Source organism: Urocitellus parryii, chromosome 4, assembly GCF_045843805.1.
Source record: "Urocitellus parryii isolate mUroPar1 chromosome 4, mUroPar1.hap1, whole genome shotgun sequence".
Lineage (NCBI taxonomy): Eukaryota > Metazoa > Chordata > Mammalia > Rodentia > Sciuridae > Urocitellus > Urocitellus parryii.
The window spans coordinates 18,198,872-18,270,960 of record NC_135534.1 but is presented as its reverse complement, the minus strand read 5'-3'; the positions used below and the strand labels follow the sequence as shown (position 1 = coordinate 18,270,960).

The 72,089-nt window shown below is 32.9% G+C and overlaps 3 protein-coding genes and 3 pseudogenes across 3 annotated transcripts; 1 reads left to right on the top strand and 5 right to left on the bottom strand.

Annotated features, from left to right (window-relative positions):
- Positions 1-1,958: 1,958 nt before the first annotated feature.
- LOC144254221 (olfactory receptor 4P4-like) lies at positions 1,959-2,821 on the bottom strand (annotated as a pseudogene).
- A 13,301-nt stretch (positions 2,822-16,122) lies between these two features.
- On the top strand, positions 16,123-16,988 carry LOC113176791 (olfactory receptor 4P4-like; annotated as a pseudogene).
- A 12,431-nt stretch (positions 16,989-29,419) lies between these two features.
- LOC113176789 (olfactory receptor 4P4-like) lies at positions 29,420-30,355 on the bottom strand. Its single transcript, XM_026381329.2, has one exon. The coding sequence runs from the start codon at positions 30,353-30,355 to the stop codon at positions 29,420-29,422; it is 936 nt and encodes a 311-aa protein (XP_026237114.2).
- Positions 30,356-41,455: 11,100 nt separating this feature from the next.
- On the bottom strand, positions 41,456-47,265 carry LOC113176777 (olfactory receptor 4P4-like). Its single transcript, XM_026381320.2, has 2 exons — positions 46,367-47,265; positions 41,456-41,519 (listed from the first exon to the last, which is right to left on the bottom strand). Exons 1-2 carry the CDS (start codon positions 47,263-47,265, stop codon positions 41,456-41,458), a joined length of 963 nt encoding a protein of 320 aa, XP_026237105.2.
- Positions 47,266-57,200: 9,935 nt separating this feature from the next.
- On the bottom strand, positions 57,201-58,139 carry LOC113176778 (olfactory receptor 4P4-like). The gene has a single exon (XM_026381321.2). It carries the CDS (start codon positions 58,137-58,139, stop codon positions 57,201-57,203), a length of 939 nt encoding a protein of 312 aa, XP_026237106.2.
- Positions 58,140-68,204: 10,065 nt separating this feature from the next.
- LOC113175345 (olfactory receptor 4P4-like) lies at positions 68,205-69,138 on the bottom strand (annotated as a pseudogene).
- Positions 69,139-72,089: the final 2,951 nt, after the last annotated feature.

The following is a 72,089-nucleotide window of genomic DNA, read 5'->3' as shown; positions in this document are numbered from 1 at the left end:
TATGGAGATTCCTTGGAAAACTTGGAAAGGAATCATCACTTGATCCAGCTATTCCACTCCTCAGTGTATATCCAAAGGACTTAAAATCAGCATACTACAGGGATGCAGAAACATGAATGTTCATAGCATCTCAATTCACAATAGCTAAACTGTGGAAGCAACCTAGATGCCCTCCAATAGATGAATGGATAAATAAACTGTGGTGTATAGACATTCAAATCTTCAAAACGTTGACACATTACCTGTCCACTGGCAACACAAGAAGAAGTTCTGTTTTAATAGTAACATCGTGAAAGAACTATAGGTGTTTGCTTCCCTCCAAAAATCTGGGGCCACCTTTTTATGAGAAGAGAGTAGAAATTTTGGTGATTTTCTCTGCGGGTAACTATGAACTGAGGTAGAAATTTCTTTTCTGAGAGCAAAGCTTGTCTATCATTTCCCTTTGGAAGGAAAAGAGGAAAATAGACAGCCTTTGGTTGGTTCTGCCCATTTTCCTGGCTTCATTCTCTGCCACAGTGTGGGTGGGCACAAATCACGAGCCACTGAAGCAGGAACAAACTTTATTTCTGAACTCCACCAGCACACTCCACACACGCTCCCCGGGAATTCTCCCAAACGCCACCCAAGTGGCTCCTCCAGGAACCACCAACGGGAAATCCCTCCTCCACCACTTCCCCAACCAATGGGAACTCTCTGGGAATCCCCAGGAGAACTCCAAAGTAGCAGGCAAAGGTGGACAGCAGGGGTCTAATATGCACAGCTTAACATAACCATTATCATCTCAATGGCTTCCTGGTGTCACCTCTCAGCCACTCCAATCTGGCAAAAATGACATGTGTCATTCGGACTGGGCTATGGCTCTCAGCAATTCTCTAAATATGAAAGTCTGACTGTGGAACCAAAACTTGGATTTCCAAGTACTATTAACAAAGTATACCCCCAAATACTTTGTTTTAAATGTTTTTTTTTTTCCACAAGTAGTATTTCTTTTCATTGCTAAGCCATTGTGAATTCTATGATAAATGTATACAAGAACATAGGTGTAATGATTTTGTGGCTCCACGATTACACATAAGATGGATGGGATACAATATCTTTAATTTAGACATTATCTTTATAACTACAAAAGGCTTGTTGCTGTATTAGTAAAACTGTGCCAATCACAGGCAGTTTTCACTTCCAATGTTTCCTCTGGACCCATTCAATACTTCTATCTCCTTCCAGTCTGATCATTTCATCAATTTGAAGTTTTTATATTTTGATTGTACAATGTAAGTATTCATTAGCTGGAGAAAGTACTCCTTTAATGCAAGTTACTGATGGTAGATGCTTAAGCAGGTGATAATATAAAAAATGGATATGATTTCTAAAATTACCATTTGAAACCATATATATTTCTTAAACCCCTTGTGTCTTTATGCATGTATTGAACAAAACATGGATCAAATTTATTTTTAATTTATTTGACAGATATATTAGAGCAGTTAGGCATTATGTTAAAGAATGGAAAATAAATAGATACATAAAATATAAAAAGACATAAAATTTTAAAATAACTAGCAATTAGATAATCTTAATTCAATATTTTTGAGTGTACATGTAATATATAGTTTAATCATTGGCTGTTAATAAGATTGCATGGCTCCTTATGTTCAAAATTAAGTGATAATAAATTATATAAATTGTTGACTTTTGTGAAAGCTGATGTAAAAAGATTTTCCTTATGATACTTCAATCTCTCAAACACCCACACCATTTATACACAGATATTTTCACCATCCACATACACACACATATGCACACACACACACATGCAAACATGCACACACTTACGCATATTCACCATATTCACATACACATTCATACACACACAATACAGGAAGCCATACACATGAACATGTCTATGTACTCCTTGGAAAAATACTACATTAAACAAAGTCAAAGAGAAGAACCAATGATTATGTTGCTAAAGCTACTTTGCTCTGGAATGAACAGATTGTGTAAAATAAGGCAACTACTTTATCCTCAGGGAAAGCAGTAGGAGTTCTAAGATAGGAAAAGATTGCAGGCATCAGAAATAAGACTACCACTGAGATATGAGATGCACAGGTAGAGAGGGCTTTGCTTCTTCCTTCAGCTGAGAGATTTCTTAAAGTGAATAATATAATGATGTAAGAGAGAAATAAAATAACAAATATAAGTAATATGATGACTCCTGAGCTGATAACCATGAGGACACCAATCATGTAGGTATCAGTACAGGCAATTTTGAGCAAAGGAAAAAATATCACAAAAGTAGTGATCGATTTCATTTGGACCACAGAAGGGCAACTGCATTGTCAAGAATAATTGAGGAAAAGAATGGGCAATGCCAGCAGCCCAGGCAGCTAAAATTAGGAAGTTACATTTTGTCCTGTTCATGATAATCATATAGTGGAGAGGTTTGCAGATGGCATCATAGGGAGCAATGGCCATGGCTGTAATAATGAAGATCTCACTGCTGCCAAAGAAGTGCATGGTAAAGACCTGTACCATGCAATAACCATAGGAAATGGTTTGAATCCCCTTTAGCAGGCCACCAATCAATTTTGGTGTAACACTGGAAGTATAGCAGATATCTATAATTGATAACTGGCTAAGGAAATAGTACATGGGTTGGTGAAAATGAGGGCTGCATAGAATGGAAATGAGAATCAGAAAGTTTCCTACCAGCAGAGCAACAAAACAGAGTAAAATAAGCATGAAGCAAAAACATTTCCACTTTCTTGTCATCAGAAAGTCCCAGAAGAATGAATTCTGAGATGTTTCTCTGGATTTCCATATATTAAGTTGAATGTATGTTTTGCACAAATAAATTTAATATCTGAAAGAAAGAATGAAATCAGAAATTTAAGTGAAAATGAACAACCTGATAACCATACTGACTTAATGCACTAAAAAGTAAATTAAGATGAATAGTATTAAGTAGGCTTGATTTATTAAAAACATCTTATTTATTATATCTTATTTAACAAACTGAATTTTGCAGGTGCTTATAATGGGTTTGCAGAAATAATGTGCATTTAACTAAAATTTACTTGAAATTATTTAAAAGTATATCTTATTTTGAAAGTTACAAATGTTAGTGCCATTTTACATAATTAGATGAAATAAAAGCTGAATTGTTCTCAGGTAAGAACAATTTTTTAAATGATATGACTTTCCTGTTAGCATAAATTCTGAAGAGAAATAAAGAACTAAAGTGAGAAGAATTATTATAATTTAAAAATATAAGATTTTATTGCCATGGTGATGGTAAAGAAAACTCTTAAGAGAATAAAAATCATAAAATGAAGAAATAAATGATATTAAGCAATCACTGAACAAGAAGTAAGGACAGTGACAGCTCAGAGAGGTAAACACGAGAAAGAAAGTAAAATGAACTGACCAACGTGAACGCTGAGCTAATTGTCAGGCTCTCCAAGTCCTGTGTTCCTCATCTGCACCAGGGAGAGAGCATTACATAATCAGAAATACAATGATGAATCCATGAAGTGTTGTGAAATACTGAGTGTTCTGAAAGGTTGATGACCCATAGCTATTTTTCTCTCTATATTTTTCTTGTTTGAGTAGTTCAGCAGCTAATAAGTTGGGATGCACATACATAATCCAGTGAAGAAAGAAATAAAAAAAAATAGCACAGTGATAGAACAATAAGAATTTAGTCAATGTGCCCAGCTATACTTCAATTTTGAAATTCTATTGTTAAATAATACTAAGATAGACTACCGAGAGTTAGCTTACTTTAGGGTATTTCTTAAAACTATTCATAATACTGTTTATTTCCTTAATTCATTCTCTCTCTCTCTCTCTCTCTCTCTCTCTCTCTCTCTCTCTCTTCCTTCTTTCTCTCTTTTTTAGTTGTTTTTACCTTTAAATATGTAGCCAAATGATTCCTTAATTTGGGGGAGTATCAAATAAAAGTTCTGCAAGCATAGTTATTTGCCTAAGACATTATAGATACTCTTCTACTTAAAGTACAGTTTCTACCATATATTTAAATATTATTATCATATATGAATGTGACACTTTAAGATTTCCTCAATCAGTTCAGATGAAAGTAGTCTATTTTATTGTAGCACATATATTGAAAAATAAGAAATTTTTCAATGTGTAAATGTTCAAGTAGCTCTTCCTTGATATGAATATGGAAGAAAACAGGTAAGTCTGTTTTCTTCATGTTCACATGAAATACAGCAAAATCCGTGGCTATCTTTGAAATGTCAACTCCACTGTTCCTACCTTAAAGTGTGCTTATAAAAATGCACAGTAAGAAAAAGAAGACCAAAACATAGTGTAGTACCAAAAATATAAAATGCTGTAAACACATTAATAATATTTAGAATTAAATTATATGGAAAATATTATATACATTATATATTAATTAAATTATATGGAAAATATTATATACATTATATACATTAAAAAATGTATATAATCAATCTAGTGCTTCATTGGTGGAACTCTCCACAAACCCAGCTGCAAAGGTAATTCACCAATCACCAGGTCTGAGTGAGTGTAGGTTAGAATCAGGCTTCATCAAGCACAGTTCCTCCCTCAGGTACTCACCTGTCAATTCATCCTCTCTATGAAAATCTGAAATAAAAGGCAGAAAGTTGCAAGGCAGGCATTCAAACACACTAAAATTGATTCTCTGAGAATATTTTGGAAATCTTAATCAATCAAACATTCTATAAGTTTGCAAGAAAAATATTGTTTACCTATTAGCTAAATCCATCTGCAATGTAACATGTAGAATTTTATCCACTATAATGGATGTGAATTATGAATACCGTGTTAACTTTTTTACATGAGCTCAGACATTAAAAAAAAAAACAAAAAATATTTTAAAAGTTTTTTCAGCAATTAACACACATATTAAGCTCAAACATGTTCTATTTTATGCTTGTGGCTGTGAGAATTAGTTTAGAAAGAGCAGAATATAAACTTAAGCATCACTGAAAGAATTAATAGGTCTTTGAAGGCCTTAAGATCATTCCCAAAGCCATTTCTAAGCAGGCCTGGGCCAAATACTTCCAAGACTCTGCCCACAGTCATGTCCCTGATGTCTCTGAGTATTTACTTTCTACTCTTGGTTTTGTCTGGTTCACACACTATTTCTCCTAAGACCTTAAAATACTACAGACAGGGCAGTTCTGCAGAGTGCCCTCTCCAATTTCCTTCAGATTAATGAAGAATTGGAGAGAAATAATGTAGCCTGTAATGGTATGAGACTAGCTTTAATGAAAACTGAAATGAAGAGAAACAAAGTCAGACATTCACATTTCTAATCTGGATAATTATTAAAATCCTAGTTGTGCAAATAGATCAATAAAATCAGTAATTCACAAGATCCTAACTTGTAATAAGACATTTTTCCCTCCTGGGAAATAGAATTGCTGGAATGGATGGCTGTGAAATGAGCCACAAAGGAAATAAAAAATAAAATATTAAATATTGTTAATGTATACACTGTGCATAGAAGGAAATAATATATCAATTAAAAAAGATTTCAAAACAATCAGAAGAGTGCTGCATAATAATTTATTCTGTTGATCCTTCAGTTTTCTATATCTATGTAATATTAACAGTGCTTTAACCTCAGCTTTATCTGCACAGAATCCACAGATTTAAAGTTTCCTCATAAATTTAGGACTTATAAAGTCAAATTATATAGTTTACAACCTGGTCATGATTAAAACACTTAGGAGGCTAGTGAAAAACAATTTATAAGAGGATATTGGGTGATTTGGATTCTATCTCATGTCTCAATTTTTCCTGTATGATGATAGAGACACAAAAGTGTCTAGAGTTTGAGTAAATAGCTGGAACATCTAGTACATAATAGAAGGAGGAAAACGGGTATTTCTAAATTTAATACCTGCTGCAAGGCTTTGAAAGTGATGTTATTCTGAATATTTGAATAATCCTACAAACTCAGTAGACAGTACTAAAATCCAATGTTTTACTGGTGTTCACGTCAACATGTTTCCCAAAGTTTATAAAACTTCACTCAATCTAACTTATTATGAATCCAGAGAAGAGATGGACAGTTAACCCATATTTGCACACATACAACAGGACTCACCTCAAGGATGTGTGCAGGTGTTGCATTTACATCTTCAAAACTGAATACACACTTAAGTGTATAACTTATACTGCTGTGAAAAATTTTAGCTTTAATCCAGTAGCACTCGTCACTTTTGTGGTCATACTTTTGGTATGATATATAATATTATTTGCATAATCCAAGATTGCAAATTTTTTTCTAATATACTATGCATATGTATGTAAATGCATTTTAAATAAAGTTTTACTAAATGTGACATATAACAGAAAAATTTTCTGTTTGTGGTTTTTTTTTTTTTGTTGTTGTTGTTATTGTTGTCTCTTTGCTTTATGATTTTAATCTACCACCATTGTTTGAAAGACTTCCTTTTCTCTTCCTGAATTGCCTATACATTTTTCACCACTAATTAGTTTGAGCTTATATCATCTTTCTAATTTGGTTTTCTAATTTGGTATGGTATGTAACATTATATATATATACATACACACATATACACATATATGTATATAAAATATTTTCTGAAAGAATTTATCTTTACTTCACTTTTTTTTAAGTTGTAGATGGATACAACACCTTTAGTTTATTTATTTATTTTTATGTGATACTGAGGATTGAACCCAGTGCCTCGTCTATGTTAGGCAAGTACTCTACCACTGAGCTACAGCCCCTGCCCATTATTTATTTGTTTTTATGTGGGGTTAATGATTGAACTCTGGGCCTTACTCATGCTAGGAACATGCTTTACTATAAAGCTAAAAAAACAGCCAATCTGTTTCATTTTTGTATTTGGATATTTTAAGAAAGCACTCCCATGCTTTGAACATCAAAGCTTTACATTCTAACTTGAAATAAGGCAGTATAATTTTTCAAATTTGTTCATCTTTTAAATTCTAAAAGGTTACAAAGGTCTTTTGTTTTTCCATATACATGTAAATATTGAAAAAATTACAAAAACTTATCTCAGTAGAAATGTTTCCTCCATGATATGTAGATATAGAATCATTAATGATAGAATTACACTTTGAGCAGGAACAACGTAATAAATGAGAGAATATGTATTACATATCTATCATGGCAGAGCTTACTTGTAGGAAATTTCAAACAGCAGTTAAGCAAATTAGTCTCAAGGTGGAAATGTAAATATTAGACATAATATTATATGTCTCCAAAAATATCAGCAAGTGTCATTCACAACTAGTTTTAAACTTCATTTTTCCGTGGCCCATGAAAATCTCTAATATGCATGCATCCTCATTATAGTTGACAATCCTATGGCTTATTTCATGTGCTTGTGCAATCAATAGACATCAGCTGAGTTAACACAAGCCTATAATACAATAAAATAATGATACTTTTTCAATCAACTCCTTTAAAAAGGAACAGCATTGCTAAAGTTACCCATTTTTACAAAACTTTTAAAATATTGTGTATAGAGTCACATGCTGAGAAATCAATTTTATCAATTAGTTTTATATATATGTACTTTGCAGATATTTTTGTGGATATTGGACATTTTGCTACCAACTATAATGTGATGTAAAATGACTCCTAGAAAAATCTAGATTATGGGCTAGAGCAGAAATTATTGCTATTTGCTCTGTGTCTCAGGATCAAGTAGCAGGAATACTGCTTTTTTGTGTGGTGGGTGAAAGCAGGATTTCACTAAAACCCATTTTTTGACAGTTGGTTTAATGTACACAAATTTTTGAGTACCTAAGACACACTGACTGTAGGAAAGACTATATTGGAGCCAAGCTGGTGGGGACACCAGAAGCATCAGTGGTGCTGGCACTTGCTAGGTACAGAAGGAGGGCTAACGCAGAGAAACACAATGGACTGATTTTGTATGGAAAAACTTGAGATGAGAAAAGCATTACCCTTAGTTGATCCAGAGGCTGCATTGTGCACTGGTGCTTGAAAAGTTCCTTGTGTTTTCCAAAGAACCATTCAGTGTTGAGGGAAAGCCACCTTGAGGTGGCCATGCTGCAATTGCTGCTTCAGGAGCCAGAAGATCTGAGCATACACAAGTACCTTCCATTCAACCAAGGATGCACCTGGCAGAACAGGAGTGAAACAGGCACAGATAATATTTCACCCATGGGGATTGAAGTCAGAAGTGAAGAGGAACTTTATTCCCTAATTTGAGTCTGTTGGCTCAAAAGACCAGCTGAAGAACGTAGTGAATCTCAACAGGTGGGTGTGAATATACTCAGGGGCCAAGACGAGGAAGCCAAGAAAGGCTGTGTTCATGGGCTGCAAAGGGGGCGAAGGATTGGGTTCTCTACCTCATAAGTGGAACACTTGGGAGGCTCCTGAGATTCACACTCCCAGAAGAGATAAGCAAATGCCAGTCCCTTGTGGTATGTAAAGCTCAATGACCCAGAGCAGACACCACCCAACAAAGCCCCTCAGGTGGGATTAGACTTAAGTCCCACCTAGAACTCTGCAGCAGACCCATTCTGAGAGTGCATCAATCTGATCTGTGTCAACAGAACTCCAACTGACAGTTCTTCAGATCCCATTCTGATGCTGAGAATTATTTGAACTAGCTTCATTTTTAGGCCACTCTGTGGTGAGCCGTTTCTGTGAACTGTGGCCGCCATTACAAGATGGCGCTGGTTTCCCCTGTAGTCTGTGACAAACAACTCCTTATCAGAATGAGTTGGCACGCTGTGACTTGGCACCCTATGAGAAAAGTCCACGTGGCAGTTGTGCATTGGGGCTTTCTCTGCTTTATTAAGGCTGGGGCACACGGGAGGAGTGTTCGAGAGAGAAACAAGCTAAAAGACATGTCTAAACAAAGGCCTGAATAAACTGCTGAAGGAAGAATCCTGTGTCGTGTTTCCTTTGCTGGCGAGGGGTCGCCGCACCACTCAAACTGACACTTTGTGAGCAACACAGAAAGAGGGAGGGGTTAACAATTCTAGCTATTGTTCTTACTCTGAGTACATACCCCAAGAAGAAATGGAATGAAAGACAGTTGGGCATAGATGGTGACCATCTTTTCTTATTGATGATTTTGATGATCCCTGTGAAAGTGATACCTTCATTTTTTATTACATTCTTCTTTGTTTTTCCTTTTGTTTTTATGTGTGTTTTTGCTGTATCAAATAATTCATGGACATATATACATACACATTTTTTTCTCGTTTTTAGCATGTTTTTAATGTAGTATGTTTTCTTGTCTCCACCATTGATGCTGTTGCAATTATTACAGCTGAGGAAGACATAGTTTACACATGTTGTTTTCTTTAACGCCAGATATAATTCATAGTTACTTACTATTTTTGTGCTTTAATGCCAGATATAGTTCATAATTACTTACTATTTTTGTTGTTGGAAATTGCTGACACTACCATTTCTGTTTTTGTGTATATTCACATTTTAGGTATTATAGTAGGAATCAAGTTTTAGTTTAATGTTATTTATTCTTTGCAATATTTGTTGCTATTGTTTGTTCCCCATATTATTTCATATGCTTAAAACCTGCAGGACACTACAAGTTCACAGGGTAGTGTAAGGAAAGCAAAAGGAGACAGAAACAAGGTACAGAGGCAAAGTAAAAACTGTTCTTCTGAGCTGCTAGCTTTATTTATATAAATAGTACTTTACATCATTGACATTATTAGTACATATTGCTCATTGTATTACTAGGCAGCTTATAGACTTAGCAACATTTTACAGCTTATTTCTCAGTTACATAGTAAATTGCAATGTGCAATGTTAGGAGTTTTGTGCAACTCTCAGGAAAGTCCATTGTATAAAGTTACTGTTATATTGACAGGTTCAGGTTCAGTGAAACATTATTGTTGCTAACAAGAGAGTTTCTTTATTCCCAGGAGCTATGTGCCTGAGATCAAGGTGGAGGGTAACAAGACTTTAGCATAGAGCTTCCTCATGCAGGGCATTGCCATAACAGCTAGAAATTGTAGATCCTTACTAGATCCTAGAAGAAACAGCAGAGCTTCCTAAGCATGGGAAATAGGGTTTCTGTTACCCCCTCCCACACCTCTAGGAGTTTGCTCATCAGAGGAATGCTTCCCTGTATATTTCCAGAGTTGGAATCCCTACAAGGTAGAAAATGCTGCTGAACTAAATTTGATAAAAAATCATTGCACCTTGAGCCACACACAAAGAAATGATCTCAGCTATACTTTAATATAAAGAATACAATAGCAAAAGTCCAACTACTAACCAGGCTCCTAGTAGAAGCAATAGGAGTGGAACAATAGGATCCACATATGGACCTCCATCCCTATAGAAAAAAGAGATAAATTCCACAAATGCTGTGGACACCATGCTTATAAGGGGTCTCAATAAAGTTCATTATAGGACACTTAGCAAGTAAAGGTTGGGTTTTACAAAGGTCTACACAGAGGAGTGGAAGATAAATATCTCCTAACAGATGCATAAAACCCAACACATGAATACAAGAAATGTGAAAAAAACAAGCTAAAACAATACATCCTCAAATTCATAATTCATCAGCAAATGATCCCCAAAATACTGAAAGGGATAAAATACCAGACCAGGAATTCAAAAACTTCTAAAAATGATAAAAAATTCCAAGAGAACATAGAGAAGAAACAGAATGAACAAATAATTCAGTAAAGAATATAAATGAGAAATTCAATAAGGAGAGAGAAAAGTTGAAAAAGATTCAAACAGAAATCTTAGCAATAAAAGACTCAATAAATCAAAGAAAATGTTCAGTTGACACTTTCACTAATTGAATAGATCATACTAAAGACTAGAATATCAGGTAAAATAAAAAGTGACCAGTCTTGAATATTCAGAGAGTGTTTAAACAAAAAACACTTGTTAGCAACCATGATTAAAATATGTAAGAACCTTGGAACAACATGAAGAAACCAAATTTAATAATCCTTGAAATTGGGGAGGACTATGAAATGCAATCTAATGGAATGGATAATATCTTTGGAAAAATAAAAACAGAACATTTCCCAGACCTTCAGAATGAGATGGAATCAAATATAGAGGGGGAACTGAACACCCCAAATAGACAAGATCAAAAAAGAACCTCTTCATGACACATTATACTTAAAAATGCCTAACATACAGAGTAAAGGTAGACTTTGAAAATATTCAAAAGGAAAACATAAGGTTTTAGAGGCAAGAAAATTAGAATCACTTTTGATTACTCAGCACAAACTCTGTAAGTCAGGTGGGCTAGAAAAGATGTGTTCCTAGTTATAAAATAAGTAAGACTAGTATAAGAAGCAAAGCCATCATTAAAAATGAAAAATAAAATTTAAGCCTTCCAAGATAAGCAGAAAGTATGGAAAAAAAATGTGATTATTCAATTGGCACAATAGAACTTACTTAAGAAAATATTACACAAATAAGAAATAAAGAACAATTCTCAGAGCTCACAAAAGAACAAATCTCATTTGAAGAGTAGCTAAGCAAATTATAACCCCAACCAAATTAAACACAATAAATACATCAAAATGCCAGGAAAAAATAAACATCTCTATAATTTAACATTGACTATAAATGACTTCAACTCTCCAATTAAAATACATTGGCTGACAGAAAGGATTAAAAAACAAGACTCGCCTATATGTTGTCTGCAAAAGACTCACCACAAAGGCAAAGATAGCCATAGGCTAAAAGTGAAAAAATGGAACTCGTTATACCATGAAAGTGGAGGTTGAAAAGAAGCATGAGTATCTACTCTCATATTGACAAAGCAAATTTCACACAAAAATTAATCAGTATACAAAGAAGATCACTTCAAAATGGTAAAGTGAACTATCTAATAATAAGATAAAACAATAATATACCCTAATACAATAATACTAGGTGGTTTCAACACAATTATCTCACCATTAGAGAGGACATTCAGAAATATACTTGGTAGAGACTCCTTGGACCTAAAAATTACTACAAATCAAATGACCTAACCGACATCCTTGGACTATTTCATCCAATAACAGCTAAATACACTTTCTTCTCTGTGGCTCATGAAAACTTCTCCAAAATAGACCATATTTTAGGCCACAAAACAACTCTCAGCAAGTATAAAACATTGATATTATTTCTTACATCTTATTGGATAATATTAGGAAGAAATTAGAAATCAACATGACCAAACCCTAGAGAAACTTCATGAACAGATGGAGACTGAATGATCTCTTTTAAATAATGAATGGGTGGTAGAAGAAATCAAGAAAAAAAATTAAAAATGCTTAGACTCAAATGAGAATAGTGATACAACATAACAGAAATTCTGCTATGAAGGCAAAAGAAAGTTTGTAGCTGAGTACCTACACAAGACACTTAGAAAGATCCAAAATAAGCAACCTAATGATGAATCTCAAGGCCCTTGATAAAGAACAAAACAATTGCAAAACCAGTAAAAGGAAGAAAATAATTAAGATAGGATCCAAATCAATGAACATGAGAATTAAAAAATAAATACAAAGTCCCTGGAGTTGTGGCTCCATGGTAGAGCACTTGCCTAGTATGTGTGAGACACTAGGTTCGATTCTCAGTGCCACATGTGAATAAATAAATAAAATAACGGTCCATAAATAACTAATAAGAATATTTTAAAAAAGACATACAAATTATCAATGAAATAAAGAGTTGATTCTTTGAAAAGATAAATAAAATTGAAAAGCCCTTAGCCAAACTATCCAAATACATGAATGAATAAAGAAAGAAAGAAAGAAAGAAAGAAAGAAAGAAAGAAAGAAAGAAAGAAAGAAAATTAGAAATGAAAAAGGAGTGATCATGGCAGACATCCCATGAATCCAGTAAATAATTAGAGAATAGTTTGAAAACTCACACTCCACTAAATTAGAAAACCTCAAGGAATGGATATATTTGTAGACAAATACAACCTGCCAAAAGTGAATCCAGAGGATGTAGAAAACCTCAATCCAGGGCCAGAAGGATTCTCAACTGTATTCTACCTCCTTCTCTCCTTTCCTGGTCTTCCCTTCATTTATCTTTTCATTTTATAAATTGTTACTTAGGACTACATAGAGATAGGATTCTCACATGCACAGAGTATAATTTGGTCCACTTCTTTCCAATGTTCCACCTCTTTACAGTTCTTGCCCCTTCCCCTCAAATCTGATCTCCCTTCCATTTTCATGGTGTTTCCCATCTTTTCTCCCCCTTACTTTGCTCTAACTTCTGCATATGAGAGAGAATGGTCAACCCTGGACTTTTGAGTCTAACTTTCATCACTTAGCATGATGCTCCCCAGTTTCACATACTTAGTGATAATGCCATAATTCCATTCTTCCTTATAACAGAGTAAAAGTCCTTATGTATACATGCCACATTTTCTTATTAATGATCCACTTTAATACTTATATTTATTTATTGTTTAATTGAAGCACACAAAATAGATAGAACATATTCAAAAATCACTGAAAAAAGAAGTAATACAGTCAGATGTAGAGAGAAAAATTGGTATGGTTACCCAAATGATCCAATATTTTGAAGAGTATCTCATGATGATATGACAGTAGATGTTTTAAAATATGAAAATGAGAAACTATTCTTATAGAATATGACAGTTTTATATTTTTAACTATCTGTAGAGTATCTGAAAATAGAGAATATAATACTTCCAAGTAATCCCATAGCACCAATTAAAGTTTTGGACTCATGAAACATATAGAGTTTGTGTAAGACTGATTTTAATTAGATGCTAGCACCTTTTAACATCCTCTGCTTTCTAATAAACTGGGGTGAATACATTTATGTGACTGTCACTTTTAACTAATTTTGTGTTTTGTCTTAAATATCAACAACAATAATCTGCATTATAGAACATTTTTACTTAGTTGTGGGTTTTTTGTTGTTGTTGTTGTTCGATTTATTTTCCAGTTTTGGCCTGAAAACTCATGGTTAGCATAATGGCATTTGCCTGTGTTTTAAAGCACCCTTTTGTGTGCTACTTGACAAAGATTCTATGAGAGGTACAGAGAGTTAAGTCAGACAGAATATTAACCTAAAGGTCAAGGCAAAGTCCTGAGAAAAAGTGAATTGGTCAAATTCATGCAGCAAAAGACATGTGAAAAACAGACTCTACTGAAATGAAAAAAATCAAACTTACAGTTATTTTTTACTAAATGAGAAGATGTAACTTTGGGGAGAAGGTAGAGCAAGAGTAATTATTTTAAACTTTTTGTATTAATTTTAAAAACCTAAAGTGCATTACATAAACGATTTAAATATCTTATTTGAATAAAATAAGAGCCCCATCTTGATTATTCAGTATAATAAATACTAAAAGGTAATTTTGTTATAATAAATATTGACAGTCATACTCTGGAGGGATTGATTTTTTTCCTCTTTATGGACACAAATGGTAACTTTACTGAGAGGGAAAATTGTTATAGTACTGAAAGTAAAATGTAAATATATTAGTGCTAATAATTTCAGTGTTTTATATACCTGAAGAGCAAATTACTGGTGGGATTGATTGAGCGAATGATCAAAAAATTGTTTCCAATAGTTCTTCCTCAGTCCATTGATCATGTTTGAAATTCTACCAATTATAGCTACCAATTTGTCCTAACAATTTTGTATAAACCTAGAGACATTAATACTCTACAAACGGCTTACTTTGTAACAGTAACAAGGAAGAGTTAAAACTAACCAATTAACATGAGAAAAGCTAGAACAATATACCAAAACTCATTATGTAGGAACTGAAATGAGCATGCACATTCAGGATGACCCACTAGGAAAAACTGAACAACTTACGTACACCAAGTAAAATAAGTTAATTTATATCTGGGGGGTAAGACATCAGGTAAGACTCTAAAATCCAAACTAAACCTGCTATTATTGTCCTTAAGTACCTTACTGAATGCCAAATATAAGATTATTATTATAGTGTTTTGAAAATGAAAATAATATTCATTCTTTATTATGGCTTTAGGTGCCTGTGAAGCATAGTTCTTTACTTATTAATTAAGTAGATCTGAAAGTTAAACACATTTGTAAATTAAGCACAAGAGAAGACATGTATATATTCCTTATGATCCCAAATATCCCAAATTGTTAATTTTCTATGTTTAATATTTTAACACAAGATATACAGCAGGGAGTTTCTTAAAATATTTTGTATATATTTTACTTCAAATATTTGCATTCTATTATAATTTTAATTCAATGTTTCATTTGGTGGATATTTTCTCAATAATAAACACAAAAGCAAATCTCTGTTCTGATTCTTTTCCCATCAACAGTGTCAATTTTACAAGCTTGTTGGTATATACTAATGTTTTACAATACATGCTGATAAAAGAGTTACATGTTTCATTCTCTATTATTCTACAATGCTAGTCTTCATCTTAGCTTCATAAGTTATTTAGTCATAATTAGGATTTTCAATAAAGTGACAAAAAACAATGCAGGAAAGTCTTAAAAAAATAAGAGTAGAATTTCCATTTTCTTTAACTTTTCAACCATTTCCAACATACTCTGCTTTCGCCAGCTATCTGAGCTGGTGACCTATGCTGGGTTCACAAAATCTGAATTTCAATAACTTAAGAAAACCATGAAGAAAGCACGCAAACACAGATAAATATCCTTTCAAAATCTGGGGACAGCTCTGTGACTTTAAGGGTCCATAGAAAGAGAGAGAAAACCACTGGAATTCTTTATTCTTATATAGGGGACACAAAAGGGGAGGTACCCTGGAACATTCTATCCCCAAATGGGCAAAAAGGTAGGATTACAAAGGAACAGGTGAGTGTAATTTAACCTAATAGGGTGAAGTCCACTCCTGGAGCCACACCTTCCTTATCTGAGTGGATGTAAAGTCCAATTTATTTTGTGGTGCCTTAACTATTCAGTACCCATTTACTCAGGACTTAAATGTGTGCACATAGCTTCTGTCCAGAGTGGCTCCCAAAACTCTGCTTCAGGGCAGACGATGACATGATATATCAACATATTTAAATGTATTTAACTAATTCATGATTCCTCTTATTACAGGTAGTTACAACTTATTCTGAATCATGGATTATAGGAATAGCAACACAGAATTTATTCTTTTAGGACTTTCTCAGAAAAAGGAAATACAGATTCTCTGCCTTTTATGATCTTTACTTTGTTACATTGCAATTTTGCCTGGAAACCTGCTAATCATGATCTCCATCACCTATAGTCCACTTATCAACCAGCCCATGTATTTCTTTCTGAGCTACCTGTCACTCTCAGATCTTTGCTACACCTCCACTGTTACCCCCAAGCTAATCATGGACTCACGATAAACCAAGAAGTCCATTTCCTACACTGGCTGCATGACATAGCTCTTTACCATGCACTTCTTTGGAGGCATGGAGGTCTTCGTTATCACAGGGATGGCCTATGACTGTTATGTGGCCATCTGCAAGCCCCTGCACTACACCGTCATCATGAGCAGACAGAAATGGAATGTTGTGATTGCTGCCTCCTGTGCTGGGGGATTCCTCCACTCCTTTGGTCAGTTTCTCCTGGCCATCTTCTTACCCTACTGTGGTCCCAATGAAATAGATCACTACTTCTGTGATATGTATCCTTTGCTGAAACTGGCCTCCACTGACACAAGCAAAACTGGTTTCTTGGTCATCACCAATTCTGGACTGATAGGCATGGTGATTTTTTTGGTCCTGCTGATATCTTATGCTGTGAGCTTATGTACTTTCAGGTCTTGGCAGAGAATTGCTGCAAAGCCCTCTCTACATGCAGTTCACGTATCACTGTGATTGTACTATTTCTTTCTCCTTTATTGTTTATTTATGTTCAACCAGCAACTCCATTACCAGAAGACAAAGTATTTGTCCTGTTTTACACTATCATTGCCCCCATGCTCAATGCTCTGATTTACACACTAAGAAACTGAATATGAAGAATGCCATTAAAAAACCAAAACCAAAACTATGAGGATGATTCATGGGATGTGACAAATACAGACTAAAAGGTTTCCTTGAATTTCACCAGATGGCTTATTGAAGATGTTACTGCTACCTTGAAACCTTCAAAATGCATCAACCTTCTCTATCTGTCTTCTATCTAGCAAGCATATTTGTAGGACCCTATTTGAGAAAAAGTTTATTATTCTCTGGAGTATGCAAAACTCATACCTGCTGTACATTTTTCTAATTTTTTTTTTGTGTGTGTACGTATTGTCTCTATTCTATTTTATTTCTTGGCTCTGTGATTAATTTTGTTATCTGGAAGCAGAGTAGAACAGGCAGATTGCAACTCCAATGAATATTGAGAGTCCTTATCACCAGGTATTCTGGGTGACTATATTCAATGAAGCCAGTTCCAGCCTCCAAAAGTCATTTTAAAGCAACCAAAATTTCTACTATACTCTCTTTTATTCAGAGAATATTATCAAAAATATGAGACAGAATAATATTTTCCCAAATACTCATTTTTACTCTGATAATAACCAGAAGCATTCTTGAGATTCTCATGTTCCCCAGATGAAAACTTTTCCACAGTGCCCAAAGAAAACCTATTGTTTTGTTCTAAGGCACTTCCTATCATATATAAATCAATTGTATCCTTCTTCCTAATTCATGTAGTATATTGTTTGGGGGCATACATTCTGATTACTAACCATGTACATGGTGGGCAACATTATCTTACATAATGCAGATGTATAATAATGGTACACCATTTACCATGTTATTGAGTGTTGCAAGTGAATGGTTAAAACACTGCCTATAACATAAAACTTGCATGATACATATAGGTTATTTTATTGCCTCATGCTCTGCTTTGATCAGAAAAGTTACATTTAGATGATGGTTTTCCTGAGCAGAAACAGGAGCATGTACACATGGGGGTGGGTGGGGAAAACACTCACATGTTTTCATTAAGTTTTTATTAGAGGTTATATGAGAATTTTTCTCTTGGAGCTGCATGCAGGCAATATCACTTGAACTAAATGGGTAAAGTGTTCAGTTTTGTTTTTGGCATGGAAAACGTAAAATGTATTGCTTGTGACAATTAAATGTCCCCCTGTAGCAAATTCATCTAATATGAGACAGGATTCAGAGCAAAATTGGTTAGGATTATAGAGGAAATCAAAGTTCTCACAAAACTCTAGTGACATGTAAGAAATTTCAAGGAATTTATTTTCAAGCAAAAAAAGAAGGAACACTAAATAAAATGGGAATTGTTGAGAGTTTCTAGGATGGATGAAGCATATAAAAAGAAAAACAGCATTCTATCCTGAGACTCCTTTTTGCCGAAAGCTAGCTCGGTCCTTGTCCCCTATGCCAATCCAATGATGAGGACATGGTTCTGAGAAAATGGAAAAAGGTTTATTGCTTTGCTAGCAAAGGAGAAACACAGGGACTCCTGTCCTAGAGGTTGTGATGATATCCTAGAGGTTGTGATCCTGCCTATCAGCAGAAACAGGGGGCATTTAAAGAGGTGATTCAAAGGCTACATGCATGTGTTTTCTATCGAAATTGTAATTCACTTGTTAATGTGGGAGAAAGCCATTTTTCAGATCTGGTACAATCTCAATGTCTGAATTACTTATTCCTATGGTGAGTGTGTACTAAAAGACAGGTAACTCTGCCTAGGATAAGGAAGAAGGTAATCTTGTGTCCCTGAAATTAGGGAAAGCTAGAGATTAGGGAGAAGCAGGGAGAGAGGAAGAGAAAGAAGCATATCCATTTTAAAAATAAGTTGCAGTGGCAGAGCAACAAGGGCTATATTCAAAGTGAGAAACTGATGTGACTCCATTTTTGAGAAACCAGCCTCTACCTCAGAGCAAAGACTGTCCAAGGAAGGGGCATGACCCTTGTCCTTGGAAAGACCCACAGAGCACTCCTAGGCACACACCCATCCTGATGAGTTGTTTATCTACAAATAACAGGAGAGATCTGCTGTGCCAGGTGTCCCTGACTCAGTTAGGCTAGGTAAGGACCCATAGCAACCCCTAGCAACCACCAATCAGCATGAGACATAAAAAAATACCTGGGATGCCAGATGACCCTCTCAGTAGTTTGTGGTGATTGATAACATGTTGAGAAACCATGTAGTTCATCACGTATTCCCCTCATGGCTTAAACCAATCAGTTCAAAGGAATCCCCCTCTTGTAACAAATCACTCTTACCCAATTTGTTCTTGCCAGTGAATGTGTTAATCATGTTTTAGAGTCATTTTATGATTTTCCTGCAGTGTGTGATGATGGCTAAGAGATGCTATGATGTATGTGAAGACCTGCCTTCCCCAAAGAGTGTATAAAACTGCTGCAAACCCTGGGCTCAGGGCCTTTCATCATCACCAGTTGCTGTGTGAGCGGGGAGGACTGAGCTAGCTCGCAATAAACACCTCTTTGCTGCTTACATCAATCTTGGTCTCTGGTGGTCTTTTAGGGGTCCCCAACTCGAGCATAACATAAGCATAAAGTGGACACTGTTCTGTCCTGAATAGGCCCTAAGCGGCACAAAGCAAAGACCAGAAGCACAGTCCAAATGGGGAAGACTTCATTCTAGTGTACAATAAGCATTTAGCCTCTATGTAAGATGTACTTTTATTACAAAAAAATAAAATTTTAAAATTAAAACAAATATTTCTTTCTTATTTTTATTCTTAGAATAAATGTTTTAAAGAGGGATTGTTAAAATGTCTAGAGCAAATGTGGGAAGCCCAATCAATGACAGAAACTTGTATATTTTCTTTTCTTTTTTCTTTTCTTTTTTTTCTTTTTTTGATACCAGGGATTGAACTCAGGGGCACTCAGTCATTGAGCCAGGTCCCCATCTCTATTTTGTATTTTATTTGGAGACTGGGTCTCACTAAGTTGTTGAGCACCTCAATTTGCTGAGGCTGGTTTTGAACTCGTGACCCTTCTGCCTCAGCCTCCAGAAATGCTGGGATTATAGGCTTGAGTTACCATGCCAGGCTAATACATTTCTATCTTTAAGCTATTTATTTGTGCATTGGAGCTCATCTCTTTAACCTCATGGGACTTCTCTTCATCAGTTTCCCTATCTCTGCTGGATCATTGATGTTGGTCTAAGATTGCAGGAAAAAGAGGTCTGAGCCCTTACAGTTTGGGAAATCTAGAGTAGTTCTTCCATTGAGGTTATTCATATATCACTCAATTTATGGAGAGTAATTCTATAGACACAGTGGTTAATTTATACATAAGAGTAGCAGTGACAATCAAGTCTGTCCATAAAAATGCAAATTATTTCCAGGAAATGCAATTGATTGCTACCCTCTGTGAGTTTACCAATTGTGTTAGTCTTTTAGCCATTCTATAATTCATTTTGGTATTTATTATAAGACAAAAAGTGTGTAGTGATTTGTGTTCTTTCTGAGCTAACCATAATATCTTATTGATTTCTATCTTAAATTCTCACTTACATAAAATCTTTCATATATTTTATTTGTATAAGAACCATTATTATGTCCTCTTTTTTAAAGAGAGAGAGAGAGAGAGAGAGAGAGAGAGAGAGAGAAAGAGAGAGAGAGAGAGAGAGAGAGAGAGAGAGAGAGAGAATTTTTTAATATTTATTTTTTAGTTTTTGTTGGACATAACATCTTTATTTTATTTTATATGGTGCTGAGGATCAAACCCAGCGCCTTGCACATGCCAGGCGAGCGCGTTACCGCTTGAGCCATATCCCCAGCCCATTTATATCCTCTTTTTAAAATTCACTTTTTTATTTGTTCTAATTAGTTATACATGAGAGGAGAATAGATTTTGACATATTGTACATTATTGGAGCACAACTTCTCATTCCTCTGGTTGTAAATGAAGCAGAGTCAGACTGGTAGTGCCATCATATGTGTATCTAGGGTAATAATGTCGGTCTCCTTGTAGCATCATTCCCACCACCACATCCCCTCCCTTCCCCTCACTTCCCTCAGCACAATCCTAAAGTTCCTGCATTCTTCTTGATAAATTTTATTCTGATAGAAGTGAGATGAAATCTTAGAGTAGCTTTGATTTGCATTACTCTAATTTCTAGAGATGATGAACTTTTTTTTTTTTTATAGCTTTGTTGATGGATTGTATTTCTTCTTATGTAAAGTATCTGTTCAGTTTCTTAGCCCATTAATTGATTGGGTTATTTTTTTTTTTTGGTATAAAACTTTTTGAGTTCTTTATATATCCTGTATATTAGTTCACTTTATGAGGTGCACTTAGTAAAGATTTTCTCTCATTCTGTAGCTCTCTATTCACATCACTGATTGTTTCCTTTGCTGAGGAGAAGCTTTCTACTTTGAACCCGTCTCATTAATTGATTCTTGATTTTACTTCTTGTGCTTTAGGAATCTTGTAAGAAAGTCAATTCCAAAACTGACTGGGTCAAGAGTTGAGCCTAGTTTTTATTTTATTAGGCACAGGGTCTCTTTTCTAGTGCCTAAGTCTTTACTCCACTTTGAATTGAGTTTTATGCAGGGTGAGAGAGGGATTTAATTTCACTTTGATATGTTTGGAATTACAGTTTTTTCAGCATCATTTTTTGAATAGGCTACCTTTTGTCTAATGTGTTTTTTGCAGCCTTTGTCTAGTATGAGATAACTATATTTATGTTGTTGTGTACCTGTGTCTTCTCTTCTGTGACATTGGTCTATATTTCTATTTTGGTTCCAAAGCTATGGTGTCTTAGTTATTATAGCTGTGTAAGTTTAAGTTTTGGTATTGTGATGCCTCCTGCTTCTCTGTTCTTGATAAGGATTGCTTGCTTTTGCTATTTTGGATCTCTTATTTTTTGAAATAAATTTCATAATTGATTTTGAAGAATGAATTGGAAAATCAAATACAAGAGGCATATAGGACACCAAATTTACAAAGTTACAACAGATCTACAACAAAGCACATTATAATAAAATGCCTATCATACAGAATAAGGATAGAATTCTATATTATTTAGGTCATCCTTTAATTCACAGATTACTTTAATTATGTACATTCTGAACTTCTTCTTTGACATTTCATCAACTGTACTCTCCATTGGTTCTGTTATTGTGGTATCCTGGTTAGTTTGGGGCCCTTTCCTCTCTCTCTCTCTCTTTTTTTTTTTTTAAGTTGTCTATGTGTCTTCCTTTCTTGCTGTGTGGATCTGAGTTATTACAATTTCTACCCTATAATTTTGTAGTATCTGTGCAGATTATCTGTACCTCACCTTGGTGTTGGGCTTTCAGACCCTGTGGTGTCTCATAATGGATGCTACTGAAAGTATAGGTGGTGGCGGGAATAGTGGAAATAACTGGAGATAGTAGTGGAGGTGTCTCAAATGGATGCAAGCTCTTTCAGAGATGGGGCTGAAAGAGGGCCTTGCATTGGCTTTGGGGTGTCTGTTCTGAGATGCAGCTGCTTCTAGGCCCTGTCTGTTGTCATAAGGTGGAGGCCACTGCGTGGAGAAAACTATGGTGATGTCTGCAGAGTCCCAAGATAGAAGTGGGTTAGGCCTGGGCTCCAAGGTTGGGGTTGGGGGACCTGGGCCTACTCTGGGCTGGGCTCCCATGCAGGTAATCATTGGAATTTTAATAGAAATCGCATTATATCTGTATAGTGCTTTCAATAGTGTGGCCATTTTCTAGAACTAATAAATGAATTCAGCAAAGTAGCATGTTATAAAATCAACACCCATAAATCAAATGCATTTTTATACATCAGTGATGAATTTTGTGAAAGATAAATTAGGAAAACTACCCCGTTCACAATAGATTAAAAAAATACTTGAGAATCAATCTAACAAAAGAGGTGAGAGACCTCTACCATGGAAACTACAGAACACTAAAGAAAGAAATTGAAGAATTACTTAGAAGTTAGAAAAATCTTTCATATTCTTGCATAGGCAGAATTAATATTGCTAAAATTGACTCTTTTCTACACTTGTCTGAGACAAAACATCATTTCTCTCTACTTTCCCTTCCCTATTTCCTCACTTCTGATTTCTCCTCTTCTGTACTCACTGTATCTTATTTCTGTCATCACATTTTAGTTTTACGTGGAAATCTTTCCCTCTATCATTACCTCTCCTAATTGACTGAAGCTGCTCTTATGAAGGTTGTCAGTGACTTTCATGTCGATAATTTTATAGGTTTTCAGAAAATTATCCCTCCTTTTCCCTAATACATTAACATTTTCAATTGGTTTGGGGGTTACACCACACTCTCCTATTTTTCTTGCTAAATATACTAAAACTTCTCTCAATTTCTTATCTGGGCTTTTAGTCATCTCAACAAATTCTCTATAATGGAATATTTGAGAGCACCATTTTCTTTATTTTTTTTTATGCATACACTCTCATGATTTGAAGTACTCCCGATGTAAGATGACTCCAGGATTTTTGTTTCTCAACTCAGATCTCTTCTTTCAAAACTCATATCTATAACTCCTCAATGAGTTATTGTAATACCTCCTGTCCAGGCTCCCTGCTGAACTTGCCTATACACCTTTTGTTTTAAAATGAACAACTTTTGTAAAATTCAAGGTTTAAGCCCCAGAATGATCCACATTGTTTGGATACCTCTTGCTCTACACAGACTGGTCCTGCTAATTTCCACCTCCTTCTTTCTAATCACCATCATTTGTCTGCTCAATTTCATAAATGTGTCCTTTGTGTCTTGCCCTGGAAGTTTCTTCTCTTGTTCTTTTCTTTTTATTTGACTAATCAATTTATTTGCTTGGCTTTGTAAGCAAAGTTAACTTTTCAGGGAATTCTTTTCTGGTTAATCCATATAAAATTTCCACACACATTCACATTGATACTTTCTCTCAATAAACTTATTAATATCTTATCTAATATATGTGTTATATAGTTACCTGATTAGTGATTGTCAATAATTGTAAATAATAAGCTCAAAGAAGGGAGACAATAATTGATTTTTCATCCAGTAGAATAATGGCTGGCATGTAGTAAATCATTGATAAATATTCAGTGAATAAATAAATAGTTTAATACTGACAAATATTTCTAACATAGAATATTATCTAAAAGAGGGGCATATTCTCATGCACACATTATAGGTACTTAGAAAAATTTCCAGATCCAAATTTTCCTTTAAAAATTCTCTATTCAAAACCAATAGTTTGGAGTTTAACAAAAATAAATTTATTATAGAACATTGAGAAACTATAATAACCAGAAAAGTTATTCATAATTTATGCCTAAAGCAACACTTTATGGTTCTGTTATGCAAGAAAGCAAGCCCTCTTTTAGGGTTCATATTTTGTGAAGTATTTTTAGATGTTGCCATCAACTTATCCAGATTTCAACTAAAGTTTTACTACTATTAGAACCGTGAGATTATTAGTACTGGCAATTCACCAGTCTTCTCTAGAGCTAGGCAGCTTTCTGGCGCAGCCATGACCCAATGGAACCTAAATACAGTTTGTCGTAGGATTTTGGGAAACTTTTACTTCTTGACTAGCTTTTTTTTTTTCTTTTTTCTTTTCTTTCTTCATTCCTCAAACTTGGATATTAGTTATGGCCCTGAAACCTGGAACAGTCATTTTGCAATCATAAGGGAAAAGCCTCATGAAAAACATGGTAGAGCAATAATTCAGCAGAGATCTTGATCTTGGAACAACGATTCCAACAACTGTTGCAGTGATTGTGTCATTAAAAATTATCTCATCATTTCATATAGTCCCTTTGTCACCCTCACTCACAGAACACACAGGGTCCTTTTTCTGCTACTTAATAGATGAGCTAGTCACTAAAACCCTAGAGGCTTGAGTGGAGCTTCATTACTATAGTAAATCTACGATGTACATAAAATCTCTCAATAATCTTTAAATAAAAGTTATTATTTTGTAGTAAATAAGACACTTGTAAATTGATTTTATCAAGTCTCTCATGTCTAAAAGCAACTAATTTTGAAATATGGATTTGAGTGTAATAGAGGAAAATTGGTTTACTAAGTGCTAGTACACATATTTTTCACTAAACTTATCTATTATACAGATTGAAGAAATGTCAAAGAAAAATTGCATGAAAAACAGAATAAGTTTTACTATTTTTATTTCACAGTCTGATATTATTCCAGCAAAATAAAACATTAACTGAACTGTGTCCATCATATCAAAATCAAATAGAAATAATCATTACCTTCATGCACAGCACAGGATATATATTGTACATATATTCTGTACATTATGTGTGTGTTTTTGCACATTTACATTATATATATATATATATATATATATATATATATATATATGGTTTAATAAATATACTGACAAATATTTCTAACATAGAATATTATCTAAAAGAGGGGCATATTCTCATGTACACATTATAGGTACTTAGAAAATTTCCAGATCCAAATTTTCCTTTTCATATATATAATATATACACACATATATTCTGTGTAGTGTGTTTGTATATACACTGTGTATTGTGTATGTGTGTGTGATGCAGGTTTTAAGGCTTTGATTCCTTGTTTCTACCCACTCACTCATAAAAGCAACTGTGACTAGACTATGATCTCATTGAAAATGGTCTAGAGGGCATGTAATGTGTAAGGTGCTTTGTGATTGCTAGGAATTTATCTTTTCAACTCAAAAAATCTATCTGTGATAACACAGCTGTGTGACTTTGGACACAATCCATGTAATGTTCCAAGTATATAATATATGTTATATATTATACATTATATATTTTGTTGTAATAGTTGCTTAATGTTACAATTATATGGTATGTGTTATATATTATACATCATATATTTTGTTGTAATATTGTTGCTTTTGTCATTAGGATTTTGGAGAGTTTAGATGTGTTGTCCACAGAAGTTAATCAGGTTGCCAATAGAACTTGTATTTAGGCCCCTGACTTTGATATTCAAATCTTCAAAAACTGCCACATTACCTGTCCATTGGCAACAACAGGAAGGGTTCTGTTATTAATAGTAACCTAGTGAAAGAACCACAGGTGTTTGGATCCTTCCTTATCTAAGGCCACCTATTGATGAGAAGAGAGAAGTACAAAGGTTGATGATTTTCTCTGAAGGTGACTATGAACTGAGGCAGAAATTTCTTTTCTGAGAGCAAAACTGTGTCTTTTTTACCATTTTCCTTTGGAAAGAAAAGAAGTTTGAAAAACTTTTTGTTGTGCCAATTTTCCTGGCTTCATTCCCTAAATACCAAAATTTGCCACTGGAACTACAACTTGGATTCCCAAATAGTATTAACAAAGTGTGTCGCCAAAAATTTTGTTTTAAATGAATTGTTTTAGTATTATTGTATTCAGTAGTATATGTATTGTTACAATTAGTATTTCTTTTCATCCCTCAACAATTCTGAATTTTATGATAAATATGTAAAAGAATATAGGTGTAATGATTTCATGGCACCACAATTACATTTAACACATAAGAAGGGTGGAATACAAAATATTTAATTTAAATATTTTTAAAATTTACAACTACGAAAGATTTGTTGCTGTATTAGTAAAACTGTGTCAATCACAGCTAGTTTCACCTCCAATGTATCCTTTGGGCTCATTCAATATTCTTTCTTCTTACAGTCTGATAATTTCATCAACTCTGAAGTTTATATCTTGCCCACACAATGTAAGTGCTCATTAGCTGGAGAAAGTACTCCTTAAATACAAGTAACTAACGTTAGATGATTCATCATATAATATCAAATTATAATAGACATGATTTCTAAAATTACAAATTTGAAACCATGATATTTCTTAAAATCTTTTTGTCTATACTCATGTCCTGAGCAATACAGATCAATTTATTTTAAATTTATTTGTCAGATATGTTAGAGCTGTCAGATACTATGTTAAAGAATGGAAAATAGATACATAAAATATAAACAGAAACATAAAATTGTTAAATAATTAGCCATTGGATAATCTCAATTCTGTAACTTTAAATGTGCACATAATACAAAATTTAATTATATGCTCTTATTAAGATTATATTATATATTATATGCTCTTATTAAGATTTCATGGCTCCTTATGTTCAAAAGTAAATGATAATAAGGCTGGGGTTCTGGGTCAGTGGTAGAGTTCTTGCCTAGCATGTGTGAGGCACTTGCTTCAATCCATGGCACCACATAAAAATAAATAAAATTATTGTTCATCTATAACTTAAAAAAATAAAAATATATTTTTTAAAAGTAAATGATAATAAATTACATGGATTGTTGCTAGAGCTAATTTGTTCTAGAATGAGCAGAATTTTCTTTCTGATATTCCACAAGATTATTTGATTTCAGGGAGAATAAAACATTAATGGATATGTAAGATTCCCATAGGTGAAATATCAGCACAGCAGTGCCTGGCACTAAGGACATCTATTACTCCTCTGGATTTCACACTAGCTCTGTAGCAGGAGTGACTCAATCAAGGGATCGGTATAGATGCAAAGGCAGCCCTTATTCTGGAAAAAGGACAAGTGCCTGGATCAGGAAAGACAACTGGGAATTGAGAACCAAGTCACAGAGCTAAGGCAGGTTATAAGATTTACAAGACATGCAAGCAACAGATAATTATAACATTAGTAATTCCTTAATGCAGAAATAAATAAGTAAAAAGTCATTAGTGGAAACTGAGATGTAAATAGATTTCTTTCTCTGATAGGTACATGGAGGTTGAACTTAAATTTTTGACCATTCAGACATCACTATTTAACTATTAATGCATAATTGCTAATGACATAGGCGAAGGCTCTAAATTTGTGAGAATAGCATACACACTCAAAGAGAAACATCTTAATTTTTTTTCAGGAAAAAAAAATGCACATGATTTTTTTTTTTGTGACTGGCTTTCTTAAATATGAAAGAACAATTTTTTCTTTTGTAAACAATTAAATCCAAATTGGTAATCATGTAATTCATTTCAATATACTCTTTATCAACCTTTGGATGAAAAATGTGTTTTTGTGACATAAAACTTTATCATATTTAGTTAACTAAAGTGGCAGTTTGTAAAATTTCTTTATAAGACTTACATAATATTTTAACTCCTTCTTTTCTCTGTTCTTTGTCATGTTACAATGCTTCAAGGATGGTTTTAAACTATTGCAGTGTGTTCTAAGAGTCCTACAATCTCAATTATCTTACTATTTCATATATTCATTTAATATAAACCCTTCTCCATAATATCTGCTTATTTTTCTAAAAAAAATTGTTTCAATACTATTAGAATGCAGAAACCACTTTGATGAAATTTTCTTCTGGTTTCTCTAGAAAAATCTCTCAGAAGTCTTTTTATATTTGCAGGATGATTTGCTTAATCTATTGGGGCATAACTTTTTTAACATAAATGTATTTTTCAGCACCAAATTCAATAGAAGGTACAGAGATTTCCTATATATACTCTACACAGGCAGAGCCCTTCGAAATTGATTTCATTGACTAACAATATGCATGTAAGTTTCCGCCATCTATTTTAATGCATTTATGACCCATTGCATATTACCATTGAATAATTATCCAGTGCCTGTATATATCAGTGTTTTTGTTTTGGAGGTGCTATGTCCACACAATTAATGAAAGACAAATTTGATTCTTCCAGTTTGGGAGAATTATAAAGTTGAATATTATAAATATAATTATGCAATTACAAGATAATTTGCATGTTGCTTTTTAAAAAATTAATTTGTGTGTTTCTAAGCAATTTTTGTCTTTTAATTTTTTTTCTTTCATGGTATCAGGATAGTTCTTTGGATAAGATGCAATGCCTAGCCATTTGTTTATATAATTTAACCATGAATGGGCAGGATAACACATTTTATAATAAAGTTCTTTAGGAGTTATGGGAAATGCTATAACATTTGGGATAATACATGCTAGTCGATAACAGTATTTCTAGCATTCACAATTATTGCCTTCTTCCTTTCACTAGTTATCCTTATGCTTTCAATGGAAGTTCAGGAAATTGGAACCCATAGATCCACTTCATAACATAATCTACTTGGCTGATTTTGTTGTCTCCCAAGTGATTTCTGATTGCGACAATATGATGTGAATATATATGTCCTATGAGAAACTAAAAGAGAGCATTTCAATCATGTCTCAATTTCCCTAGTACTACAAAGTACATGTCATTTTATGTTTCAACAACAATGCCCATATTTTAAAAGAAAATTATCATTTTAAACATTTGTATAATATTTAACTTATTGCTCAAGAACCACCTAACTTGTTTTAGTTCAGATGATTTTTATGAGCAAGTAACTACACCTGTGTCATCTTACTTTACTAGTCTACATCCTAATGATGTCATGCATTGTGTTAAAGACCTTTGACAGAGTTTCTAGCTACTTAATTCACATCTAGTCCTTTTTATTTTATACGTGAATAGCTGATAATCTTTCAATTAACTCTTTGTTTCCTTTGAGAACATATTATGAAACCAAACTTTTCTCATGGCATTTTTCATCTCAGTATTTCTCAAAGTATATATCAAGGGATTGAACATGGGAGCAATGATTGTGTAAAATAATGCGACCACTTTATCCTCAGGGAAAGCGGTAGGAGGTCTAAGGTAGGAAAATATTGCAGGCCCAAAAAATAAGACTACCACTGAGATATGAGACACACAGGTAGAGAGGGCTTTGCGTCTTCCTTCAGCTGAGTGATTTCTTAAATGGAATAATATGATGGCATAAGACAGAAATAAAATAAGAAATATAACTAATAGGATCACGCCTGAACCAACAATCACAAAGATACCATCCACATAGGTATCAGTACAGGCAATTTTTAACAAAGGAAAAATATCACAAAAGTAATGATCAATTTCATTTGGACCACAGAAGGGCAACTGCATTGTCATGGATAATTGGAGAAAAGCATGGGCAACCCCACCAGCCCAAGCAGCTAAAATTAGGAAGCTGCATTTTGTCCTGTTCATGATAATCATATAGTGGAGAGGTTTGCAGATGGCAACATAGCGATCAATGGCCATGGCTGTAATAATGAAGATTTCACTGCTGCCAAAGAAGTGCATGGTAAAGACCTGTACCATGCAATAACCATAGGAAATGGTTTGAGTCCCCTCTAGCAGGTCACAGATCAATTTGGGTGTAACACTGGAGGTATAGCAGATATCCATAATTGATAACTGGCTAAGGAAATAGTACATGGGTTGGTGGAAAAGAGGGCTGCATAGAATGGAAATGAGAACCACAAAGTTTCCTACCAGCAGGGCAATAAAGCAGAGTAAAAAAAGCACAAAGCAAAATATTTGCACGTTCCTGTCATCAGAAAGTCCCAGAAGAATAAATTCTGAGATGTTTCTCTGGATTTCCATATATTAAGTTGGGTATATGTTTTGCACAAGTAAATTTAATATCTGAAAGAAAGAAAGAAAAACAGAAATTTAAGTGAAAAATGAACAACCTGATCTCCATACTACAAAATGTACTAAAAATTAAATTAACATGAACAGAATCATAACGTTAAGTAGTGTATATTTATAAACAATTGCTGTTTCTTATTTATTATATGTCATTTTACAGACTTAATTTTGTATAAATTTATTATTGGCTAGCAGAAATAATTATGTATTTTTCTCAGTCTTACTTTTAAAATAATGAATCTTATTTTGAAAATTAAAAACATTACAGTTATTCATATAATTAGATAAAATAGAAGCTGAAATCTTCTAAGACAAGAAAAATTTTAAATGATATGAATATTTCTCTCAGCATAAATTTAAAAGGGGAAATGGAATATTCAAGTGAGAATAATTATAATAATTAAAACAAATTAATTTTCTTGCCAATGGTCATAGCAAAGAAAGCTCTGAAGAAAATTAAAACAATAAAATAAAGGGTATTAAGCAATCACTGAACAAGAAGTAAGGACAGTGGTAGAAGGGTACACACAAGAAGAAAGTAAAATGAGCTGATTAATGTGATCCTTGAGCTAATTGTCATGCTCTCCAAGCCTTGTTTTCCTCATGTGTACCACTGAGACAGCATTACATGATCAGAAATACAATGATGGATCCATGAAGTGTTGTCAAATACCTGAGTGTCCTGCAAGGTTGATGACCCATAGCTATTTGTCTCCTATATTCTTTCCTCTTTAAGTGAATAGTTCAGCAGCTAATAAGTTGGGATGCACACACATACTCCAGTGAAGAAATAAATTGAAAAATAGCACAGTGTTAGCACAACACAAATTTAATGAATTTGATCAGGTAGACTTCAATATTGATATTCTGTTGGTAAATAATAGTAATATAGACTATTGAGAGATTGATTATTTTAGGATATTTATTAAAACAAATCATAACACTGTTATAATTTATTTATTCATTCATTCTTTCTCTCTCTCTCCTCTTTAGTATTTACACCTTTAAACATATAGTCAAATTAATCCTTTATTTTTAGGATTATTAAATAATAATTCTGTAAGAATAGTTACTTGGTTATAAACATTATAGTTGCTCGTATTTAAAGTACAATTTCTATCATATATTTAAATATTGTTATCATATATGCTTGTGACATGTTTAAACTCATCTCAATCAGTTTAGATAAAAGTTGTGTATCATAAGGTTACATTTATTTTGAAAAATGAGAACTTTTTTAATGAGCTAAAATTCAAGCAGTTCTTCATTGATATATACAGGCAAGAAAACTGGTAAGAACAGAGCAAAAACCATGGCTATCTTAAAAATGTCTTTAACTTCACTGTTTCTAACTGAAATTTTCCTTATAATGAGCACTATAAAAAATAAAGATGACCAAAACATTTTGTAGTAACAAAATTATCATATGCTACAAAAGCATTAATAATATTTACAATAAAATTTCATAGAAAATTTTGAAGAGTATGTCACCAACATAGTACTCGGTTGGTAGAACTCTCCACAAACCCAGTTGCAGGCTTAATTCACCAACCATCAGGTCTGAATGAGCTTAGTTTAGATTCAGGCTTTATCAAGCACAGTTCCTCCCTCAGATACTTACCTGCCATTTGTCCCTTTATGAAAATCTGAAATAAAAGGCAGAAATTTGCAAGCAGGCATTCAAACACATCAACATTGATTATCTGAGAATAGTTTGGAAATCTTAACACCCTAAACTTTCTATAGGGTTTGCAAGAGAAATATCTTTTAGTTATTAGCCAAATCCATCTGCAATGTAAAAGATGGAGTGTTATCCACAAGAAAAGCAGATGGGAATTCTGAATATCTAATGAACTTTTTTAAATGAGCTCAATTGGATAAAAAAAAAATACGTTGAAATTTCTTCAGAAATCAACACACATATTAAGCCCAAAGAGTCATCTATTTTATGCTCATGGCTCTGAGGGTTAGTTTAGGAAAAGCAGAATATAAACTTACGTGTCAATTCAAGAATTAATACATTTTTTAAAACCCTAAGATTATTCCCATAGGTGTTTCTAAGCAGCCCCTGGACAAATACAAGACTCTGCCCATTGTAATGTCCCTGACGCCTCTGAGTATGTACTTTTTCACTTTTGAGTTTTTCTAGTACCTACACTATTTCCCCTAAGACCTTAATGTGCTACATTCAGGGCAGTTCAGCAGACTGCCCTCTCTGTGCTCCTCCAGGTTCTGAAGCATTGGAGAGAAATAATAATGTAGCCTGTAACGGCATGAGGCTAGCTTTCAGAAACCAAAGTCAGGGTATCACCTTTCAAATCTGGATAATTATGAAAATCCTAGTGGTGCAAATAGATTAATAAAATCAGTGATTCACAAGTCATTTGTTGCCTGGAAATAGCATTGTGGTAATGAAGGGCTGTGAAATGACAGACAAAGTAGAGGAAAAAAATATTAAACGTTGTTTATGTATACACTGTGCATGGAAAGAATAATGTATCACTAAAAAGATATCAAAACAATCAAAAGAAAGCTACAAAATATTTATTCTGTTGATTATTCGGTTTTCTGTGTCTATTTAATATTCACAGTGCTTTAACCTCACCTTCATTTGCACACAATGATGTGCAGTTATTCTCACCTCCTCTAACATATACAAATCCACAGATTTAAAGTTTCGTCATAGATTTCAGACTTCATAAATTCAAATTACATGGTATAATCTCAGGTTAGGATTAAGCCACTTAGGAATTTAATGAAGAACAATCAATTAAGAGACTATTGGGTGGTTTATATTCTTTATTTTATTTTATTTTATTTTACACACAAAAAATGTGCATGGTGACATGAGTTATATATTTAATTTATGAGGATAGACTCACAGAATCTTCTCGACTTTTAGTAAGTAGCTGAACATCTACTAAAAAATAGAAGGGGGACAATGGGTATTTCTAAGTTTAATACCTGCTACAAGTCTTTGAAAGTGAAGTTATTCTGAGTATTCTACAAATTTAGGAGACAACATTAAATCCAATGTTTTACTGGTCCTCATGTCAATATATGTTCACATATTTATCAAACTTCACTCAATCTAACCTGTTATCAATCCACAGGAGAGAGGTGGACATTTAACCTACCTCTACATGCATATATTAGGATTCAGCTCAAGGATATGTGCTGGTGCTGCATTCACATCCTCAAAACTGAATTCATCGCTAGCCACATATCTTGTTCTGTTAAACACAGTTTTAGCTTTAATGCAGTGGCATATGTCACTTTTATGACTCCTACTTTGTGCATAGTATGTAATATTATTTGCATAATCCAAGATTTCAAGGATCTCCTTTTTCTTTTGAAATAGTAATGTGTATGTAAATCCATAATTAAAATTTTACCAAGAGTGACATATAACAGGAAATTTTTCTATCTGTGCTTTTTGCTATTGTTGTTTTCAATTTGCTTTTATGTTTTTGTTCCACCGACATTTGTTGGAAGGATTTTCTTTTTATTTTCCTGAATTGCCTATAAACTTTCATCACTAATCAGTTGAGCATATATCACTTTTCTAATTTTGGATTTCTTAGCCTGTTCCATATAAAGGTATATATGAATGTGTGTGTGTATGCATGCACACACAAACACACACATGCACACATAGATATATGTTAAAGCACATGTGTATTTTTTTAAAGAATTTAAACTTTATTTTATTTATTTGTTTTTATATGGTGCTAAGGATTGAACCCAGGGCCTTACCTATGCTAGGAATATACTTTACCAGTGAACTACAACTGCAGCTCAGTGTGTTCCATTTTTGTATTTGGATATTGTTAGGAAAAGAGTACAATTATTTGAACATAGAAGCTTCACAATATACCTTGAAAAAAGGTAGTATAATTCTCCAAATTTGTTAATCTTTTAAATTCAAGAAAATAACTTAGTTATTTTGTATTTCAATATAAACCAAAGAATTGGGAAATTTCTAACTGTAACTCATCTCAGTATAAATATTTCTTCAATGATATCTAGATATAGAATTATTAAACATAGAGTCCTAGTTTGTCTGAGCAGGAACAAAATAATAAATCAGAATATGGCTTACATAACTATCATGGCATAGCTCATTTGTAGTAAATCTCAAACAGTAGGAGAGCAAAATAATCTTAAGTGGTGAAAAGTGAATATCATTAGACATGATAATATGTGGCTACGAAGATATTAGCAAGTGTCCTTCACAGCTAGTTTTAGCCTTCAATTTTACTTTGCCCCATTCAAGACTTCTAATATTAATCCATCTTAATTATATTGACAATCCTGTGGCTTATGTCATGTGCTTGTGGACGTCAGCTAAGTTAACACATCTCTATACTATAATAAAATATTGATATTTTTTTCAATTACCAATCAACTCCTGTAAAATGGAACAGAATTACTTAAATTAACCATTTACAACAACAAAACTTTCTTAAATATTGTGCATTTAGTCACACACTGAAAAATACATTTTATCAATTAGTGTTATATACATACTTTGCAAATATTTTTGTGGACATTTGACATCATGCTACAAACTATCATGTGATGGAAAGTGACTCCTAAAAAGATCACCTAGCCAGGGAGGTATTCAATATAGAGGGCTAGAGAAGAGCTGATTTCTGTATGCTGTATGGTTCAGGATTCAAGTAGCAGAAATACTGCTTCTCTGTGAGGTGGGTGAAAGAGGGATTTCACTAAAACTCAATATTGGACAATCAGTATGTCTTAGAGATTCTGAAATTTAGGTACATTAAACAAGGAAGAAAGACAACATCGGAGCCAAGCTGGTGGGGGCAGCAGCAGCATCAATGGTACTGGCACTGGGTCAGCAAAGGGGAACATAGAGAAACACTATTTTTGTATGGATTTTGCATAGAAAGATCTGAGATGAGCAAAGCAGCCTGCCCTTAGCTGATCTCATGGTACCTAATTTCCAATTATACTACAGAGCTACAGTAACAAAAACTCCATGGTTCTGGCATAAAACAGACACATAGATGAATGGTACAGAGGTGAAAACAGATAAAGGCATCTGATCCTTCACAAAGATGTTGGAAACATACATTGGAGAAAAGACAGCTTATTTAACAAACTATGCTAGGACAACTGGTTATTCATATGTAGAATAATGAAACTAGATTTTTATCTCCTACTACACAATAACCAATTCAAAATTGATCAAAGATATCAGAATTCAACAAGAATCTGTACAACTCCTAAAAGCAAAGATACATTCAACACTCCAGCTTTTAGACACAGGCAACAACTTTCTTAATAGGACCCCTAAAGCTCAAGAAATAATGCCAAGAAATAATTAATGAGACAGCATCAAATTAATAACTTCGGCACAGCAAAAGAAACATTTAGGAATATAAAGATTGAACCCACAGAATGGAAGATAATGTTTGCTAGCTACTCTTCTGATAAAGGATTACTTTCTGTAATGTAGAAAGAACTCAAAAAAACTTTACATCAAGAAATCACAAAACCCAATTAATAAATGGGTAAATGAATCAAGCAGACCCTTCTCAAAAGAAGAAATACAAATGGCCAAAAAAATGTAGAAATGTTCAACATCATTAGCAGTTAAGGAAATGCAAATCAAAACTACACTGATATTTCATCTTACCCAGTCAGAATGGCAGTCATCAAGAACACAAATAATAATAAATGCTGGAGAAGATGTGAATTAAAAGCAACATTTTTACATAGTTGATAGGATGTTAAATTGTACTAAGATAACAGTTCTTTTGTATTTCAATATAAATAAAATTACTAAAGAAATTAGCATAGATCCTATAAAAAGTCCACTATATGACCCAGCTATACCACTTTTTTGTATACATCCTGAATAATTAAGGTCACCTTACGACAGTGACAAAATTCACAATAGCCAAGCTCTGGAATAGGCCTAGGTGTTCATTAATGGATGGATAAATAAAATACTGTATATATACAAGACAGAGTTTTATTCAGCCATGAAGAAAAATAAAATATGGCATTTGCAGGAAAATAGATTGAACTACAGACCATCATGTTAGGTGAAATAGGTCAAATTCAGAAGGTCATATATTTTCTCTCCGAAGATAGAGAAGAAAAAGGAAAAATTAGGAGTGGATATCATGAAAATCATGGGGAAATAAGAAGAGTAAAGGGACCAGGGACAGAAAGAAAAGGAGGCAGAGGGGAATTTCTGGGGATATGACATTGGTCAAATTATAATGTTACATTGTGTGCATGAACGAAAATGTGAGAACAAATTTCAACCATATGTACAACTATAATTCACAATAAGTATGTGGGGGATAAAAAGAAAAGATCACCTAGGGAATATATATCTAAACTTAGTTTAAGATATTTTATTTGTAGACTTATAATATAGTAAAGCATTATTTTGAATAATGAAATTTGGTTGTTACTTAAGAATGTGAAACCAGACAGAACTATGGATAACTAATTCATCCGAGATCATTTTGGAACAGAATGCTTTTCCTCAATATTCCAGCAGTTTGCATGACTCCAGAAGAGAGAAAAATTATATGAAAGACATGAAAAGTCCTAAGAGTTCAAAATGTCACAGAGTAGTTCCTGGCACTAAAAACACGTGGCTACCTGTGTTTCTCCTCTGCATCTTTTTCTACATGCCCAGCAAGAGGAAAAATCTGGGCAACTCTGAGGAGATAATACAGACAAGACAAGGGCATAGGCAGAGCAAAATGTCTATACAAATGACACCAAGGCACAGAGCAGAGAGTGGATTTCATGACTGAAAAGACCTGAGGGTAAAGCATAACCAGGATATTAATGTTTTTACTGTAAAAAAAAATCAATAATTAGAAAGTTATTACAGAAGGCTTAAATTTGGCCGACTTTTATTCCCTCCCTAGAGCTGCATGGAAATATGTTAAACTTTGGGCCTGCCTGGCATTTCTTATTTTATTACAAATCCATGATTGTTAATGATATCAGGGAATTTTATATCTATGCAACATCATACTATGCAGATAAATAAATATGTATCAATGAATTCACTTGAGTAAGTGCATTTTAACATCTTAATCTGTACAAGGATCATTTCTAGGAAAAATAATGACCTAAAGAAACATAAAGAAGAGGTATAGCATATAATTTTCAGTCAAAGAGAAACACAGTGTATATAAAAAACACTACTGTATGGCATAAAATTATTTGAAATAGAAAAAACAGAGGAATCCTGATATAAGAACATGGGAAAAAACAGATATACTTTCGGTCTGCTGATGGTCTTCGAAATCTCCCTGTATGAGATGATGTAAGGAAAGTGAATTATAAGTAAGAAATGACCCTCTAGCATATGATAAAGGGAGTTTTAGGCAGAGGACCACACAAAAATAATGTCCTGGGAGTGAGAGATTTTAGAATCTCTTGGAGAATTTATAGGGGTCCAGGATAGCTATGAAAAAGATTCAAATAAATGCAAACACAGAAAAGAAAAAAATGCATAATATGAGTTTATTGTATGCTGCATGCCATGTTAAAATTTTACATGTTCATCAAAGTGATCTTATTTCTTTACAAAATATAATATTACCTAATTGCATAGATATTTTTCAATGGAGAATTATGAAATTACTGTAAATTGCTAAGACATGCTGAGAAAAATACTGAAAGTGTCACTATATCACCCAGGTCTGCCTGAATAACTCAGAACCTTAACGTAATTATTTTCTCCAGTGTAGTGAATTGCAAAATTAGAAAGCCTTGAACTTGAACACATTTTGGATGATTTTTCATCAACTAGTGAGAAAGTTTGATTTTTTTCCCAAGAAAAATAGTTCCATGTAAGTTGTGGAGAGGGAATGATATGATTAGAGATGTGCTTTGATAGAAAATTTCTTCTTTTCATCAAGACCAAATAGTCTCAGTTTGAACTAGGTTAGCCTTCATAAAGTGATGACTGGATTCTGAATAATAGTAACTTGGTTCTTTGGTTTCTATATTGCCAGGTTCTCCAAAGCAATTTCCCAAAGAAATCTTATATTCCTCTTGCAATGTCTAAAGTGATAACTCTCCTGGATCCACGGGATCAAAGAAAATAATATTTCAGTATTAACATTAATTATTAATGTGTTACTTAAGATTATACCTTCTGCATGATAATGTTCAATCCCATATTTATCTGGGTATGGATAAGAGGATTCAACATGTTCTCACTACTTGCAGGTAGAATATGACCATATCTGCAGGGCATGAAGCAGAAAACTAAAATGATTAAGAGTTACAGGCTAAAACAGCTTTGTATTTTCTTATAAAGGATGTTGTGTTAGGTCATGGTTAATAATGAGCAGTAGAGTGCAAACCAATAACCAGGTAGGGTCACAGGTTTTTTAAAAATTGATTTTAATGCTAATAAATATTCAAATACCTTGTAGAAAAATAATAGGTGCATTAACCCTGAGAATACACTGGGAGAAATGAAGAACATCAATTAAGAAATACGTCAGGAAGGAAAGATCAATGGGACTAACACTCCACAAGGTCTGCTGAGGTCTTTGTATTTACAATTTAGGGCCATAGGTTTCTTAATACATCTCAAAAGGAAAATTTCTTTTGTAGCATAGACACACTAAGGTGCAGTTTGTCAAGTCATTGGCCCCAGTACTCATATTAACATAAGATTGACTTGTAGATGAAGCCCCCCAATAGGATGGTCACCATAACAGTTCCAGAGAAGACTAACTAGCATTGAAAACGTGAAGGCATCTTCATCAGGTGGAACCCAGTTCTTAATACTAATGTGAAATGCAACAAATTTGGAAGCAGCATTGTTTTCTTTGTTGTTCTTTGCTCAGAGATATCTCCCCCACACCCCTATCCTTTGCTTTAGCCTTCTTTACATTCATTATACTGTCACCAGTATTAAAATTTTCTTCCTTGACTTTTCATGTATGACTTTAATTTTTCTTTTTTGGGGCCACAAGACGAAGATTTCAGCTTCAGCCCCCTGACCCCACCCTGTGACACTTGTCTTATGTAAGAAGTTGATAGGAAATAAAAAATTATAAGCACTACAATATCTGAATGAATAATCACCATGATAGTATCATAGCCAATGTCTTTGTAGACCATTTTCAAAAGAGACACCAAATACATGTGTAGTAACCTATTTGTGTGGTCCTAATGTTACTACAAATAGAAATTGAGTACCATGAAAGGTAGAGCAAGACACAACCAAAAAGTCACCCCACTAATCCTGCCTGACCATCAACAACATGCATCCCTTCTAATTCCTGATGACCTTGGAGTGCAGCAGCTGGACAAAGGCCCCAGAGCAGTCAAAAGCCACTGACAACTTGTCAGCAAGGGGCAGAAAGAGCTGAGACATACAATCGTTATGAGACATTTTGTATTTTCTTGTTGAAGTAGTAACTCCCTGAGTAGCAAGTGGTTCATGATAGAGGTATAGCAAAGGACCACAAGGGAAAGTTGGCAGAGAAGAGAATATATTGATTGTTCAGTGTACAAGTAGCTAATTTCTGCAAAATGATGAAACTCTCCATTCAGACTGTCATGCAAGAAAGCAGGAACAAGAAAACAACAGAAGCTCTATTTGCTTATTTCGCCACAGTTCCATAAAACAAATTCTGTGACTTTTAAAATCCATTTCCACGAGGGTGTGACCAGTCCAAGAGTATATGACATATATTATTAGTTTGAAATGATATAAAAATATTTAATAGCATTTGTTCAATATTCAATAAACAGATAAATTGAATAAAGATGTCCATGTGAGTGGATTCATTATCTTTTAGTTAATTTTTGGATTAAGGACTCCATTATATTTCATATTCTATTCAATGAGAGCATATTTTATTCCTGGAGCTTAATAAATGCTTTGAATAACTTTAAATCTCATAACCATTCAATAGATTATTTTCTGATGTGTGTATGTGTGTGTGTGTGTGTATAGTGAGAGAGAGAGAGAGAGAGAGAGAGAGAGAGAGAGAGAGAAAAGAGAGAGAGAGAGAAAGACAGATAGAGAAGAGAGAGAGAGAGAGAGAGAGAGAGAGAGAGAGAGAGAGAGAGAGAGAGAGAGAGAGAAACATATGTTTTATTACATCCAAAACATAAGATATTATGGACACATCTAAGATTTTAACCTATAGCTGATGTCATATTATACCATCCTAATTGCTATTCCATGTTACCAGCAACCAAATGAAAATCTAGATGTTTCCATCTCTATTAGAAATGGAGTCTTCCTCCATCTGTATTATGAATTATTATAAAAGTTTGAGCAAATCCTTCTCCTTCTTTAAGCTGTGTACATTTTTCTAGAGAGTCTCAATCTCACACACACATTTTATAGATCCAAACATTTATTATTCAAAATTTTTAAAAACCAGGGTTCCTAATTACAGCAGATTATAAACCGGAATTATTTAGTAAAAGTTTCAGTGACTTTTTCTCAATATATTTGTTCAGGTTCAGGATATGAAGATGTAGCAAATAGGGAATTGAAGGCAGTGATTGTCGGGCATCTAAACGTAGTAACACTAATGCTGAGGGTCATAAGAAGAGTAATAAACCACTTCAGGCAGCAGGAGAAGCCAAGGCAAGAACAGAGGAATCCAAATTTCATAAAAGCCCAGACCTTGTGTGATCTGTTCCATTCTCTTTCTGAGGATCTTCTTACAACATCAGGAAAGGAACTTGGTGCGGGTATAAGTTTGCTCTGGGTTCAAACATGGCTTAGCAAGGTGCTTTTATGTATACATTCAGAATATCCAAATTTAGTCGTCTTCATTTATGTGAAAGAATCTAATGTGGTAAAAGACAAAAAGGAAATAAGAGATAAAAATTCATTAAAACTGTGAACAAAACTGTAGAAAAACTAGAGGATTAAAACAATAGAAAGAACAATTATTTTACAAATGTTCCCTAACATTGGTGAAGTCTTAAATCTCAATCTTCATCTTAACATATGGACCCAGTCCTGCTGTATTTACTGAACATTAGTGAGGCAAACAGAGATATTCATGCAGAAAAAGATGCTTCAAAGCATTGCTCATAGAATCTCTCTAGGATTCCTCTGTACCTCCTATTGAAATACCAACCAGTTTCATCATACTCTTTTTTTCTCTTAATATTTAATGACATATATAGATATGGAATAAGGTTTTTTTATGGGTAAGCATTTTAGGACCCTCCTTTTGTTCACATTACTCAGTTAAAGATGATCTTCCTAAAGTCTTTATTTAATATTTAAATACCTGGAAAAAGATGATGGTGAGGAATGGTTTGCAAAGGCATTAGAACTAGTTTGAAAGAAAAAAGAAATAATATCTTTACATTAATATTGTTGAGAAGTGGGATCTATCACTAGGATCATTAGAACACATGGCAAATATAAAAATTATTCAGTGGCAATTTGATGTGAGCTTTTTGTTTATTTATGAACTACATCATATTTATAATAAATAAAAATATGAAATAAAAACAATGGATTAACTTTGTAATATACGGAGTATAAAATGTTTAATTATCATATATTGAACAATACAATTTTCTAAGCACTGTACTACATACTATTCAGATATCAACCCCTTTCATCTTCTCCATGGTTTATACATTATTTGTGTTTTTGATGTTGTTCTTCAAAAAAGGGAACAATAATCTAAGATGCCACATAAACTTACAAGAACACATATATCAAATTTTGTCTGTATAGTGGGGCACTATACTTTTACCACTATGCTTGGATATTTTCTCATGAATATAAATGAAAGCTTAAAATTCTAAATTTTACATTCAGGTACCATCCAGATTTCTGGACATTCTGAAATGTCCTCTTTTGAGAATATACTGCAAGAATATTCATAACTGAAAATTTTGAATTTATCATGATCATATTTTTATAAAAGTATTGAAAATATCAATGATTTATTCAAGTTAAAATTACATTAATAATATAAAGGCATTTGCTTAGTAATAAAAATATAACAGTTTCCCATTATACACGAGGATTATACAGTTTCCCATTTTACAGGCCCAAGACTCCCACTTTATGTCTGAAACCTCAATTGGCATTTGCTTAGTAATAAAAATATAACAGTTTCCCATTATACACGGGGATTATACAGTTTCCCATTTTACAGGCCCAAGACTCCCACTTTATGTCTGAAACCTCAATTAGCACCAAATCCATACATATCATCTTTCCTATAAATACATACACAAATTAAATGTCTTTTACATTTTTAACTAAACCCTTGTCACACATTATGTCTTCGTATATTACAGTTAGAGACAGGGCAACAAAAACAGAACAAATTTACTTTTTCCTTTTCACAATTTCATAGACACTCCATTTGCTCTTACCCTAGATCTGAGTAACCTCAGCTAATGAAGGTTTTCCCTTCTTAAGTTTAGAATTTTCATATGAAGAAACAACTTTACTACTTCTTCTGGAATATCTAAATTGCAGGATCACTACTCTAGCATGCTCTGGCCAGTATTGAATAAAACAGGTATTACTTTGAACACAAGCACTGTGACACTAGGTCAGTTGAGATGACAACCAGGACATCCACTTATAGGCAGAGCACAAAAACAGTATGGATTCCTGGAGGATGGTGTGATTCTGCCAGGGATGGGACAGAGAGGGAGAACGTGAAAGTCATCATGCCATTCATTACAGAGTGCAATTTATATTATGAATAATTTATTTCTGCAATTTTCCTTCCAATATTTCTTCAGTACAATTGACTACAAGCAACAGAAACCACAGAAAAAGGAGACTTCCATTCTATTTACTAATAAATCTACATAAAATACTATCCTGAAGGGAATAAGTTAAACAAATTCCTCTTCAAAATAAAAATGGAGACAACATTTCCATTCCTATCACCATTTTTTTCCAACATAATGAAGCCCTCAACCAGAACAAAAGGTCAATAAAAACCTCATATGTAAAAAATATAAATGACAGTATTTGAGGAGGACATGATATTTTGCACATAAAACCTAAATAATTTATAGATATTATTAAAAATAGCAGAGTAAGAAAGTGACTCATCATATGATTAATATGCAGAAGTTGATTAATTATTGTAGTATTTTATAATGTTTCTGATTTACCTTGATAATTTTCATGTGTGAAGTCTGCTTTTTCATAAATTAATACTTCTTTAGCTTCTTTCTCTTTACTGTAATTATGGTATAATTTTTCATTACTTTTAATCATGAATCTTCATGTTTCCAACTTGTAACTGATGTATTTAGACCACCACAACTTAGAATAATTATTCATATATTTATGTTAAAATATGCTATTTTGCTAATTTTTATTTGATATATTTGTTCTTGTTACTTGATTTATTTTAATCTGCTTCGTCTGATATTCTTTTTCTATTAACTATTAACTATATTTTATAATTCTTCTTTTTGAGACTTTTTTTTTGTAGATTACATAGAATTTACCATATACTTTTATTTTTTATTAGTTGCTCAAAATATTACAATGATCTTAACATATCATACATTTGATTCAAATGGGATATGAATTCTCATTTTTCCACGTGTACAGAATGCAGGATCACATTGGTTATACAGCCACATTTATACATACAGCCATACTAGTGTCTGTTGTATTCTGCTGCCCTTCCTATACAATATACTTTTAAATTAAATGATCAAACAATCAGATAATGTGTCTACTTCCCACTTAGTTGAAGAACCTGATAATTGATGATTCACAGGTCTTTTTTCTTTGTCTCTGCATCATGATATTCCATAGACTAAAAGCAACCATTATATTACACTTTTAAATCAATTACAGATTAGGAAAAAAAAAAACATAAGTAGTAGATTATTGGGATAACGGCTAGAACTGACCCAGTAGTATTAGACTAGGAACAGAGATTATAGACTGTGTGTCTGTAGTGTGTATTGTGTGTCCTTATCTCTGTCTCTCCAATAAACTCTTCCCTATTACTTGAGAGACTCCCTTGAAATTCTTCCTGTGAGATCAAAAGAATGGATTGCTGTGAATTCCAGAGGTTGATTTGCCTTTGACCATCCTCTTCTCTGCATACATGCAGACCATCCCAGAATTAGCTATAGAAACTGTTGTGTTACTTTGGTTTAAAAGTTTAATTTTCTCTATGATTAATGATTCCATGTATCTTAAGAACAATGCAGGTGTCTTTTATGAACTTTCTTATTTTAACCTTTCAATTTATATGCTATCAATATTATTATATTAAAAGTTTGAGTTAAAGATAGAAAATCTAAAAACCCCAAAGGTTAATTAATATTGTCATATTAAGACAGTGAATAAGGGGTAAAGCTTAAATGCTTAGTTTTATACTCTGGAAAACTACCCTTCTTTGCTGGTGTTAGTCTGGGTGCCCTTGGAGATAAAGATAGGAAAGTATGAGTCCTTCTGACCCCAGATGTCCCCACTTTGTGTATATTTCTTTGTTTCATTTCTTGTATTAGTTTTTAAAAAGACTTTATTTTTTTAGATTTTCTTTTTAAAACAAAGTCATATGAGGGGTTTAGTTGAAAATATATTTAAATTAGATTTTATTTTTTCCCTAATAATAAAATACAAAAATTCATTTTCAAAATATTCCCTTCACATATTTAGACTTTGCCAAATGCCTGTGATGTTTTTACAGAAGACAAATTTAAATTTGATATTTTTTCTTATAGTAAGTTGTCAAATAATAATTTTCCCAATTCTTCTCTTCTCTAAGAACTTTATTTAATTACATATCCCTCATTATATATTCCTCCTTTGTTCTGTGTAGAGAAACTCTAAAATAGATTGTAATTTTTATTTTGCATCTATACTCTAAAACTCCTGTAGCTGAATTATCATCCAACTCATACAATTCCCAATCTCTTCTTTCTTATGAAAATTACTGAGTTTTCTTAGAGGTCACTTATTTTTGCTACCTATTAGAAAAGTAGGTAGACACCTTTTACCAAAAGTTCTTCTGCCTTCTCTAGGAACAATATCTCAGAAGTCTTCTTTTCATGAGAAATGATTGGTCATTGCCACATATTGTCATGATGTGTCACCATGGTTTTGAATATTGACTTAAAAACAAACCAATATTATTTGCATGTTTGCTTCACCTCCAAGTTGGTTTTAGTTCACCTGTTTTTCATATAAGTAATAAACATCTTTCTTTCCCAACTCAATAACTAATCATTTCTAACTGTTTTTTTTCAATTTTATGATTCAGTTCCTTTGCTGTTTTAAAAAATTTATATCTGACCAATGAGTAATAAATAGTGCCACTAGTAATGAATGGTCTGAATTTTCTAATTGATTTAACACTATTTCACAGTTTTGTTTTGTTTTCACCATTGGTGACTCAGGGAATTTGACATCTAAGAACTTCTTTAAATCAGTTTCTGTTATAATAACTTCTAGGTTCTCGCTTCATTAAAATGGTGCTTATGGTCACTGGGAGAACACCTTGTCATAAATTGAAACTTTATGTTTAACTTACAGATTTTAGCTGCGCCACTGCATAAAACATATTTACTATGAAATCTGGTAATAAAATCTGAATTTTAAGTTAAAAAATATTAAAATTTTCTTTTTTGCTTTTGGTAATTCACTTTTCAGTATGGTGGTATCTGAATTGCTATGGGCCAGATTCATTTTATACGTGCAATCTTATTTACGCCATCTCAGTATTACATAAAATTGACTAAATTCCAACACAATTTTGTACAATAGAATTAGTATTTTAAATATAAATCACTTCAAAATTTCTGAATTCTTGTTTTCTAATTAATAAAGTTATAATGATGTCATAATTAATCTGAGAGATAGATTTTCATTCTCTAACTTCACATCTAGCTCTGATTTCACATAATCCCTCCTTTTATTTATTTATTTTTTTATTTAGCTATCATGATGGACACCAGACTTTTCTCATAGCATATTTCATCTCAGTATTTCTCAAAGTATAGATTAAGGGATTGAACATAGGGGCGATGATAGTGTAAAACAGTGCAAGCACTTTATCTTCAGGAAAAATGGTTGGAGGTCTAAGGTAAGAAAAGATTGCAGGTCCAAAAAATATAACTATCACACTGATATGGGACCCACATGTCGAGAGGGCTTTACGTCTTCCCTCAGTCGAATGATGTCTTAATGTGAATAATATCACTACATAAGAAACAAATAAAACCATAAATACCACTAACGTGACAACTCCTGAATTAGCAAGCACAAGGACACCAATGATGTAGGTGTCAGTACAGGCAACTTTTAGCAAAGGAAAAATATCACAAAAGTAGTGATCAATTTCATTAGGACCACAGAAGGGCAATAGGATTGCAATAGAAAATTGGGGAAAGGAATGGGCGGCCCCACCAACCCAAGCAGCTAAAACTAAGAAATGGCACTTTGTTCTGTTCATGATAATCATGTAGTGGAGAGGTTTGCAGATGGCTACATAACGATCAAAGGCCATGACTGTAAGGATTAGGACTTCAACCATTCCAAAGAAATGCATGGCAAAGACCTGTAACATGCAGTTGCCATAGGAGATGGTTTTCTTCTTCACGAGTAGGTCACCAATGAATTTAGGAGTCACACAGGAGGTAAAGCAGACATCCATAAAAGACAGCCGGCTAAGGAAATAGTACATTGGTTGGTGATAAAGAGGGCTGCATCTAATAGAGATAAGGATCAGCAGGTTTCCCACCAAAAGGGAAACATAACAGGTTAAGAAGAGGGCAAAGCAAAATATTTGTATGTTTTGATCATAAGAAAGTCCCAACAGAATGAATTCAGAAATATTTCTCTGGTTCTCCATATATTTCAGTTTGGTATAAATCATAAGCACATGAGTTAAATATCTGAAAACAAAAGAAATAAAAATATTATAAGATGGATGGCATAATAATACAGCAATCTGTATACGGGGTAAAATTGGGAGTTCATAACCCACCTGAATCAAACTGTGAAATATGATGTATTAAGAACTATGTAATGTTTTGAACGACCAACAATAAATAAATAAAAAAAGAGTAATATAAAATTTACAAAAAATAGATTGTTACACATTGAAAAATACTATTAATTATTCCCAATATATAGAATTAAACTTTTAAAATTATGTCACTTATTTGGAAGTTGATTTGAAAAAGTCTTGTAATGAGAATAATAAAATTTTCAATGTTGCCAAAAATGCCTGGATATTTTGCCAGGCATGATGGTGCAGACCTGTAATACCAGAGAATTGAGTGGCTGAGGCAGGAGGATTGCAAGTTCAAAGCCAGTCTTAGTAATATAGCAAGGTCACATACAACTTAATGAGACCTGGTCTCAAAATAAAACACAAAAAAATAAATAGCTGAAGATGTGTCTCAGTGGTTGAGTGCCACTGGATTTAATCAATGGTACCAGGAAAAAAAAAAGGATATTTGAAATGTGCCAGGTATGGTGGCACACATCTGTGACCCCAAAAGCTCACATGCAGAGGAAAGAGGATCACAAATTCAATGCCAACCTCGATAATTTAGTGAGACAGTCTTAAATTAAAAATAATAATAATAATAATAATAATAATAATAATAATTGCTTGAGGATGTGACTCAGAGCTAGAGTGTCCCTACACTTTTGAATATATGTATCTTATCTACTCGTTTACTATTTCTGTCCAATGATTTGGAATGAATTCCTCAATTTTCTGTGAATTTATGCACAGAAATGCAGATTTATTTAAAATAAATCAGATTGAATTGTTTAATATGTGTAAAGGGTGATATTTCCTGTCTTGAAAAAAACACTAAAATTTAGGCATTTAAAACTAATATACTGTCTGATATATTAAAAAAGAATAATTGAAAACTGTACACTGAATTATAGAATGTAGTTTGGCTGAAGTTGTGAAAAATAATAAGAAAATTCTTGCATTGTTCTACTTACATTTTTAGATCACATTTTTTTAAATTGAAATACAATTGGAATTAACGGGGGCATAAAAGTAAAGAAATATAAAACAGAATGACCCAAGCATACGTGAATTGTTCATATTTTATGACTATTCCAGGAATTTCATCAGTTTCATATTCAAGTAGAAAACAAAGTTAAGTAAAAGATGACTCAGTATCTAACTCTCAGACTACTATAAACATTCAGTGACATTTTTCTTTTTTATTTGTTACATTAAATGAATGGTTAAAGATTCACAATTTTGAATCTTTTGTATGATGTTGAGAACTTATTTATGAGAGAATGCACTTTCAGGAGGTATTTTATCCCAGGATGCAGAATTAATTCACACTCAATGGGAATGCAAACTCTACAGCACATTAACTACCTTAATTGCATCTGATGTGGCCACTGTATCTGAGTCCTTCAAGTAACTATTTAGAAACAAAGGATGCTTTTGTAGCAAAGTTATTTAGAAGCCATCATTAGCTAGTGAGTCACAAGTTCAAACCTGTCTTTAGGAATATTTTTGATGATGACTAGCTAATCAGTACGGCACCAAAAATGAACAAATTGTGAAAAAATACTTAAATTTAATATTCAATTCTAATTTCTTCAAGGAGAAAAATTTTAATATGCTTCTATTATGACTCATAGATTGCTGACAACTTCTAAATCTATGTTTGTTTTGCTATGTTTATTTTATAAAGCAAAAATAATTAACAGGCTCATAGTATTTGGAAATGAACAGGACCTAGGCTAAGTTTCATAAGCATTTCATTGGATGATTTTCTCCCTATCTCAATCAACTAATGCTAAGGCTCTGTTTAAAAGATGTCATAATGTTCATTTGCAGTAGATTTACTTACCTATGATAAATTGCTTTAAAGATAATTGTTAAACAGGTAGGGTAGTGAACTACAAAAACTGAATGTTTCTCAATATATCCAAATCTGTGTTTTTTTCAATAAATAGACTTGATCAAGGGGATAAAAGTAATTTCTGAGGACCAGAAAATAATATTCTATAGATATTGGAGGCAGATAACTGGATGCCCACAGTTTGGAGCTGTATCCTTTCTTTGCGAAAAGATTAATAAGGGTCATCATGTGGCACACAGTGAAAGGAAGTATTGTGAGTGCTCATCTCCATAGAAAATGCTATGCTAGGTATCAGATAAGCAAATTACCCACAGGGCTTTCTGAATGTCTATGTGGACAATTCTTGCAGTTACATAAGCATGTTATCCAGCAGTCTTTATTCAATATCAATTTGAAATGAATTTCCTTCAGTTTCAGCAATATGTGCATCCCTTAAGTCAGAGATCTTTTGTCTATCTACAGATGTTCAACCCACTATAGCTGTTAAAATCCCATTCTCTATAATGAGGGGACACCACTATTATGGTCGATTACCTCTGTTAGTAGACTTTAACAGGTAGATATTATTATAGTCATGAGAAGAGAATTTTTATCACAAAATCATGTGATAAAGTATTTCTTGGCCATATTTTCCAAGTTCTCTCATTAGTAGTAAAAAGAAGAAATATTATGTTTCCACTCCAAAATTTGCTGAAATAGTGGCAACAACATAAAAGAGGCAGAAACATGAGGAATATTATACTAACTGCATGGTGAGTTGTTTTCTTTCAAATTGCTTTTATTTAGCAGTAACTCAGATTTTTGAATATTCAAATGTTTGATATTACATTTGCTTTTTATCTCTTTGAGTGTAGTTATTTGAAATTGACTTAGATGCTCAAATGTGAGTACTCTTGACAATATTTTATCTATGAATAATTAATCAACCAGTATAAACATAGACACTCTTCAAACTGCACTCTTAATAAATTTATTAAAGATCTTTCTTTTCTATACATTAACAAATTTTTGTAAGGAACTGGGAAAGTAGAGCTAACTTTTATTTTTCCATATAATTTGTGAACCCTAAGATAATAGCTGACATGAATCATGAAGCCTCATATTTGACAATTATAAAATTATGAAATTATTACCTAATTCAGAAATATGTTGAGGAATTCAAGAAATAATAAAAACTTTAATGTCATGTAAGTTCGCAACCACAATATTAATTTCCTTTTATTTTTTGTATTTTTCAAGTGATCAGTTATTAAAATTTTAATGTACAAATGAATAATTGGATTCAATTAAGAAACAAAAAATGAACTAGGGATGTAGGTCAGTGGTAAAGTGCTTGCCTAGCATGTTCAAAACCTTGGGTTCCATCCCCGGTTCAGGAGGGGAGAGAAAGCCAGCAGAACAATAAAGAAAATATCCTCAAATAAATTCAATGAAGGCAATCAGATTTAATACCATTTTTGCATTTCATTAATTAAAAGTATTAAAAGTACTCTGAGAGTTTGGTTAACATTGTATACCACTAGCTTGAGATTTTTCATATACTATCAAAATACAATCAGGTGCTTACTTTATACCTTTGGTAGTATTGCATAAAATCACTGCAATCCCTTTTGAATGTGCTCTCAGAACATAAGGAACATTTCATTAGAGTTTCTATCATGAGTTTCAATTTTCTTTCAGTGTTATCGCAATGTTGAATGCTGTATAATAACTTACCTTAGCAGAATCAGATGAATGTAGTCCATTTCAGGAAGAAAAGTGTCTTAAAAATAAGGAAATCACTCATCACTAGAGATGTTCCAACATTCACTGGCTTGGTCTTTGATAAGAATATGGAAGAAGGTATATAAGCATCAGAATGAGACTTATGAAGTTCATTTGCAGTTTTAAGATTTCATTAAATTGATGTGACTCCTTATTCACAACTGGAATTCTGATTGTGAATTATGTAATATTAAAAATAAAATTTGCAAGAGCATTTTGCATTAATCAAATTCTTATTCAATAATAAAAATTATAGTCTTAAGAATGAAATTTAATGAAATGAATAAAGTAATGTATCTCCAAATTCATTTGTATAGATAATTCATAGAAAACCAGGTCTAAAGAACAGTCACATCAGTTTTCACTTTCAAAGAGCTCCAACCGGAGATACTCAGTTTAACTCTTCTTTGTATGCAAATTTGAAATAAAACCTCCAGATTTACCAACCAGCATTTCACACACACATGTCAAGTTTCTAAAATTAGTTTGGAATCTTGACATATTTTAGGAGTTTTGTATTGTATAAGGTAATTGGAACTTATTTAATCATTAATTAAGTGTGCAAGAAGTAAATCCTCAATCAAAAAACAAAGTATTTGAAACATTACATCCAAAGAAAGTGATCTTTTAAGTCCTCGGAGTAATTTATTTCATTAGTTTTCTTGAAGAAAATTTGGTTCAGAAGAGCATAACATAAACCTACATGACAAGTATTAATACATCTTTGAAAACTCTAAATCCTCAAAGGCATTTCTAAAAAGGTCTTCAACACGTGTGAAACTGTCTAACATGAAGTCCCTGGTGCCTCTGAGAATTATCTTGCTATAAAGTCTTTTTTTTTTTTTAATCCTAATTCCCTGGAGGCACCAAAATGTTCCAGTCAGACAGTGCAGATCAGGAAATATCACTTGCTCTGAGCTCAACTAGCTATTGAAAGAATGAGGAAAATAATACAGCATAGAACAGAATTAAATAAGCTTTTCACAAAAGTTTGAGATGAAGGACAAAGAGAAAAAAGGCATTTACAATCCAAATATGGGTAATTATCAAGGGAAATTTTCATAACTAGTGTAGATGAATGAAAAAAAATCATGGCCAGTGAGGTCAGGACTACCAGCAGGTTGTCAATAGAACTAACTTTGATGAAATAAATAGTTGGAAAATGGAAGACAGGGGAAAAGCCAAAAAATAAGCATTTTGTAACTCTTACACATGTGATGGTAGAAATGGAGTAAAATTGAGAACATAATGAAAATATCAGAATAAATCGGCACTCAATGTACAGATATTTGTATGCTACATACGTAGCTGAGTCCTTTTGTATTACTATTTATACAAGGCTGTCCATATAGCTCAAGGATTTATTTGCTGCATATGGACTCTCAGTTGCCCCATTAATATTGGTTAAACAGACTCTTTTGTCACCTGAAGTGTGTACAGACCTTTGTTGAGAATTAGTTGAACACAGATGTACCAATCTGTGTTTGGAATTTCTAATCTGTTCATTGGTCTACCCACCTGAATTTATGAAAATACCACACTACTTGATTCTTGTAGTTTTATATTATATTTCTAAATCACGTAGTGTAAGTTTTTAAATTTCACTCTATGAAGTTGTGTGAAATAATCCATATTTAGCATTTCAATGTAATTTTAGAATTGTCTTCTAAAATTAAAAAGTGTCTACTCATTTTACATAGGGAATGCTTTGAGATTACTATAAAGAGGAATAGAGCAGATGTCTTAATGTGTAGCCACCATCTCATTGTTCCATGTGGAATTTCCCCATACTTGTTAAAAATCTCTAATTTTTGTCATGAAGTCCTATATTCTATGTAACTTTCTTATGCCTGCAGTTATGTTAATTTCTAAGTATTTCATATAATTATAATGTTACTATATATTAAAGTTTAAAGGTCATTTTCTGATAATTGTTTATAAAATAATATTTTTTTTATTGAACTGATATTAAGGTATGTTTAAATCTCAATATAAGCACCCTTTACTACTACTACTATTAATTACAATGAAAAGCCATCCATAATTGAACAGATTAGATAAAACTGTTTTCAAGTACAGATGATATGACAATGTACAGAAATGCAAATATGAAAGAGCTACCATGAAGCATAAGTGCCACAGAAATGCTGAACTTGCAGAATTTATTCAGATGTGATATCTTATGTATTGCTGTCCACTTTTTGTATAATTTATACTATTTTTCTTTTAAGTTTTGGTAGAATTTGTTAGAGAAGCTAATTGGAGGGGAAAGAGTGGATTTCATTGTGAAGATGAGAAACAAAAAATTCATGTTATTTAAAACATAAAAGGATATTAAAAAGTAGGTATGTTTAATTTTATTGAGTATTAGGAAATTATAACATTCAAGGAATTTATCCATTCTATCTTAGTTGTTGAATTTATTGCCCTTCATATTTCATGGGGAATCATATGTGCCAAAACCATGAAGCATATTGTCATTTTCCCCAAGGTGCAATAAAATAATTCAGGACATGAACCAAATTGTATGTTATTTATGCCCCCAAACTAATAAACTAATATTAATTAGTTATTATTAATAACTAATAATTAATAAACTAATTATTAATTTCATAACTAATTCATATTTTATTTTGGATGTTAATTTCAATATAGATATATCATTAAAAGAAAGTCACAGCTTATTTGTACAGGGTTCTGGATCAGTATTCAGATGAAACTTTATATGGTTAAAATTTGCCAAGGTTATACAGCTAGCAAGTAACAGGTTAGATGCACCCATTTAGCCATGGAGGATACATATACTATCAGAGGTGAATGCTGAAACTCACCAAGGAAAGGGCAGAATAATACCCCCTCATGCACACCCCAGTATTGAGGGGAATGTCAAACAGGCATAATCTCCTGTACTATTTCAGTTGTTTTCTTGACTCACCATTCTTCTCCAAGGCTTATATGTGAGTCTCAGAAGTTTCACCTGCCTCTGAAATAACTCCATATTTCTACTTAAAAGTATGGAGACTGTTCTTGTGTAACTGGTTTGACAGTAAGTACAATAATTAAGACTTATATTCCCTTCACTCTTGCAGTGAATCTAACTGCCTTTATTATAAAAGAGAAGTTTAAAACACTCAAAATAAATGTTTCTTAAAATTAGAGATTTTTTTTTTACTTTCTATTTAAGTTCAATTTGAAACAATAGTAAAATATTTGATAAAATATAGAACAGATTTAAGAATGGTGTGACTTACTTCTTCAAGAGAATACATCAGGAAGAATCCATTAATATAAAAATATATTTTTTACAAAAATTCTGATCATAATCATATGTATGTCAATATTTCTCTACTCAGATGATCATAACTTTTATCCATAAATTTTAAATTTCTCTCTTTGTTTTGGCAAGCACAACTGTTTTTTTTTTTTTTTTTTGCAACTACATATTTACCAAGAGCTGAGGCCTATACATTTTTAAGGATTGAACACTGGTAAATATGAAGTTCCTCTCCTTAGAAATCTTCATTGTACAATTTATGGGCTTTGAGCTGTATCTTGCTTCATTGTTAAACACGTGTTTTCTCCTCACACTTTTCTCTCTTCCTTTGTAACTAGTGCAATCTCTCATCAGCCTATCATCTATTCTATTTCTGGACATAGGTAAACCTTTCATTCCCAGTTTGCCTCTTTGAGCTTCATTATTCTATACCTTTTTCCATTACTATTTCCTGTGAAATCTCTATATTTACCTGGGGAGAAACTGGAATTTTGATAATTATAATTGATTGTAGACATTCATGTAAATTTTGAATGATAGTTTTATTTATAACACACACATTTTTTAATTCTTGAAGCTTTTATCATTATATACTGACTGGGACCTATAGTACAATATTAAATTAAATAGAAATGACAACAGAAGCCTTTGGCTTGCTTTTATTAAGTTGAATATTTTTCACCTCTCAACATTAAAAGTTATATTGTTTCTTCATTTTTATATAACCTATACCAGACATAACAATTTCATCTGCCAAGAATTTATATAGATTTTTAAAATATCTGAGAGATAATTACATAGATTCTCTCCTTTTATATATGGGAACATACTAACATAAACGATAGATTGCATTCTTTGTAAACAAATATCAGTTATGATGAGATGACTTCATACATTGATAGAATAATTTTTCTAATAAAGTGTTTAGAATTTACTTCAATATTCATGTATGAGATTGAATTTCAAACTCTTATTTGCTTTTGATGATAAAATTATACTATTTTTATTAAATGAATTGAATTTCCACCTTTATTTTGTGAATACAATTTTGTAGAATTAGTATAGTCTTTTCCCAGAATGCTTAGTAAAGTTTTCCTTTAAAAGTTTCTGGTCAGAGTGTTTTATAATAAAGAACTGAATAATTTTATTCTAAATTGACAGAGCCATTCTTGTTTTCTTTCAATTATTGGTTCATATTTTTCATATAGATTTTAATTTATATTTTATTTATAATTTCATTTATCTATTTTCAGTGTGATTTCTTATTTCATATTCCTATACATCTTTAATGTCCACCTTAAATCCTTAACACCACACTTTGTGTATTTGTAACTATCCTTAATTTTGTATTAATCTGAATATTTTAATTAATTCTACTTGTTTTTTCAAACATAAATTCATTAATTTCTTTCATGATACACATTGTTTCTGAAGAGCACATGAATACAGAATTTTTCACATTTTATAATTTTTAGGGTTATATAGAGTATACTTTGCATAATTTCCTAGAAAAAGTTAGAGTAGCCCTTCATAATCACACGTGAATTTTCTACAACAAAATACGTGAATATTCACATACAGAGAGATGCATACATTTTGTAAGTAGCATTGGTTTATTTCAATAATTTGTTACCACCAACATGAATATAATGATTTTCAGACAGTTTTTTTCTGAATTTCAAAATGGCCAACAAGAAATTGTACACAAATAAGAAACTGCTAGTTTGTTCATATTTTAAATTGAAAAGTAACATTGGATGTTTCTCTTCCACATGTTCATCATTCATTTGTTCCTCGGTTCTGTACAATCTGTAAATTATCCTCTGCCTTTGTATGCTGAATTTAATTTGATATTTTTAGCTTTGATTTTCCAATGTAACCATTTAAAGCTTTAAATTTTTTCTTTAGATGATCCGTTACTTTATTCATTTTATCGCACAAGCATAAATCACACTCTGAGTTTTGAAGAATGGAACATTTCCCTGTACTTGCCATCCAGATCATGACAGGGCATATCAGCAGTCACCCAGAGGTTACCTTCCTCCAGGTTCCAGAAATAACCACTATCTTGATTTATGTTAGCATAGATCAGTTTTACCCATTTTTCACTTTATATAAATGCAGTTATATGATATCTACTCTTTCTGTCAGTCTCCTATTAATCAGCATATATGTGTAATTTATCATGTGCAGCTATGTTCCTTCATGCAATGTTCCAGAGTATTTAGTTGTTGGTTGTACCAGTTTCCATTCTGTCTGTAGTGCTTCCTAGTTGATCCATGTTCTCTTCCCTCACCACATGCTCTACTTTTCTGATGAGGACATTTCTATCTATGTAGACTTAGTTTATAAACCAATAGGAGAGGAGGAAATTAAGTACTCAAAAAGTCACATAAAGAGGACTTAAGGCAAGTATGTGGAAGTAGAGGAAAAGCAACATTAAAAAATATTATATTGCCCAACAAGGAAAAAGGTTGGAGAAAATGCTGGAAAGACTTAATTTTGACTCAATTATTGCATGTACTGTATATAAACTTTAAAAAAATTGGTATATGTATATATATATGTGTGTGTGTGTGTGTGTGTGTGTGTGTGTGTGTGTGTATACATGGAGAGAGAGAGTATATATAAGAGTATAGTGCAGTGTGATAATTTCACACATACATGCAATATATGATGATTGGGGACTTAGCATATCCAATACCTTGAACATTTATTATCAAATCATCTCTTCTATCTATTTAAAAATCTATAGTAAAAATTGTTAACTGTGATCACTCTACTGTGCCATTTGATACTAGTACTTTTTCCTTCTATTTACATGTAATTGTGCTTTTAGAACATTCTATTTCTCAGATTTTGGTTGAGCTCTAAAGCGAAATTCTAAGATGTCTTTCATAGAAGTAGCTTCCCTTCCACAAACACTGGATGACACCACATTTTCCTTATGGCATTCTTCATCTCCAAGTTTCTCAGCGTGTAGATCAGAGGATTGAACATAGGAGCAATGATGGTGTAGAACAGAGCAAACATTTTGTCTACAGGAAAAGTTACATTTGGTCTGATATAAATGAAGAGGACAGGCACAAAGAACAGAATCACAACTGTCATGTGAGAACTGCAAGTTGAAAGAGCTTTGGAACGGCTTTCTGCAGGGTAAACCCTGATGGTATATAGTATCAGGATATAGGACACCATCAAAATCACAAAAATTACCAAAGCTATCAGTCCTGAATTAATAATTACCAACAGACCAATTCTGTTTGTATCAGTGCAAGCCAATTTTAACAAAGGATACACATCGCAAAAGTAGTGATCTATCTCATTGGGCCCACAGAACGGTAAAAAGATAGTGAGAAGAAACTGACTGGCAGAGTGTGCAAATCCCCCAGCAAAGCATGCCAGGATGATTGTGTGGCACCTCTGCCTGCTCATGATGGTAGCATAGTGCAGGGGCTTGCAGATGGCCACATAGCGGTCATAGGCCATCCCCGTGAGGATGAAGATCTCCATGCCTCCAAGGAAGTGGATGATGAAGAGCTGTATCATGCAGTTATTATAGGAAATGATCTTCTGTTGAGCCAGTAAGTCAGTCATTAGTTTGGGTGTCACTGTGGTCGTATAGCAAAGATCAGAGAGTGAGAGGTAATAAAGGAAAAAATACATGGGTTGGTTGATGAGCTGAGTGCATGCGATAGAAACCATTATGAGCACATTTCCCATCCAAATAGCAATGTAGCAAAATAAAAATAATACAAAGCAGAGAACCTCAATGTTCCTATTTTGAGAAAGTCCCAGGAGAATAAACACAGTGACATTATTCCTATTGGCCATTGTCCAGTTCAGTAAAAATAAATAACAGCTACCTGAAAAGACATAATTCATAGGTTAATCTCAGAAATTTCAAAAACAGTTTTGATGATAACAGTAACATCAGGAAACTATCAGAAAGAAACTATCAGAACTTCAGAAAGAAGATTTCAAAATTTCAGAAAATTAAAATCATTATTTTTAATTAAAGTATGTTATCTTGTTTTTTCTTTTTTGGATTATTCTCAGGATGAGTTCAAAAGTCAACCTTTCAGGAACATTATGTTCAATCTTGAAAGGGTGAAATAAACACATTCAATCTAAAAGTTAAAAAGTCACAGGGGGAAGGATGGATGGACATTCAGAGGATTAGGCAAAGAGGGATGAAGGACAGGGAGGAGAAACAGGAATAGGAAAGACAGTAGACTAAATTGGGCATAACTTTCCCATATTTACATTTGAATACATGACATACATCACATACAACCACAAGAATGGAATTCTAATTAGAATAAGTCAAACTCTACATATGTAGAATATGTCAAAATATACTCTATGGTTATTATGTATAAAAAGAAGAAATAAAAGTTCTGTATATGAAAAACATTTAAAAGCTGCTTAAAATGATCCAAAGCACATGTTGGAGAAAACATACAATTTTTAACAAATCATGTAGGAAAACTGGTTATTCATATTTAGAAGAAAGGAATTCTATCTCTCTCACCCTGCATAGAAATTAACTCAAAGTAGATAAAAAAAAAACCTAGAAATTAAATCAGGAACACTGTAACTACAAGAAGAAAATTAGAGTCAACATTTAAACATATTGTCATAGGAACTGACTTAATTAACAAAATGAAGCTTAAGAAATAAAATCAAGAATTAGTAAGCTGTATGTCATCAAATTAAAATGCCTCTGCACAGAAATGAAAGCAATGATGAGCATAGAGAGAGAGCCTACAGATTGGGAAGAAAATTTTGCCAGATACTCTTCCACCTCGGATCAATATCCAGATACATGAAGAACCAAAACCTTAATCAATCAATAAATAAACCAAGTGACAAATGAGCAAAGGAACTACACAGACATTTCACAAAAGAGGAAATACAAATGGCCAAGAAATATATGAAAAAAAAAAAAAAGTTCAACATTGTTAGTAAATAGGGAAATACAGGTAAATAAAAATTACACTGAGATTTCATCTCACCCAGTCAGAATGACAATCATCAAGAATACAAATAATAAAAATTTAAAGTGAGGATGTTGGGAGGACGGTACACTTCTCCATTTTTGTTGGGACTGCAAATTAGTACACTCAATTTTACAAGCACTATGGAGACTGCTTAAAAGACTAGACATGGAAACATCCTATGACCCAGATGTCTCACTGTTTGGTATGTATCCAACAGAACTAAAAATTATCATTCTAAAGTAATGCATGGATACCAATGTTTAATCCAGCATAGTTCACAAAGAGCAAGTTATGGAACCAGCCTAGGTGCTCAATAACAGACAAATAGAAAAAGACAATGTGGTATATGTACACGATGGAGTTTTATTTATTCATAAAGAAGAATTAAATCACTTTATAGTGAAATGTAAAACAAAATTAAAAACTAATATCATTTATATTAATACATATGTGCATATAATACAGACATGTAAACATACAGATAAATATACATATGTATTTATGAAAGTTTGAAGATGAATATTCTATTTTAATAAGAGGCTTATACAGCTATTCCAAGTGTTTCTATTTTTCCTTTTCCATACATATGATTTTGATAATAAATGTTCATATTTTAACATAATTATGCTTATCTCTGCAGGCATGTCAGTGACATATTTCTACACATAATCACACAATAATTAAAATTAAAGCAGAGGAACAAAAGGCAGTTTCACCTGGATGGTTTTGCTCTTGTCACAGGACATGGTTTTCTGAAAATCAAACGTTTTCTCAGTTTTTGAAAGAAGAATCTGAATTTCTGCTTTCTATTTCAAGTGCCTTATGCCTTCTGTCAAACCTCGTGATGAATCCTGACACTGTGTATTTCAGAGAGCAGGGTTTTGGAAGTTTATGGGAAAAGGTTTATGTGACAACAGGTAGTTGTTACCTATAGATTGTTATTTAATATCCTAAAGCATGATTTGAGGTATAAAGCACTGTATTACTCTGCATTAAATTTTTCTCACTTATAAAATGAGAAAACAGATTGGGCACAGTCATGAAATGGTTAAGAAATCTCTAGTAAATCAATAAATGCCTAACGTTTCTAAACCAGAGATTTTTTTTTAAATTTTTTATTCTAATTTGTTATATAGGACAGCAGAATGCATTACAATTCATATGACACATTACAGAGCACAGTTTTTCATATCTCTGGTTGTATACAAAGTATATTCACACCATTCTGTAGTCATACATGTACTTAGGGTAATGATGTCCATTTCATTCCACCATCTTTTTTACCTCCTTCTACCCACCTTCCCCTCCCTCCCATTTGCTCTATCTAGAGTTTGTCTAATTTTCCCATGCTCCCCCTCCCAACCTCACAGTGAATCAGCCTCCATATATCAGAGAATACATTCACAATTTGGTTCTTGGGGATTGACTAATTTCACTTACTATTATATTCTCCAACTCCATCCATTTACCTGCAAATGCCATGATTTTACTCCTAAACCAGAGATTTTAAATGTCTGAATTTATTTAAATGCCTGTGTTACCATATCACTCTTAAAAGTTGTCAATAGCACAATCCAATAAATTTAACTTCAAGGAAATTCAAGAGTCATATTATAGAAGCAGGAAGGAAGCTTTGAGATTTGCCAGTCAAATCCTCTGCCTATCAAGAGAAGGGTTTCTAAACAAATGCCCTTGCTAACCACATGTTTAACCCTCCAGTTGTCTTGGTTCTCCAGGCCAAGGGTAAGGCTTTACTGTGCTTCTTTGCAGCTCTCCATTTTCATTTCATTTTCTTCCTCACACTGGTCACTATGTGTATGATGCCACTGACTTACCTTCTTAAGTCTGGAGTATACAATTTTAAATGTGAGTTCATATTTTTGTTTTTCTTTCCACACTCCAAAATATGACACATAACATCTCTCCATATAGTGTTATGTTTCAAATTTAAAAAATAGATGAAGAACTTTGTAAAGAAGAAAACAAAACACTACAGCCACAAACATAGCATTATGTTTAGCTCTGTTTGATCAATATCCAGAAGTAATATCACTTTAGAAATATTTAAAAAAATTAATGAAGGCACTTCTGATAATATATATGCAGACTTCCAAGGGATTATTAAACAAATCAGAACTGGAAAGTGGAATTTTATGAGTCCAGAACTTGAGTTTATACCTAACAGGTGAAGAGCCAAAGTAATGTGAAATTTAATATGAAAATCCTTGCTGTTTTCAGAATTATTTTATTCTGGTGTACAAATCCAAAGCTTTTGACTATTTAAGCCATTCTAATATTGATATATAAATGTCAAAATGGGATGAAAAACTAAGCCAATTTCTCCAAGAATAGAAAAATACTGTCAATATACAAAAACTACAAAACAACACTGTTCCTCTCTCCTACAGTTAGAAGCCATTTGGAAGGGTGAGCTGTATCATGTACCTGGTTAAAGAGCACTGAGTCTCCTGTTTCCAGTCTCCCACACAATCTATAAAATATAAAGAGTGAAGTGAAACTACTTGGGTTTACACTGTAGTTTTGCTATGGGCAAATGCATGGTCTCAGTAAGCTATTTAACTACACTACCCATGTATTGGTCTACTAATTCTTATATTATCTTATGATTTGAGCATTCCCATGGGCTAACATTCTTCTAAACTCTTCATAGGCATTAATTTTTAAATCTTCACAATGCCTCTAAGAATACTTGTAGACCCATTTTATAAAATAGTGTATTGTGTAATAATGTTAAATAAGTAATGTAAAAAACAAATACACTTCACCTGGCAATGTGAGTAAAATTTTGTGCAATTAGCACTTCTCTTGTAAAAATTCCATGTAATCAAAAAACAATTAATTGTATTGTTATTTAAACAAAGGTTACAGTGACTCAAGCATTCCTGTTTTTATAATTTAAACTAAAATGAAACAGATGCTTTATTTACAAGATCTTAAGTCCCTCCAGGCAGAGAAACTGTCTTACCTACTGCCTAGAATTCTGAGTATCCTTGAACAGACTTACTTTTGCATTTTAGCCACCTCTCTTGAATCTCTGTGATTTTGGTCATGTATTTTTTTTTTTTTCACATCATAGCATTACTGATGTGTACAGTGCAAACGAGAACATCTACTTCAGCTACTTGGGAACAATTAACTTCCAGTTGTTAAATACATGAAAAGAGTCATCTAGTCCATCATGCAGGCTCAAAAAATTATTTTACTCAATCTTTTTGTTTCTAGGTCTTGTCAAATAGAGGCTAACATTCATTAAAACACCAACCATTAAATGATTGTTGAATGAGTAAAGATACAAATTCAAAGATTTAAGATAATACATAGATAAATCATTCAATAATGTAATTAGTATCATAACAATCATTGCATGTAATGAGGACAGGCAACAAAGTAACAGAGATAAGTTAAACACATTCCCAAGTTTTGAGACATTTCCATTTGTTTTTTATAGTGATCTGCATGGATCTCTGGTTAATTCTTTGTGGAGTAGAGATACTGACCATGGTAGTGTCTGTTGCAAGTATCTCACTTGTCAATCACTTTTTCCTTAATCATACTTTTCTGCCTACCAAGAGTTGTAATGATTTTTTTGTATTTGAAATTTGCCACTCTAGTAAGCATCCCTCTTATGTCTACCTGTGTACCCCTCAACAAAACTCTTTGAATTTATCATCCACGTAATCTCAAAACAAGTTAGTTTATCAAATTCAGACAGGATGTCTGGACTTGATTTAACTGACATTCAATTTGAATTTAACAAAATGGAGTCAAAATAAATATCCACACAGACAGGATAAAGCAAGGGGAGAAATAACTCACCACACATGTTCCATTGCTTCAATAATTATGAATTCATTCCTATATTCTTCCTTTCACAGTTTTCTCTTTCCTCTTTGAAATTGACAATTTTCCTACTGTCTAGATGATTTTATTTCAGTTTCTGGGATTTACACTTCACTTTGCAAAGGCCAAGAGTTATTTATAGAAAAAAATGAGAGAATGAATCATTTTATAGATAACTGACATTTGTTTGCAGGCCTGTTGCAGTTAAACTAGGATATGGACAATAAATAGTATGAAAAACCAGTTGACTTTGCCAATGATTTAGGAATCTCTGTTGTTAACCTCCTCCAGGGCCCCAGTGACTGAATTCCCTTGCACATTACACAACAAGTTCACTGATGAAAACAAAATCCCATGTTTTTTTTTTTTTTTTTAAGAATCTATTCATTCTGTAATCTCTATAAATTGATCAGAGTGCAGTATATCTCTGCCTCTTAGGGTAGGCAATGTGCTTTGTCTTTCCTTAAAAAGTGCATTTAGTGTATTCTTTGAGGAAATTTTAAAAATGCATTTAGTTTGCTTATAGAAAATGGAATTCAGAAAAAATTTAAAAATGATAAAACTTAGTATTGTTTTATATGGAAACAATGTAGAAATCTTTCTTCAAAGAACTAGAAAAAAAGTTACAAATATTTTGATTTTTTTCCACATCACTTCTGTTTTGTTTCTCTTTTTCTTCTTGAACATCTGTGTCTAAAGTTAGAGCTGACTTCCCTTGTGCGATGTGTGCAGAACAAGGCACAGAAAATGCATGCTGAGCACTGACGCTGCCCCAGGTACCAAGAGTTCTCAAGCTCATCTTCCAAGGTACCTGATGAAACAGAGTCTTGTTTCCCTATTTTCCCAGCAGAAATCCCTGTAACATAAAACACATACTTTTTTTTTTAGGTGTCAGGGAAGAAGAGTTTATCACCAACAGTCAGGAAAACAGTTAGTTCTGGGGAGAAAAGAGGTGAGGCCAGGAGAGGATATAACATACCTTTGGAGATGATGGCAGGCATCTCTGTCTTGATTTTTAAGGAGATTAGAGGGATACTGTCTTTGTAATTCTTCTCCTTCTCTTCCTCTTCCTCTCCTTCTTCTTCTTTTTTCTACTTCTTTTTCAAGTTTTTTTTTATGTAATAAATTTAATAATTTGATAATTTGAAAAAAATGCAAGAGACCCTAAGATATTCCAGGTACCAAAGCTTCCAAAGGAGTAATGGCCAATTGGCCTCCAAAGATTTAACTTGAAAGCAATTCTAGATGTTTTAGGAAACATCCTACACTCTGAAGGAAACCTGTTTTGACTTTATTATACTTTAAATGGCTGCTCTAATCTGAGTAGTGCTTCCACAGCTATTTCTCTTCTTAACACAGAAGACATTCTCCCCCGGCATCCCCTCTGTTCTCCTTGCACCCCTAACTTTATAGATGGACTTTCCGTAGTCTCTGCTCTTAGACTCCTGTACCTGGAGTTATACAGACCAACTTTCTCACCCAGAAGAACATTTGCATTTATGGATTCTTTCCTCCAAAGAGAAAGTAACAAAATATGTCTATGTTCTTCAATCTTATAAAAAATAAATTTTTTTGTACATATAACATATTATTTATCTCTGTAAATAAAATTATCACTAAGGTGGATCTCTACACCTTGATTAAACAAGATTGGATATGGATATATATATATATATATATATATATATATATATATATACACACACACACACACACACACAACACACATATTCAAGGAACTTTAAATAAAATATTATACCCATAATTCTTGAAAGAATGAGAAAAAATACTTGCTATTTTATTTCCAATGATAATTACAGCAATTAAGAATATTTTAGCATACAGATAATCATTACAGTTTATATATTTGAGTACTGCATGTATTTGTAACTTCATATAATGAATGTCTCTTTTTCTAACTTAAATTAATTTCAGTATTTCCCTTGTTTCTTTATTAGTGTATAAATATTTCATCCAATAAAACCATAGTCTTTAGTGTCCTATACAAAAATTTTATAAAATTCAATGAACATTTATGAATGGCATATCTATATATATAAGAGATATATGATTATAAAATGAGCAATTAATTTATTTACATAATCAATGTGGATATCAAAGGCTCTTATATTTGTTTCACTGAAGAAGTTTTACAGGGTATAGTTGAATTTTGGTCATCAATGATAACTTAAGTCAGTTTTGACCCAAATATGAAAATGAGTAAAAATTAACTCATCAAACACTGCATGAATAACAATTTTGAGAGTAGAAGACCTTGCACTTTATAAAGAATGTGGCAAAAAGTCTGGCTGGGTATGCATATAATGTATTTTGAATTAGTCAAAAATAAAAGGATCTGGGAAACTCTAAAGGTTAATTAAAACTATTGCAGTTTAGCTTCCTGATTTATATTTCTCGATTTGAATAGTTTTGGAGAATATGCTATGAACTACATTTCACTAAATGATATGATTTTCTCTGGGGGTTCATGTTTAAAGGAGATGATAAAGAAAACTAAAATGTCACTAAATATCACATCAAAAAAATACAGACCTATTTTTATAACTTTTGTTGTAAAATGTCTAAATCCTACAGGAATAAAATTTCTCTTAACAATTACTAAATTTTCTTTCATATGAAATATCAACTTATCATTTCATATGAAGGTAATACAAGTTTTCTTCTCAGCTTTCAGGCATAAATGAAGCATAAGATTCACAGAAGTCTACTGATTTGGATAGTGAGAAAGTGACAAAAAGACATTCTTATCAGAGTTTAATGACTGAATCATTGCTCTCTTTTATTTTCACCAGTGCTTTAAGATGTGGCCTTTGATTATGGATAAAAATTCATCATTCATTTGTCTTTTGTCTGGGCCCCTAAGATTTTATAGTGATTTGTCATTTTTGATGATTTGAAGCTGCCTTTAGGAGAAAAATATAGAGAATTTTTGATCAAAAAGAACATGTAGATAGAATATGTTATGAAGTTAAATGAATATGAAGGTGTGATTTTTTAAATTTATAAAAGTGAACAGAACTAAGAATAATACTTAGTACTGTCCTGAAACCTGTAGGCATTGTCTTATTGTCTTCCATTGTTTGGTATTAGAGAATGATCCATTCAGGACTATATTAAATTTTTACTGGTAACTTGTGAAAAATGTAATTTATACAATCATTTTCCAACATAAATTTATACAGGTTGTATTATATATCATATTTCTTCCATTTCCTCTCCCTTTATATTGTATTAAAATTGAAATGATAGTTTGAAATTTTGCTGCATTTAAAGGTTAAAATCACCATTATATTTTTAAAATAAATTGTTTGTTAATATTTTGGTGTTATTTTCCTTCTATTTCAAAAGGACATATTTTCTCTTTGGTAATATAAAAAAAACTTAAAATTTTTTTTTTCTCTGCTTCCATTGGGAAATTTTTCTTTAAAATCTACTCCTCCCAGTATTCACACTTCATATGTTTCCACCAATGGGCATATTGCTATATTTTTGTCATCATATATACCTGTGTTATTGTTATTGGTTTTCTAAAAGGAAAAGGAAAGATGGGGCTGGAGTTGGGGCTCAGTGTTAGAGCACTTCTCTGACACATCCGAGGCACTGGGTTCAATCCTCAGCACCATGCACCATATAAAAATAAAGAAAATAAAAGTATTACATCCATCTACAACCAAAAAAAAAATAAGTAGAAAAGAAAACATACCAACAAAAAGAATTATACTTCATGAAAATTTGGTTGCTATCATTTCTCTTTTTCTCTCTACAATGGTGATTAAATTCATATCTCTTGTTTATGTATTGGGACACATTGACATGCAGGCTTCCACAAATGAATACTCTTGGAGTCACTTGATTAAACAGCTCTGCCGTGAAAGAATAATATCTATTAACTATTCATCTTGCCCTTCTACATTCAAGTACATTTCATTTTTAAACAACATAAAGGAAAAATCACTTTCCATGAGTCCACTTTTTTTTTTTTAAGTTGGTGCAACTCCATTATACAGAATGATGGGTTTCACTGTGGCATGTTAACAGGTATGTACAACACAATTAGTTGAATTTCATGCCTCAGTATTGGCCCTGTCATCCCCTCCTTCTTCCTCTAATCCTCTCCTTCTACCTTACTTAACCATCTACATTGGTGCCCTATCTGCCCGCCCCCAATTTCCCCTCAAGCCTCCACCTATGAAGGTATATATAATAATTTTCTCCTGAGTCTGGATTATATTTTTCAAAATTGTGGTCTCCAGTTCAATCCAATTTCCTGACAATTACACAATTTTGATCTTCTTTAAGCCTCAGTAAAACTTTATTGTATTTATATACCATATTTTTGTTATGTATTCATCAATTGATGTACACTCAGACTGGTTCCACAGGTTGCCTATTAAAAATTGTTATGTGATAAACATGTGTATGCATGTATCCCTAAAGTATGTAAAATTTAACTCTTAAAACACTACCTTTGCCTATGACATTTGGTCATAGTGGGGGTTCTGTAGCATAAGAGAAAGTTATGACCACCATTTTTAAATTTTCATTTCACATAAAATTTTCTGTATAAACTTCGCCCTTATATAACTGAATTTAAAATGTTGTCATACAAGATTTCTTTGGAATAATATTAGATAAAAGCTTGGTAATAAAAAATCTGAAAAACACTTTTAATCTACTCAATTTCTAAGGAAAGATCAAATAGATTTGTGGTCTCCTGAATAAATTATAGATTAAATAATTACTAAAATTGTAAATTAGCATCAGAGTTGACTATGACAAAGTCACAAATTTGCCCTTTCATTAAACAGGAATATCATATGTATGTACACACATATCCTACTTCATCTCAGACCCTTTAGTGCAATTGTCATTGTACTGCTAATTCTTTGGTTCCTGATCCTTCTACCTTTATGAACAAATGATTTGCCTTCATACTTTGAAAACAATAGTGCTCCTTGGAGGCAAGTAAATGTTTTCAGCTGCATACAGTTGTAGGGGTATTAAATATTAGAAGTCAATTATGTTTGTCTTCTAAAAGTACTTTTTGACACCAAACTTTTCTCATAGCCTTTTTCATCTCTGTGTTCCGCAAGGTGTAGATGAGGGGGTTGAACATGGGAGCAATAATGGTGTAAAACACAGCAAAGATTTTGTCATCAGGGAAAGTGTCAGGAGGTCTAAGGTAGGCAAATATGGAAGGTCCAAAGAATAAGATGACCACAGTGATATGAGACCACAAGTAGAGAGGACTTTGCATCTCCCCTCTGCTGAGTGATTTCTCAATGTGAATAGAATGACCACATAAGACCCAAACAAGAGAATGAATGTTACCAAGGCAACCAGTCCTGAATTGGCAACCATAAAGACACCAGAGAGGTAGGTATCAGTACAGGCAATTTTCAACAAAGGAAAAATGTCACAATAGTAGTGGTCAATTGTGTTGGGACCACAGAAGGGCAACTGGACAATCATACAGAACTTGGAAAAGGAGTGGACAGCTCCACCAGCCCAGGCAGCCAAGATCAGGACATTGCACCTGGTTCTGCTCATGATTATCATGTAGTGCAGAGGTTTGCAGATGGCGACATAGCGATCAAAGGCCATGGCTGTCAGGATTAGTACTTCAGTCAATACAAAGAAGTGCATCACCACAACCTGCCACATGCAGTAGCCATAGGAGATGGTGTTTCTTCCCATTAGCTGGTCACCAATCAGTTTGGGTGTCACAAAGGAAGTATAGCAGATGTCCATAGAAGATAAGTGACTGAGGAAATAGTACCTGGGTTGGTGAAATGAGAACTGCAGCCAATAGAGATGAGGATCAGAAGGTTTCCCACCAAGATGGAAAGATAACAAAATAAGAAGAACACTAGGCAAAAAATTGGTATGTTATGGTCAGAAGAAAGGCCCATGAGAATGAGTTCTGATACGTTCCTCTGACTTTCCATATTTTGCATGCTCTGTGCAAAATCTGAGTATCTGTGGAAAAGTAATTTGGAGAAAATTATTTTCAATCGGATCCCAATTCTATAAACCTTATTGAGTACTGGAAACCAGTCTAACAATTTGCAAAAGCAAATTAATAAATATATTAATTATATTTCTTCTTGTGATTTATAACTTATTTCTCTAACAGTTTCTTTTTAAAATTTTCCAATGTTCTGTCCTTTCTAATACTAAGAATATATTTTATTAATTTTTGAAATGTAAGATTTAAATTTTCATTTACCTAAAAGATGTTCTACTGCTATTATTTATGACATATAGAAGCAGGAAAATAATTTATACATTGCAAAACACTGCTTTATAATTTAACCATGTTCTTTATTCATGACTGTGTTTTCACTGCAGGCAATGCTGTCTTTCCCCAGCAAGAAATAGGACAACTCTCTGTCTTGTCTGCAAACTTATGTTCAAGGAATACATTTTTATTGATTTTAAAAATTGCCTAAGTATTCAGCTGCGTGATTAGAGAAATACTAGATTGTGGGCACTGCATATTAAACATAAGATAACAGTTTTGCTGACTATAAAACAACAACAAATATAAAAGTATGTAAAAATAGAAAAAAGTAAACATGTTTTTTGTTAAAGACTGACATTTATAAAAATCATAAGAATATTTATCTTATTTAAATATAAGTGTAAAGTGTGATATCTTAAGGCAAATTCAAGAATCACTAATATCAATGTTACAAATAAACAAAAGTTAATTTAAATTCACAGATAATTTGATTTCTGTACAATGCATTGTTCTGCTGGAATGAATTGTGAACACATAGAATCAATAACTGATGTTACACAATGTAGAGACAAGTTATGTTCAGGGAGTTCTCAGCTATTATGTGTTCCCTGGATTATTCATGGACTCACATATTTTATTCTCTGTAGGATCAGGGTTCGAATCGCAATGGCAACAGATGATTCAAGTACAGATGGCATGTGCTTCTGCCATCTCTTGTCACTGGGGAGGAATTAGATGGCTTCCAGATGGACTTTCTACATTACTCCTAAATTAAATGTGGAATCTGTATCTGATCCTACAGATAACATTTTTTTAATATCACAGAATGTTTTAATGCAACATATGGAATAATAAGATCAGGCATTTTTGAAATCATGTAGCCTTATTATTGGGATATTTAATACTATCCAAATTGGTAAGAATTGTAGCTCTGAACCACATTGCATAACAAACTGTAAAAATTTCATTTTTGCCTGAATATATTTGGCTACATTAATAGGGGAGAGACACACCATGGCCATATTCTTTGAATATCTGTAATAATTCATATTTTTCCTCTTTGAAATGAAGACAAGTTTTCTTTGCAGTTGTGTACACATTATAGTACCTCAAAATCATTTAATAACATTTGTTTATCTAAATGTTTTGTCACAAAAATTGAAAATGATGTTACTACTGAAAATAACATACTACATTCCTTTGTATAAGTATACATAAAAGAGAAGTGATCTTGAAAATAAATTTTAAATCACAAGTTTAGCTCTTAGAATAAATTTAGTATTAAAACACCCATCATATTTAACTATATTACTTTCTGTATAGAGGAACTAATTAATAAAAGCAGTGAATTCCCCAGATCAAAGATTTAATACATTTTGAAATAAGAAAAAAATAGATCTCCTAATTCGTGTTTAGTTTCCTTCCATAAGGGGTCGTATCTGATATACAGCAGTGAGGGAAACTACCAAACACTAGTACCACGAAATCACTGACAGATACACCACTGGAGTTATAATGATTGAAAATATTATGCAGCACCAGGCTTTCAATTTGACAAGTATAAACACCAATGTTACAACCTGTATACTTATGGAACTGAGCTACCACCACTACTGAAAGAGCAGGAAGAAGAGCATCAGGAACAATTTCACATGAAAGGCTATATATTCAGGGAAAGATATGACATTATAACATTACAAAAACAAACTTTTCAGGCATTAAAGATGCAAACAAAGAGGAATACCTCATTACTGAAAGTGTGCATGTTATACAATCAATAAAGTAAATATTAGTAATTATAAAGTACAATAAAATAAAAGACAAACCATTTTTTATTAAAGTTGCTATGCATTGGTAAGTTTGTGATGTATGCAGAATATTGGTCAACTAGATACTGTTAATATCTATGTATTTGCCATTATATAGAATAACATGAACTGAAATATGGCACCTATTTTTTTTCATCAGTGTTAGATATTTAGATTTTATAAAGAATGTGGCATCAAAGCAAAGCAGGGTTTCCAGATAAGGAGATGATAGTCAATCACCCACTATGGATTTATACAATATGCAAATATTTTCCCCAATATTTGTATATGTATTTCACTTTCGGTTACCATTTAAAATCTCATTTAGAAAGCATAAATAGGATTATTTTGAATTATTCCATTCTTCAAAAAAGCTGTTCTCAATTTCAAAAGGTACTAGCTATTAAGGAAAGATTAAGAGATCCACCCACACTAGCCTGTGGAGGACCCAGGCTCACAGTAGGCCCAGGTCCACCCCTTCACCAGTTGAACAGACACCTGCCAGAGCCCAGTCTCTAGCACAAGACTGCCTCTTTCATCCAACAGACTACTGTGGGAGCCCAGGCCCAGCCCAGATCCGCCCACATCATCCTGGGTGGAACAGTATGCCTGGGTCCATTCCCTCTACTAATGGAGCAGACATCCACCAGAGCCCAGCCCCCTGCACAGGACCACCTCTTCCAACCAGCATATTACCACAGGAACCCAGCCCAGTTCAGATCCATCAATACCAGCCTGCATAAGACCCAGGCTCTCAGTAGGCCTGGGTCCACCCCTTTACCTTTACCTGCAGGGAAGTTACCCACTAGAGCCTAGCCTCTGGCACAGGAATGCTTCTTCTCACTAG

What these genes read in the sequence shown, in the direction of transcription:
- LOC113176789 (XM_026381329.2), bottom strand. Translation starts at nt 30,355, where the DNA reads ATGGAAATCCAGAGAAACATCTCAGAATTTATTCTTCTGGGACTTTCT.
- LOC113176777 (XM_026381320.2), bottom strand. Translation starts at nt 47,265, where the DNA reads ATGGAGAACCAGAGAAATATTTCTGAATTCATTCTGTTGGGACTTTCT. An exon ending in TATGCTATGAGAAAAGTCTG is followed by an intron (nt 41,520 to 46,366) that starts GTGTCCATCATG and finishes GTATTTCAATAG; the next exon opens with GAGGTACAGAGGAATCCTAG.
- LOC113176778 (XM_026381321.2), bottom strand. Translation starts at nt 58,139, where the DNA reads ATGGCCAATAGGAATAATGTCACTGTGTTTATTCTCCTGGGACTTTCT.